General features: G+C 37.5%; 2 non-coding genes across 2 annotated transcripts; both read left to right on the top strand.

The window, feature by feature from the left end:
• Nucleotides 1-37315: 37315 nt before the first annotated feature.
• LOC134327182 (U1 spliceosomal RNA) lies at nt 37316-37479 on the top strand. Its single transcript, XR_010014691.1, has one exon. It is a non-coding gene; the product is annotated as a U1 spliceosomal RNA (small nuclear RNA).
• Nucleotides 37480-37485: 6 nt separating this feature from the next.
• LOC134327183 (U1 spliceosomal RNA) lies at nt 37486-37641 on the top strand. The gene has a single exon (XR_010014692.1). It is a non-coding gene; the product is annotated as a U1 spliceosomal RNA (small nuclear RNA).
• The last annotated feature ends 34448 nt before the right edge of the window (nt 37642-72089 follow it).

Here is a 72089-nt window from a genome sequence, read left to right as displayed (position 1 = left end):
GCATTTCCACACGCACAATGTGAAGGGAACTCAAGGGATTGGGACTAAACAGCTGTGTAGCCTTAAGAAAACCACTTGTCAGTGAGGCTAACCGGCAAAAATGGCTTCAATTTGCTAGGGAGCATAAAGATTGGACTCTGGAGCAATGGAAGACGGTCATGTGGTCTGATGAGTCCAGACTTACCCTGTTCCAGAGTGATGGGAGCATCAGGGTAAGAAGAGAGGTGGTGAGGTGATGCACCCATCATGCCTAGTGCCTACCGTACAAGCCTGTGGGGGCAGTGCTATGATCTGGAGTTGCTGCAGTTGGTCAGGTCTAGGTTCAGCAACGTTATGTGCCCAAAGAATGAGGTCAGCTGACTACCTGAATATACAGAACCACCAGGTTATTCCATCAATGGATTTTTTCTTCCCTGATGGCACGGGCATATTCCAAGATGACAATGCCAGGATTCATCGAGCTCAAATTGTGAAAGAGTGGTTCAGGGAGCATGAGACATCATTTTCACACATGGATTGGCCACCACAGAGTCCAGACCTGAACCCCATTGAGAATCTTTGGGATGTGCTGGAGAAGACTTTGCGCAGTGGTCCAATTCTCATCAATACAAGATCTTGGGGAAAAATTAATGCAACTCTGGACAGAAATAAATGTTGTGACATTGCAGAAGCTTGCATCGAATGCGTGCCGTAATCAAAGCTAAAGGCGGTTCAACGAAATATTAGAGTGTGTGACCTTTTTTTTGGCCAGGCAGTGTATTTCATAACACTAATGAATTAATCATTGAGGATGTGAGAGATCTCCAAGCCGGGACAAGATATGTACATTTGTTTATTTTTTTTATTATTTAATTGTTTCATTTTTATTGTTTATAAATAATATTTTATATATTATTTAGTTTATAATTGTTTCGCTGCCTCTTCAATATGTAGACTTAAGAGTTGACAGATCTAGTATTTTATATTGAAATTATAATTTATTTGTTAAATACAGATAAAGTTGCACTTTAAATTTGATTTTAAAATGTTTGTACGGTGCTGTTAAACAGCCAAAAATGCTGCTAAATGTTCTGTGTGTAAAAGTGAAAATAAAATAAAAGTGAAAATAAGTGTGATGTTGTAGGTTCTGTATTTATTCCATAAAAAAGTGGTATCGATCCAGCCCTATTTATAACCATGTGCAGTAGAAAACATATGTTGATTGAAAAGTAGGTTGAAAAATAATAATTATAATGTTATAATTATAACTGTTATAATTTCTCACTTTTCTGACCTGCTGTGTACTGCAGTACCACCCCGGTATGTATTATTTTTTGTTGTTTAGTCACATGTTTACTTGTTTGGAGCAAAATAATTGTGGGTTTCGATGTAATGGCGATTACAGCCATGGCAGCATGGTGTAAATGCTAGATGTGAATCACTGAAGGAAGTTCGTTCTTGTTTTTGCCCTTTTGCATCACATCATCCACTTGTTTTATTGATTCTATAGCTGGTGAATTGTTCCTCTATGAGGCTTCTGTAAATCCCTGCTCTCGAGTCATAACATTTGAGTGTGGTGAAATATTTCTCTGTTTTTACCATGGCAAATGAAAGCATGAGTCATGCTTTTAAGGCCCCTGCAGTGTTTACAGCCTGGTGTTTACTTAAAGTGCTCCAGTTTTCAGAGGGTACTAAAAAATTAGAAATACCTGGCATCATGTAACTTTTACTTTCTTTTTACACTTTCATTGACTTTTACTGCATACCGCAGATATTTTCGATTAATTTAATTTGATACATTAACAACTCAACCACTTTTTGTTTTTTAGTCTTTTAAGTTTTTGTATTATATAATTTAACTCAAATGCATATCTCACTTCAGATACACATTTTTTTCTTGAATCTATACTAACTGCATTCACATGGCACAAGGGAGAAATATGTCTCACTAAAATAATAATAATAATGAAATAAATTTTTTTTTTAATGTAATTTCCTCTAGCATTTACTGTTTTTTTTTTTGTTTTTTTTAGTGCGTCCAATTTTTACCCAATTGCGTTATGCTTCCTCTATACTGGTGCAGACTTCCACTCCGATTGTGAAGAGCAAACTGACACACGCCCCTCCGACACGTGAGCAGTAGCCGACTGCATCTTTTCACCTGCACGAGGCGAGTTCTTATACCAATCAGCACTTGTGCACAGAGAACCACACCCTGATCAGCATTATTCCTCTACTCTGTGCAGACACCATTAATCAGCCAGCAGAGGTCGTAATTGCATCAGTTATGAGGTCCCTTTCCAGCTTCCTCCCTGGATGAACAACAGCCAAACATTGTTCATATAGCCACCCAGCCCAGCTGGATGGCAGAGCTGAGATTCAATAGGTTGTATTCGAAATCTCAGCTCTGGTGTGCTAGCATATTTTACCGCTGCACCACCTGAGCAGCCTAGCACTTACTGTTTTACCAGATTTTTACCAAATAGGTAATGATTCTTTAATAACAATTAGGAAGATTTATCGAACTTTCTGTTTATAGAGATCATATGCTTGTACCCAACTTTTTAAAAGTAGGCCTATTTAGAGGTGAGTTGTGTTTTTTTCGATATACAGTTCGAGATACAAAACAAAGAGTATTTGACATGTCACACTGTATTTTAATCTGTAGTGCTACTCACACTCAAACATTTAGAAATAAAATAATTATAGCTTGTACAACCCCAAATCAGAAAAAGTTGGGACAGTATTGAAAAAGCAAATAACAAAAAAACTCAGAGTTTCTTACATTTACTTTGACTTTTATTTGATTGCAGACAGGATGAACCTGAGATATTTCAGGTTTTATCTGCTCAACTTCATTTCATGTATTAATAAACATCCATTCCTGCATTTCAGGCCTGCAACACATTCCAAAAAACAGTTAGAACAGTAAAGCATTTACCACTTTGTAATGTTGCCATTTCTTTTCACCACACTTAAAAGACGTTTTGGCACCGAGGAGACTAAGTGATTTAGTGTTTCAGCTTTTATTTTGTCCCATTCTTCCTGCAAACACGTCTTAAGATGTACAACAGTACGGGGTCGTCGTTGTCACATTTTTTGTTGAAAAATTCTCCACACATTCTCTATTGGGGACAGGTCAGGACTGCAGACAGGCCAGTCCAGTACCCCCGTACCCTCTTCTTCTGCAGCCTTGCCTTTGTAATGTGAGCAGCATGTGGTTTTGCATTGTCTTGTTGAAAAATGAAGGATGTCCTTGGAAAAGATGTCGCCCTGATGGCAGCATATGTTGCTCTAAAATATCAATCATCTTTTCTTTTTTGCATTAATGCTGCCATCTCAGAAGTGTAAACTACCTTTAAGGGCACTGACACGACCCCATACCATGACAGACCCTGGCTTTTGGACTTGCTGATAACCGTATGTATACTTCATGTCATCTTTGGTCCAGATCACATGGCTCATTTGTCTGACCACAATACATGTTTCCACTGTGTGATGGACCATAGCAGATGCCTCAGAGCCCAAGAACTTGACGCCACTTTGGGGCATGGTTAACATGCATGCCTGAAATGCAGGAATAAATGTATATTATCTTGGGTTCATAATGTTTGCAATGAAATAAGTCAATGTAAGAAACACTGCTTTTTATTTGCCTTTAAAGCTATAAAATTATTAGTAGCACAAACCGTAGTGATTTATTTTCGGAAACATCATTAATTTGTTCTGAATGCTTTGCGTAGTGCCGCAATCATTTAAACAAGCTACAAAATATTCTTTCATTGCACGCTATTTCTTGGAAATGGTCTAAATCCATTCAAACTGCACACTAAGCATCATTACTGCAGACTGTGTTCTCATTTCAGTTGCCCCCACTAGAGTGTGTGAAATTGAGGTTATGAGAAAGAGACAAGGAAATTGCAGAGGAAATAGCATGACTAGGAAAAAAAAAGACCTGTTTTGCAAAATTATCCTCAAGAGGCCACACTTCTCATTTTTCCCCCTTAATTTTGTTCCATATATACTTACTGGTCACTTTATTAGGAACACAATACTAACATCAAGTACGATTAAAGCCACCTACTCTATTGCAGGATGAACAGCCTTAATTTGTGTGGCATGGATCCTACAAAAAAAATCCCCTAACCCTCTGGTTTTGGCTAGCCTCTACCAGCATTAGATAGGTTCTAGATATAGTAATTTGCTCTATCATTTTAAAGTTATCAGTATTATTATTATTATTATTATTATTTGTTGATAATATACAGATGTGGCACTAATACGAAACAGGCCAGGTTTTTTTTTTCTATCTTGCATTTAATTCTCAGGAAAACACAGTCAGATTGCATACTTATATTTAACTTAACTGTTTCTGACTTATTGTACAACACATTTTAAATTGCTGAAATATTTAAACTGAATCATTCTTTGTGTATTGTGTGAAAAAGCTTATAAATTATTTTGATCAATGTTGAACTGATTGCAGCAAAATAACTACAGATAAGTCAGCTGCACATTCATGCTGCAAATCTTCTCTTTCCCACCTCTTTTAGCTGCTATATTGAAATCAGAAATTGCAGCTGGGGTGCCGTTAAAGTAAACTGAGTTGAATGTTATGTGATTTAGCCAGTTGGAGATGACTTGTGCTTTTTGACATTTTAATGCTAAAAGTATTCAATGTAAAATGGTAACTTGGGGCTATAAAAGCATTCACATGGTCAGCAACAATACCCAGATGAGCTGTTGCATATTAGCCTTGCTTAACAGCCATTAGAAAGCTTAATATGTGCCATAAAAATATTTCCAATGCCATTATAACACCAACAACAACATAAAAAGACAATGCAGTTTGGGTCTAGAATTTATGCTGTTTATGCCAAATTCATTAGAGCAGGTGACACTCACTGTTCATTTTATCAGCTCCACTTACCATATAGAAGCACTTTGTAGTTCTACAATTACTGACTGTAGTCCATCAGTTTCTCTACATACAGTGTATCACAAAAGTAAGTACACCCCTCACATTTCTGCAAATATTTTATTATATCTTTTCATGGGACAACACTATAGAAATAAAACTTGGATATAACTTAGAGTAGTCAGTGTACAGCTTGTATAGCAGTGTAGATTTACTGTCTTCTGAAAATAACTCAACACACAGGGGGGGACCTAGTGTTCATTCATTTATTTATAGCTTATGAGTTCAAGATTATTAGAGTAGAACTGATCATCCCTGAGACTTTGCAGGATAATGTTGCAAATGGAATCTGCTGTAGGCTTCACATATCACCCTTGTAGCATTCCACTTTCTTGTCAGTAGATGAGGGACTAAAGCTAAGTTTATAAGGACATTACTGGCAACTACCAGGAAACGTATTGCTATGTGTTTCTGGTTAACTGTGTGCTTGCTTAACAGCAAAAATTATTTTCATCAAATCATTTCATGTTACTGAAAATGCTATTTTGTTCTTAAAATAAAACTATTATGAACATTTGACATTTTGGCTTAAACGAAACCCTTATTGATCTGGTTATAATTGCAAATTGTATTCTTTTTTTTTTCTCTTTTTTCTCTTTTTCCCCTAATCTAGTCGTATCCAATTACCCTGATTTTGTTACGCTTCATCTCTACCGATACAAGCCTCCACTGCTGACTGAGGAGCTTTGCAACTGACACACACACCCTCCGACACATGCACAGTACCGACTGCCTCTTTTCACCTGCACGAGGCGAGTTCATATGCGGATCAGCTTTGTGTACGGACAGCCACACCCTGATCAGCATTATTACCCAACTCTGCGCAGGCACCATCAATCAGCCAGCAGAGGTCATAATTGCACCAGTTATGAGGAATCCTGGTCTGGCTTATCCCACCCTGAACAACAGCCAATTGTTGTTCATGTGGCCGCCCAGCCCAGCTAGATGGCAGAGCTGAGATTAGATACGATGTATTCGGAATTTCGGCTCTGGTGTGTTAGCGTACTTTTACCCCACAAATTGTGTTATTTTTAATTGCAGAATCTATATTTACAATTCACTTAAACTTGTAATTAACAAGACAAAAATATTATATGCACACAGTCATGTAAGAAGTAATTTCACTACTTTTGATTGACTGATATTGCAAATGTGATAGATTTTAATGCTTTTAAATTATTTAACAAAGCATGATATTAATACACAACATAAGCCTGAGTGAACTAAGAAACAAAGTAAAAATATATCAGCTTTAGAACTCTAGGACCAAAACACAGTGAGATTTATGAGTAGCAAAATGAGGAATCTACCCTGAATTGGCCAGTGTGCTGAAATTTCACCCAGAACGTCACAAATGATTCCAGACAAGCATCCAAAAAACACATGTATGACTTGTATAGTATAAAAGAGACTAATGAAACTAGCTAAGAATATGTACAAACGAATCACTTTGATCTTTCTGGACAACAAGGGTCTTACAGTGTGCATATCAAACATTTTTTTTAATTAATAAAGAGTTTTATTACATTTACAGTTATGTATGTTTGGCTTTTTTAATATTAGAAAAGGCTTTCAAATGCCAAACCTTTCACATCAGTATGTCAAGCCAGGTAAGACCTGAACTGTTTTCCCTAGTCTGCTTTTCCTGTGCAGAGATGCACTGTCCAGCAAACTGTGGTTATATTCTTTGGAGACTTGTTCTTCTTCTTGGATCAATAGGAATACATCATGGACATGTGGAAGGTTGTAGTGCTTTTTGCTTGATTTGTTATTGAGCCAGGTGGCGGGTCCATAAACTATTTAGCTCTGAGTTGTCATCAGGAAATTGCCAAACGGAAAATATACTGCTTTTCAAAAACCTCTGTGGCATCACAAGTTTAAATCCTAGCATAGCAGATCCTGTATAATGAATAACCAAGTCTGTATGGAAATCACTTTTTGCACAGGGACATAGTCATGCTAGAATGCTAAAAGTTTTGCAAGTTTGTATTTTGCAAACTGTTGACACAAAGCTATACGCATACAATTTCTTGCATAATTGATTTTATACACCTGTTAGTAATGGAACAATTAGGAAAGTTGCCCAAATACTTTTATCCATATAGAGTCTTTATACATGTCATTGTCTCCAATTGCACTTACTTACTTACTAACTTAGTCACTGTACTGCCCAAAACTATTCTGGTACAGTTAAATATTGGTCAAAAAGCTATGAACTGCACTGCAAAATGTATCTGCCAAAAAACAGCATTAACATGGGTGTCTAAAGTTCACACACAAGCATTTAGACAAGTCAGAATGGTCATTTCAAACAAAAATAAGACACTTTTCTAGCTTGTTGTGTTCGGACAAAGAAGCGGAGTGTGTTTGATTCCGAGAACACTTTACCCACATGAAGTATGCGGGCAGGTGCATTAGATGTGAGGCTGATAAATGGTACTGGGGCATTGCAAATCATCAAAGAAAACAAAAAGCAAAGTATGGGAGCATTGTAATGTCTGGGGAAAAAGATGCCTAGTTGGGAACTTGTATTCCTAAAAATTTTAATAGCACATGAATGCAGCATCATTTCGCAGGTTAAGACAAAGCACAAATCTCCAATACATGACACTTTCTAATCTATTAGCCTAGTCGATTTTAAATAGCAAAATACTTTTTTTTCTTTTCGACTGCCCTTAAATCACAGAATAAGTCAAGCACCAGAAACTGCCACCTGGAATGTTTAATAAAAAGCCTTAAAAACTGCAGAGGAAACATGATTTTTTTTTTTTATACATTCCAAAACATGTTGTCATTCTGCAGACTGGCTGTTAGCATGGTTTAAAGTAAAGTGTGTATTGCTAAGGTTGTGACGAAATGTTGAAAAATGGGTAGCAGATGCATTTTAGTTTCCTAGAATAGAGAAAATGTAAAAATCCAGCAGAAGTGATGGTGAAAAAAAGCAGAGAAAACAAACTGGCTAGTTCCACACGCAGCTAGCAGATGGAGCAAATTACCTGCATTCAGATTTCCACTTCAAAGTTGGAGCATAAACCCTGGTTTGAACCCCCAATGCGGCTTTTGCTTTTAAGGAATATAGGAGATATAAAAATTTGGTCAACAGATGTTTGTGAAAATAGTTACTGGTATTTGGTCTTGTGCAACCTCATGCTTACTGCACTAATGCCAGGTTTTTCTTAAAGCTTTGTTTCATCATTATTGTATGTACAGTGTATCACAAAAGTGAGTACACCCCTCACATTTCTGCAAATATTTTATTATATCTTTTCATGGGACAACACTATAGAAATAAAACTTGGATATAACTTGGAGTAGTCAGTGTACAACTTGTATAGCAGTGTAGATTTACTGTCTTCTAAAAATAACTCAACACACAGCCATTAATGTCTAAATGGCTGGCAACATAAGTGAGTACACCTCACAGTGAACATGTCCAAATTGTGCCCAAAGTGTCAATATTTTGTGTGACCACCATTATTATCCAGCACTGCCTTAACCCTCCTGGGCATGGAATTCACCAGAGCTGCACAGGTTGCTACTGGAATCCTCTTCCACTCCTCCATGATGACATCACGGAGCTGGTGGATGTTAGACACCTTGAACTCCTCCACCTTCCACTTGAGGATGCGCCACAGGTGCTCAATTGGGTTTAGTCCATCACCTTTACCTTCAGCTTCCTCAGCAAGGCAGTTGTCATCTTGGAGGTTGTGTTTGGGGTCGTTATCCTGTTGGAAAACTGCCGTGAGGCCCAGTTTTCGAAGGGAGGGGATCATGCTCTGTTTCAGAATGTCACAGTGCATGTTGGAATTCATGTTTCCCTCAATGAACTGCAGCTCCCCAGTGCCAGCAACACTCATGCAGCCCAAGACCATGATGCTACCACCACCATGCTTGACTGTAGGCAAGATACAGTTGTCTTGGTACTTCTCACCAGGGCGCCGCCACACATGCTGGACACCATATCAGCCAAACCAGTTTGTCTTGGTCTCGTCAGACCACAGGGCATTCCAGTAATCCATGTTCTTGGACTGCTTGTCTTCAGCAAACTGTTTGCGGGCTTTCTTGTGCGTCAGCTTCCTTCTGGGATGACGACCATGCAGACCGAGTTGATGCAGTGTGCGGCGTATGGTCTGAGCACTGACAGGCTGACCTCCCTGGGACCTTGACACATGACACCAGGGAGGGACAACGACACATTTGGGCACAATTTGGACATGTTCACTGTGGGGTGTACTCACTTATGTTGCCAGCTATTTAGACATTAATGGCTGTGTGTTGAGTTTTTTTCAGAAGACAGTAAATCTACACTGCTATACAAGCTGTACACTGACTACTCTAAGTTATATCCAAGTTTCATGTTTATAGTGTTTTCCCATGAAAAGATATAATGAAATATTTGCAGAAATGTGAGGGGTGTACTCACTTTTGTGATACACTGTATGTGTATATATATATATATAATCAGCCATAACATTAAAACCACCTCCTTGTTTCTACACTCACTGTCCATTTTATTACATTGTAGTTCTACAATTACTGTCTGTAGTCCATCTGTTTCTCTACATACTTTTTTTTAGCTTGCTTTCAACCTGTTCTTCAATGGTCAGGACCCTTGTGGGCAGCACGGTGGGTAAGTGGGTAGTACTGTTGCCTCACAGCAAGAAGGTCCTGGGTTTGATCCCCAGGTGGGGCGGTCCAGGTCCTTTCTGTGTTGAGTTTGCATGTTCTCCCCATGTCTGCGTGGGTTTACTCCGGATGCGTGGGCTTCTTCCCACAGTCCAAAGACATGCAAGTGAGGTGAATTAAAGATACAAATTGTCCAAGACTGTGTTTGATATAACCTTGTAAACTGATGAATCTTTTGTAATAAGTGACTCGTTCCTGTCATGAATGTAACCAAAGTGTAAAACATGATGTTAAAATCCTAATAAACAAACAAACAAACATTTCTCTCGTGCGGTTTTGCATAAAGGGGTGAGCCACGACCCATCATTGCTTGTAAGGAAGAGGTTTTGTTGAATATTTTTCAAGTTTGCCACTTTTATTATTTTTTCTTATTATTAGTGTGTTGCAGGCATTAAATTTTAAAACAAAAAAAGTAATTTTTTGTACTTTTGTAAGTCAAATAAAGATTCAAAAGTATGAACAAATCACATACTTTTATTGTAATCTGCACTTTTACTAATCTGCTCTTCCTGAGCAAATGTTCAGCTCTCTCAAGTTTAAAGAGTGCCATCTTCTGACTGCAATTTTCAGCTCTTCCCACAAATGTTGAACAGGATTTAAGTTAGGACTCTGATATCTCTGATATCTGGCTACTTCAAAGTGATCCAGAGTTTTCTTCTCATCTATTCTTAGGGGCTTTTTGATGTTTAAGATCATTATCCTGTTGGACGACCCATGACCTGTGACTGAGGCACAGCTTTCTGACACTGGGTGTATGTTTTGCTCCAGAATGACTTTATTGTACCTTTCTGACATTATCGTACCCTTCACAGGCTCAAGGCACTGTTTGTAAAGCAGCAAAGAAACTCTAAAGCAGCACTGAACCTTTTCCATGTTTCACAGTAGTAGTATAAGATTTTTTTCCCAGTAATCTCTGGGATGCTTTGACTTACCAATTATATTTTGTTTAATCTTACCAAGTAAGTACATTGTCTTAGAAAGACTGTGGTTTGTCAACATTTGTCAACATCATTTGTCAATGTCTTGCTTGTTAAAGAGGATTCCTTGTCAGTATTGCGACAGAACATCTGGAAATGTCACAACATGCAAATCATCAGTTAGCTAGCAAACTTAGTCAAGCAATTTGTCTGACAAAACAGAACATTTTGTTCATGAATTATTTTAACTTGGTACATAAATAAAATTACAATGTAATACTGCATGTTCACTGTAAAAGCAACATCATACGAACATAAATGTAATACATAGTGCTAGTATATTGCCTATTTAAAAGCCAAACGTGTCTTGATTCAATTCTGAAGCAGAAAGATTCAGAACTGAGCAATGAACTGTAGTTACATCAAGATTGGCTAAGCCATCCATAAATAATAAACCAATTAAATTCAGTGGAGAAAGATTTGTGCCCTGCCTACCAGCATACATGTATCAGAATTGTGGTTTATATATCTACACTCACTGTCCATTTTATCAGCTCAACTTACCATATAGAAGCACTTTGTAGTTCTACAATTACTGATGCTTTTTTAACCTCCTTTCACCCTGTTTTTCAATGGTCAGGACCCCCACAGGACCACGACAGAGCAGGTATTATTTAGATGGTGAATCATTTTCAGCAATGCAGTGAGACTGACATGGTGGTGGTGGTGTGTTAGTGTGTGTTGTGCTGGTATGAGTGGATCAGACACAGCAGTGCTGCTGGAGTTTTTAAATACCGTGTTCACTCACTGTCCACTCTATTAGACACTCATACCTAGTTGGTCCAGCTTGTAGATGTAAAGTCAGAGACAATCACTCATCTATTGCTACTGTTTGAGTTGGTCATCTTCTAGACCTTCATCAGTGGTCATAGGATGCTGCCCACGGGGCGCTGTTGGCTGGATATTTTTGCTTGGTTGACTGTATATACTGTATATAAATATATGTATGTACAGTATGTACTGTATGTGGTTGTGCACATGTATGTGTGTAGGTATTATTTGGGTGGTGGACAGACACATATGCACATCTTAGCAAATCCTTTTGCACATTTATCTTTGCATTGTAGACCACTTTATAATTTATAGTTTACAATTTATACCAAATTGCATCTCTATATGTACCCACAGGCCCTTTTGTAGTGTGGTGTTGTTATTATGCAGGTACTGTGAATCTGTATAGTGTGTACTAGTACTTTCAAAGTATGTAACTGTCTGTCTGTCTGTCTGTCTGTCTGTCTATTTATCTATCTATCTATACATACATACATACATTTAATGTCTGAAACACACCTAAATAAAGTTGGGACATTGGCAAAATGAGAATGAGATGTTTATGAAGTATTCAAGCTGCACTGTTTTAAAACGTGTAAAAGGTGAGGGTATCATTAATATTTTTTTACCATTAATATTTTGAGTTGGTAGGGTAATTTTTCTCCAAATGTCTCACACTGTTTTTGTAATAAAATGAACTCAGCAGGATTTCTTTGTGATCTCTGAACAATGCAGATTAACTGACGTCATGGGTGATCTGGCTGAAACCACATCTTACCTTTAAGGCAATCTTCATTAGGGCTTGTGTACCCTGAGCAATAAGACCTTCCCAATCTTCGGATGAGCCAATCAATTGATCTGGCATGATTTCCAAACAAGTCATTTAGTCTGACTCTACAACCCCAAATCAGAAAAAGTTGGGATGGCATGGAAAAAGCAAATAATAAAAAAACACAGAGTTTCTTACATTTACTTTGACTTTTATTTGATTGCAGACAGGATGAACCTGAGATATTTCATGTTTTATCTGCTCAACTTCATTTCATTTATTAATAAACCTTCATTCCTGCATTTCAGGTCTGCAACACATTCCAAAGAAAGTTGGGACAGTAAAGCATTTAACATTTTGTAATGTTGCTATTCCTTTTCATCACACTTAAAAGACATTTTGGCACCGAGGAGACCAAGTGATTTAGTGTTTCAGCTTTTACATTGTCTTGTTGAAAAATGCATGGACGTCCCTGGAAAACATAACGTCTTGAAGGCAGCACATGTTGCTCTAAGATCTCAATGTACTTTTCTGCATTAATGTTGCCATCACAGAAGTGTAAATGACCTTTGCCAAGGGCACTGACACAGCCCCATACCATGACAGACCCTGGCTTTTGGACTTGTTGTTGATAACAGTCTGGATGGTCTTTTCCGTCTTTGGTCCAGAGCACACGGCGTCCATTTTTTCCAAAAAAGACCTGGAATGCTGAATCATCTGACCACAATACATGCTTCCACTGTGTGATGGTCCATCCTAGATGCCTCGGAGCCCAGAGAAGTCGACGCTGCTTCTGGACATGGTTAACATAAGGCTTCTTTTTTTGCACAGTAAAGTTTTAAGTGGCATTTGTGCATGTAACTCTGTATTGTAGTGCTTGACAAAGGTTTACCAAAGTAATCCCTCACCCATGTGGTTATATCAGCTATTGTTGAGTGGCGGTTCTTGATGCAGTGATCGAAGTTCACCAGCGTTCAGCTTCAGCTTGCGCCCCTGGCCTTTACGCACTGAATTCCTCTTGATTCCTTGAATTGTTTAATGATATTATGCACTGTAGAGGGAGAAATGTGCAAATCCTTTCCAATCTTTCTTTGAGGTTCATTGTTTTTAAACATTTCAATCATTTTCTTACGCATTTGTTGACAAACTGGAGATCCTCTGGTCGTCTTTGCTCATTAAGACTCAGCCTTTCCTAGTTGCTGCTTTTGTACCAAACCATGACTACAATCACCTGTTGACATCAGCTGTTTAAAATCGCATCATTATTTATATCTCATTACTAGCTCTAAATTCCCCCATCCCAACTTTTTTTGGAATGTGTTGCAGGCCTGAAAGGCAGGAATATATGTTTATCAATAAATGAAATGAAGTTAAGCAGATAAAACATGAAATATCTCAGGTTCAGCTGCAATCAAATAAAAGCCAAAGTAAATGTAAGAAACTCATTTTTATTTTATTAGCATTTTCCATACTGTCCCAACTTTTTCTGATTTGTGGTTGTACATTAAAGGCTTTTATTTTCTAGCTTTCCTAGGAAACACATTTGGATGTTTCTTTAGTCTTGCTCTTAATTGTAGTATTGAGTGTTTCAGTTTTTGACAGCATCATAATTGCAGGAATACTCACCTCTGTTTGTCTACATAATATGTAATCAACAATGTATGTTGATTTGTAATTACCACATTGTGTAAGTCAACTAAACACACATTTAAAGCAGCTATTTTAAATCAAATATAAAAATAATTTTAAATAAATATGAAAAATTAAATTCTGATATGAGACCGTATTTTAAGAATTGTGTTATCAAGAAAAATGCCATAACATCTTAATACAAAAACATTAAAATGAGAGACAAAAATGTTTAAAATGTTTCAAGTATTTAATAACAAATAATAACATCCACTATTAAAATAAAAACAATTTTATAAACAAAAACGTTCTAATAAAGTCATAATACAAAATAAAAATAAAAGAACAATAAAAGACAGTGCTTCAAGGCCACTGTAACAAAATATAAAGTTAAAAGTTTACAAAAAGTATTAAAGTATTAAAAAGTAGTGAATATAAGTTTCATAAGTTTTCACACTTTTATATTTTGGTTGGAAACGGTGAGGGTGGGAGGAGTAGTAATTGGTCGTGTCTGAGAGAGAGCTTATAGTCCGGATTCAGCGCCATCTGATTTAAACTTTTTTGGAAAAATCAAAGAAGCTTTAAGGGGAAGAAGATTTTCATGTGATAGTAATGTAAAAGCAGCGGTGCATCAGTGGCAACACGCAGAACCAAAAACATTTTTTACTGATGGCATTAAAAAGTTGGTACGACGCTGAGAAAAAATGCATCAGAAGGTGATTATGTACAAAAGTAATGACATTTGTTTTTGAAATTCTTAATAAATACAGTTTAAAAAGTGTGGAAACGTTTTGAAGAACCCTTGTACGAGAATAAGGTAATTACATTTGTTGAAGGGAAGTTGTGATGGCATGATTTTCTCTTGGAACTGCTTTACTCAAATGTCCAGAGTGAAGTATATTATTAGTATAGTGCTGACTTATTCTGTCAGGTATGTCCCAGTTATATTTGAATTCTCTGGCTATATAAACACGGCAGTATGTTGTTTTCTTTCTATTCTTTCTGACTCTTAATTAATACTATTATGAGATGTTTTTTTTAACTCTGTCCCACCAAAAGCATAAGCTTCCTTATGTACAGTAACCATGAAAACTGCCCATCCTCCCCAGAGAGAGACTTGTGGCATCTTGGCTAGAAGCCTCTCAGAGCTAGACCTAAGACTCTGTACAAATAGTAATCATTCTATTGACTTTTTCCCGTTCTCTTTTAAGTGGAGTGAAAAGAATGAGGATTATCATTTCTATAACAAATGTCTGGCAGCTCTGGACCAGCTTTATGACATGATCAGGGACGTGAAGCATTGCTCTGTTAGGTTAATCTGTTAGTCATGGCAGACATGGTGTTGATTTGTGACAGAGCAGCCAGATTAGTAAAGGTTGCCAGGTCAAGGCCAAGCTGCACACCTGCCTCAAACAACACCAATTATAAGTGCTTTATCCAGGTCAGGGTTGCACTGGGTCTGAAGCTTAACCTAGAAACATCATGTCTGTGAATAGTATGTACCTTTCTAATTGCTAAGCCTAGGTATTTCAGCCACACCTATTGTAAACAGGTGTAATAGAATGCTTCTAACTTTATGAAAACATGTTTAAGCCTGCTTGAATATGTCCCATGTCTAAAGCAAACTTCATAAGGACGTAGTTGGATTACATTAGCATTAGATCTTCTTCTGGCCATAGTCAATCACGTCCTTGTAGGAGCCAAGCCAATTAAATTCTCAGCACGGATGGACTAGTGTGTTTTCATCCATGTGTTTTAGACAGGAATAAACCCTAAACAATCAATTACAAAAATGTCAAACTTTTAATCAGAGAGGTGCTTTAACCTGGTTTGCTCTAGCTGTGCAGCACCAACACTACCTGCTGTGCTACCATGCCATTAAGCTTGAAGCAATACAATTTATTGATTTAATTAGGAAAGTATGATGGCATAGCTGGTAAATTAAAGACTAAAGGGAAACATGGTTCCTGGAGACCTGGGTTCAAACAACTCTTGTAGTTAGTGTCTGCGAAGAGTGTGAGGGTGAGTTGCCGAGTCAGGCTGAATATATGGCTCACTCAATGATGCCCCACTATGGATTGGTCCAAGGTGTATTTTTTGCCCTGCGCTGACATATACACCGATCAGCCATAACATTAAAACCACCTCCTTGTTTCTACACTCACTGTTCATGTTATCAGCTCCACTTACCATATAGAAGCACTTTGTAGTTCTACAATTACTGACTGTACTTCATCTGTTTCTCTGCATGCTTTGTTACCCCCCTTTCATGCTGTTCTTCAATGGTCAGGACCCCCAAAAAACAACTACAGAGTAGGTATTATTTGGGTGGTGGATCATTCTGCAGTGACACTGACATGGTGGTGGTGTGTTAGTGTGTGTTGTGCTGGTATGAGTGGATCAGACACAGCAGCGCTGCCGGAGTTTTTAAACACCTCACTGTCACTCCTGGACTGAGAATAGTCCACCAACCAAAAATATCCAGCCAACAGATCCTGCTTCCCGTAGGCAGTATCTTGTGATCACTGATGAAGGTTTAGAAGATGACCATCTCAAACAGCAGCAATAGATGAGCAAGTAGGAGTGTCTAATAGAGTGGACAGTGAGTGGACACAGTCTTTAAAAACTCCAGCAGCGCTGCTGTGTCTGATCCACTCATACCAGCACAACACACACTAATGTCAGTGTGACAGCAGTGCTGAGAATGATCCACCACCAAAATAATACCTACTCTGTGGGGGTCCTGACCATTGAAGAACAGGGTGAAAGCAGGCTAAAACAGTATGTAGAGAAACAGATGGACTACAGTCAGTAATTGTAGAACTACAAAGTGCTCCAAGTGCAAAAATTTTTTGTGTTTCAGTGTAGATAGAGTATGACCATCCCGTATTTTCATCAATTTCCTCTGAGTACTTCAATATCCTCTTACTTCTTAAGCTTGCAGCAGTTTTATAAATTGCCACAAGGTGTAAGCGACTGAGTACATGCAGTTGATGCTCTGCTATGGATTTGATTCTCTGTATTCAAAAAGCTATTTTTATGTAGCAATAGTGTTTAAATATTTTACTTTTGCAATATTATCAAAAGTTTGTGGACAACTGACCGTAAGCTTGCTGGACATCCAATTCCAAAAGCATTTGTGTTTATTTGGAGTTGCACTTTGCTGCTTAAACAGCCTGTTCTTTTATGGAATTTGTTCTCCACAAGATTTTGGAGCTTGTCAGTAGTAATTTGTGCCAATTTAATCAAAAGAGCATTTGTAAGATCTTGTGTTCAGTGTGGTCATGGTCAAGGTGACTCAGTGAAGTTACTTCATACACACACATACACATATATATATTTATACTGATCAGCCAAAAAATTAAAACCACCTCCTTGTTTCTACACTCACTGTCCATTTTATCAGCTCCACGTACCATAGAAGCACTTTGTAGTTCTACAATTACTGACTGTAGTCCATCTATTTCTCTACATACCTTTATAGCCTTCTTTCACCCTGTTCTTCAATGGTAATGACCCCCACAGGACCACCACAGAGCAGGTATTATTTAGATGGTGGATCATTCTCAGCACTGCAGTGACAATGACATGGTGGTGGTGTGTTAGTGTGTGTTGTGCTGGTATGAGTGGATCAGACACAGCACCGCTGCTGGAGTTTTTAAATACCGTGTCCACCCACTGTCCACTCTATTAGACACTCCTACCTTGTAGATGTAAAGTCAGAGATGATCGCTCATCTATTGCTGCTGTTTGAGATTTTTTGGTTGGTGGATAATTCTCAGTCCAGCAGTGACAGTGAGGTGTTTAAAAACTCCACCAGCACTGCTGTGTCTTATCCACTCATACCAGCACAACACACACTAACACACCACCACCACCACCATGTCAGTGTCACTGCAGTGCTGAGAATGATTCACCACCCAAATAATACGTACTCTGTAGTGGTCCTGTGGTGGTCCTGACCATTGAAGAACTGCACTCTGTGCAGGTGCCTTCAACCAGCCAGCAGATGATGAATTTCTTTGGTCCACCCACCCTCAGACACAGCCAGTCATGTCTGTGTAAATGAACAGCTGGCTGATGGAAGAGATGAGATTCAAGCTTGAGATCTGCTGTGGTATTTTACTGCTGCGCCATCCAAGTGCCAAAAGGTACATTTATTTAACAACACATTTACTTAATGTGATTCCTTGACTGATGGTAAAGTTTAATGGGTGAGATTCATATAGTAAAGTGCTGCTGTATTCCGTGAGCTAAATCAGCTTTTTTTTAAACAATGACCTTTGGGATTAATTATAACAATAAAAAAAAAAAATCCACAAACTAAGTGTATTAAACTAGTAAAAACTTTGTAATTAGCATACTAACTATCTACTATTATTAAAGTACAGAACAAAATGTTCTATAATAGAATTTCATGCATATTAAATTGTGCTCATCCTGTGATGAAATGAATTATGTGAAGCCCATTTTTTCCTGACTGGTTTATATAATTTCAGAAACCTTCATACCAATAAATATATGCATTATTTTTTCTTTGAATTCCCTGGCACCTGTAGTACCCACACTTATTTGCATAATTAAAGTGCAAGCAGTAACTGAGGCCTATTAAATATTTAAAAATCCATCCAGAATTTTCTAACTACTGACTTTAAATTGCTTTGGAATTTATTCACCACCACTTTGTTAGCAGAAGAAATGGCAAAACTTGAAATTTTATTAAACTCATTTAATTTACATTGCATTAAATTTGTCACTACATTTGCCTGACCGAGCCAGGACGGAAAATGCAGGTTCTATCAATCAAACATTTAAAAGCAAACCTACTGGTGTGTTTTATATAGAGAGCGCAGTTAGATATGTTTCTAGAGGGACCAGTACACAGTATATGCAGGGCTCTTTAAAGCAAAAGGTCAGATATTTAACTGAATAATTTAACACTTACAGCAACCAAGACTTCAGAAACTAAGTATTAACAAGGACACACAGGGCTAAAAGTTTGTCTGTGCAATTCAATTGAATTGCAAAATACTCTTATGTATAAAAGTGCAGTTAAATTCATACTGTGCAAATGACAAAATGCTAATTGTGCCTCTCTTTGTCCTACATATGTATGCAAATGAGGAAGGATTGTGCAAAAAGCAGGGAGTCTGCACAAAACGCATAATCATATTAGAAGGGTGACTTCTTATATATTCTGTTTTATTAACTGAGGATTGTTCAATTAAAAAGTTATTTTTATTTTACACAGCTTAGTTTGTGTTTCTATCAGGGTGAAAGCATTTTGATAGATAGACAGACAGAGGAAAGGAATCTGAACTTTACACATATTAAATAACTTTAGCAATATTTACCCTAATTCAGCTGCTTTATAACTGTGTGTAATAAGTAGGTGGTACCAGGTGCAAACTGCATCATGAGCTATGGCATTAGTAAAGTGAATGTGTATGTCAGATACATTGTAGCTGCAGATTGTGTGGGTTTGCCTTGTGCCTCACTATCTAGTCAAAAAGCCTAAATGTAGTCCAAACTGTTATTGGTGCTAAGCCCCAGGTCCATGTAATGCTCAAGTAGACAATAAGTTGGACCTCTTTTTTTTTTAGTAGGGGTCAAGAAATTTTTAGTATAGTGCGCTTTGCTGTAGACATTGTCTCAACTCAAGCCAAGGGCTACAGTGGCATGGAAGAACTTCCCAAATATTATAAACGAGAAAGCTATAGAGGAATTAGACTGGACAGGGACCTTAGTCCTCCTTGGGTGGCCTACAGGATAATTTGGAAGAATTTAAGTTAGATTAAATAAACTAGATATGTAAAAATAAAATGAATTCTATGAAATTGGTACTAAAAATTATAGTTTATTTTCCTTCAGTGAAGTCACAGTCACTGCAGGTTCCCATCCCGTTCAGCAGAAATGGCATTGTTGGCCTGGCAGCCTCAAATCTACAGGCTACAACCTCAGGTGGGTAAAAAAAAGTTTATATCAGAACCACCTCTCAACAGAAAACATAAAATATAGTTCAAATATGATCACTAACAATAACATTTAAATGTGCAGAGTATACTGTAGAATAAGACTTTGGCGCCCCTAAATATTTCAGCACTAACTGAAAGGGAGAACTAGGAGGTACCACATCCATGAGGGCTCCCCCACTGTCAACAAACCTGAGTGATTACACTAGAATGGCAGAACAGCAGCAACCCAACATCCCTGATCACCACAAATCTGACCATGAACCTGCAAACTCTGCATCTTTATCCAAAGCTGGGGTGGGCAGTTGAGCTCAGCCCAGTCGGATGACTTAATGTATATTAAAAAAAATATATATTACCAGACTGCCTAGACCCTGGTCCCCAGAACTGGAGCCATACATCACTGATTTATAAAGACTAATCAAAAGCCGATATGTGTTGTTAAATCCACACTGTGTTTTTTTGCACAATGACCTTCGATATAAAGGCTTTTGAATAAAATCTTGCCCTAAGTTCCAGCTTTGTGAAGCTGATGGTACACAGTCATTACAGCTCAGAGAGGTTTTCATTAATTTATGAGGGTATTTTTGTGGCTGGACATTTACGAATTGCATTGTGTAAACAACACATTTGCATACAGTTTCAGAGCTATCAGTATAATTGAAAATATACAATGTTTTTCCTGGCATGCTGCACTGAATTTCCCGTCACCTGCATTAGCTTAATGTACAGTATTTACATATTGAATACAGGAAGCTCCAAAGCTTAGTAAATTGTAAGAACCCATTCACAGTTTTGGAGTACAGCCTTTGCTTTAATCCTTAATTGCTTTAGTATATAGTTAGAAAACCTGGAATCTATTTACACAATCAACCAATTAGCACTGAATTTGCTCTGAATTAGTCTCGTGATCCTCTGACAAACATTTGCTTTGCTTAAAAGAGTCTGTTTGCAGATAAGATGTTATCACTCTGTGGCAAAGCAATTCTTACTTTAGAAATTATAGAGTTGAAAGTAAAAGATTTGAAACCCTTTACAATTACCTAAACTTCAGCAGGATTTGTTCCCAGTAATCACATTGAAGGAACGGGTTCTACTTGTGCCTTGTCCAAATAAAAGTCACAAATAAGTCAGTTCCTTTCAAGACAAATCTATTCGTGAAAACCATTCCTAAATTTTAAAGGAAGCTGGGAAGATGAATTGTACAGGATTTGGATGTTATCGCTGCCAAAGGTTTAAAAGAGCTTGACATTAAACAGTGGGTGTTCCTTATTCCACAGTCGTGTTTTATACACTAAAATTACCTGGAATCAAAAAAACAACTATTGACCCAAAGTTTTAAGTGAGGAAAAGAATTGTTCAGTTTTGGCTCTTCTGATAGAGGCTTGAATGAGACCTTAAAATGATGCAGCTTCATAAGAACAAGGTCAGGCAGCAGACCCTGGAGAAACAAAGCTAGACACTGGCAGAGGGCAAAAATGACTGTCCACTCACAACTTATTTGAATGTCACTTAACAACCAAAGGATGACATGAAGTGCACTACAAAATGAATGAAATGGCATCTGGGATAAATGCCATGTCAAGGATGATTTGAAACATGCTCCAGGGGGCAATCTACAATTGCTTTTTTATTAATAAAGCAGTTTTGCACAAAGAAAAGGCAGGCTGAGATTTACAGAGACTTTGAGTATTGGACTGTAAAGGACTGGAGTAAAGTCATCATATGTGCAAATCTAATTTTCAACTCAAATTTCAACTTTCAATCAAAAACAGATTTCCTATTTACAAAAGTATTCAAACCTTTTACTTTGTTTAAGCCCCTTTAGCAGCAATTACAGCTGAAAATCTCCTTAAATTGGTTTCTACAAATTGGTTTCTTGGATTTGGGCATGTTATCCCATTCTTTATGACTGATCCTCTCAAGCTTCGTCAGATGTGAACTGGGATTTTCAGCTGTTCACAAATGTTGAATAGTGTTAAAGTCTTAATAGTGTTAAAGTCTATTACAGTGTTGTTTTGACTGTATGCTTGAGGGCATTAACACATTGAAATGGTAATTGTTGCCTTAGTTTAAAATTGCATGCACTATGTTTAGCTCAAATTACCTGGAGTCAAAAAACAACTATTTTAAAGTGAGGAAAAGGAGAGTTCAATTTTGGCTTTACTGCCAAATGATGCAGATATGTAAGAACAATGTCAGGCCACTGACTTTGATGATCACTTTATTATTGCATTCAAACTTGTTTGAATGTCTGAAAATCTTTTTGGATGTGTTTTTACAAGACTTGGATTTGTGCAAATGATCTAATTCTTGGTCCTCTTAAGTTTCATGAGATTGTGAACTGTCATTTTCAGCTGTCCACAAATGTTGCATAGTGTTAAAGTCTCAAGTTTAGCTGGGCCACTCAAGGACATTTAAAGACCTGTAACCAAGCTATTACAGTGTTGTTTTGACTGTATGCTTGAGGGCATTGTCACATTAAAATGGTAATTGTTGCCTTAGTTTAAAATTGTGTGCATTATATTTAGCTGCATTTAATTCCTTGATTTTTACCAGTCTTCATATCCCTGTCACTGAGAAGCACAACCATAGCATGACGCTGCCACCACCATGTTTCACCAGAGTAATGGTATTAACCAGGTGATGAGCTGTGCTTTTTTGCCAGGCATAATGCTTGTAGTTCTGCCAAAAGAGTTTCATTTACATGATGTTTATCAAACCTGTATTTGTGAGCTATATTAGGCGTTTTACTGGCTTCCAATTTGCGACTCTATTGGAGGCCCAGTTTATGGAGTGCTGCAGATTATTTAGTTTCTGGTTATTTAATTTCTGCAAGTGACTTTTGGAGCTCTCTTAGATTGACAGTTAAGTTTTTTCTTACCCTCCCTGCCAGGATGCCTAATTTGTTGGATATGCCTAATATATGGATAACATATTGACACTCCTTTACAGTCAGCGGTGTAAGAAATCAATTATAAAATCAATGGCATGCTTTCAGATTTAGTATTAACTGAATAAACTAAATTGGAACATTGACTGAGTGCCTGAAAAGGGGGGAGTCTATCTAAATGGTCATGGTCAAGTGTCCACATCATATCTATGTGCAGCCCATTGTTGCACCAACAGTGTTTTTGGCAAGGTGATACATTTTGTAGAACAGGAGCTTTGCAGAAGCATTGGTCCTAAAGACCTGGGTTCAATCCTCACATCTGGTCACTGTGTTTGGATGTTCTCTCTTCATCTACATAGGTTTTCATTGGGTACTCTGGTCTCCCAATGGAAACACATGCAGGAGGTTGATTAACTATTCAAAGTTCCCCATTGGTATAAATGGGTGAGTGTGTAATGCCCTATGATGGACTGGTGTCCTGCTCAGAGTGTACATAGTATTTGCAGGTGGCACGCCGGAGACACTGTAACCCCAACAGTTACAAATGTATGAGGAGTAGGAAGAGTTTCAACAGCATTTTAACAAATTTCCCTGCAAATTCATGCTTAATCAGAAACTATTCATAGTTCAACTCAGCTAGAGTGCATGCAAGTAAAATACTGGCAACAAGAACACTGAAATAGAACCAGACCTGAATACACATAGAGATTTTGATGGAAAGACGACAAAAACACAAAGGTAAACAGCAGTCAGTCACGTCACATTAAAATAGATGTGTGTACTCTGTGTTCTAATCCATGATAAATATGGCACTGCAGACAAAGTACAGCATTTTTAAGCCTTATGGCTGAACATCAATCACTAGTGATGGAGGTGCAGATACTGGAAAATCAATGGATATTTTGGCGCAAGAGTGGGGAAAGGGGGGTATACTTGGTTTACAGATGGTCTTCTCTGAAAGTACATTTGGTCTTGGTTAAAAAACTTTTTGAAGAATTAAAAAACAACATTTAGAACAATGTAATCCATGTGCTTGTGATATACTGTACGTACATGCTGTAGGAATTACTTTTATTATTGAGTTTCTGAGACAAAATTAGATCAGTTTGGAATTATGATGCTTAAACTGCAGTTGGGGTGGAAAAAGTCTGTTTATCTGTTTATCCTGGTCAGGGTCACGGCAGGTCTGGTCCTACCAGGAAACAATGGGCACAAGTAAGGAATTCTTTAGACAGAGCATCAATCTATTACACGGCTCCCACCATTTCCCTATTAGACATAGTCATAGACATAGGTGTCTGTGTAGACACCTGGACAGTAAATAGCATAGACTATTATGACACCCAAGCGTCTTAAACAATTATTTTTATAATAACACATTTTTAAAAATATATTTTCTCCCCAGTTACCTCCTGATTTAGTGCACTCAATTTTCTGTCTTCCGCTGCTAAGAGATACTAGATTGCATCCAAGGAGAGCAAGTCGCTGCACACGCCTCTTCCGACACGTGTACAGCCCTCCTCTTCTTGCCCCTGCTTTCTGCACAGGCGTCTTCTCCGCCAATCAGGGTCCACCCACACATGGTCCGGCCCCCACCCTGCAGATACGATGGCCAATTAGTATCTGCTGCAGGCACTGCCAATTATGCCCGCCAGATGGCGCCCAGCCGACCGGTGGCAACACCGTGTTTTGAACCGAGGATTTCAGAAACTCTGTGCTGGTGTGCTAGCGAATTATTTTTATAGTAAATCAGACATATTCTAAATAAAGTGAGCTCAGCAAACCAACAACTAGAAGTATTTATTCTTTGTGTTTAGTATTTGGCTAAGTCATGTTTAGTATTTGTTATAGCCTGTGGACTTTTGAATGTTTTAGTTAAATTTGTACAGCTGGATAGATAAATGATGGCCTGTCCCTCTGCAAAGTTCTTCTGGGTTGGTCAGTTTAGTTGATAACCATAAGTGTTCAGCAATTATGAGTTTTATTGTGTGCAAAAAGTATGAAAAACCGACCAAAATTTTGAGTTCAGGAATTTCATAAATTGTTCCAGCTAGAGCTTTTAGTCTTTGTTCTCAAAGCAAGATCTATGAAAACATAGTTTAATGAGTTTGGTATAACATATTGTATGTTCCCTTTTTAACTGGTCTGTTGTTACTTTGTTGTTAATTTGTTGTCTGTCCTTTTTTTTTGGGGGGGGGGGGGGGGGGGGGGTCATAATTTTCAGTTACTGGGTCACAATTTTCAGGTTACATTTCTCAATGCAGTTGTGTGTTACTGTTTCCTCTATGATCGTACACATGATGCTCTCTTTACCACGCTGTGCATTTAAGGTGAGATTTGGATGTTGGTGTTCCATGTCTCTTTTTCAAACAAAGTGAGAAGCATTCTAAGTTTAACTTTGGCCTGCACAGAGCCCTGAGTTCCAACTTCAAAATCTCTTTTGACTGAAAGGGCACAGATTCAGAAACACTCCTAAATCCTGCAGAAAGTCTTCCCAGACAATTGGAAGTTGTTACATCCATGAAAGGAGAGGACAACTTTAAAATAATGCTGTTGGTTTTGGAATGGGATGTTTATTGAGATTATTTCAGGCGTCTAGGCGTCCACATAAGTAAGTTCAGGATTTAGGATGGGCTGCTCAGTAACATCATGTTCACTTCAAACTATTCCAGTGCATCTTTGGTCAGTGTGTGATAAAACCTCTAACTTAATTTAAGCTATAATATTCATTTTCCAATCAATCCTGATCAGACAGCAGCTCCTTGGTGCATAAAAGGATCCCCATCCTATGATACCTTTAACACATTTTACAGTAGGGAAGGGGGCTTGTGAGCTTCACAGCACATATAGCACTGCCCAAAGTGTTTTACATAGTATCTGGAGACTACATACTTGTCTGCAACTTTCTTCAGAATGCATTTTAGTAAATCTTTGTAAAACAGACAATGACTAAATAAATGAAAATAACCTTCAGGCTGTAAGATGTAGTATGCTGGTGCTGCAAACCAACTCACAATGACATTTTTATTTTAAATTCCTAGTGACAAACAAAAAAGTGTTTAAGGAAACTCCCTTGACTGTTTTCTTGGAAATGTTTCTAAATTGGCACCAGTACTGAAGAGAAATTGGCGCCAATGCAGAAAAATCTATTATATGGATTGCATCCTGTCTAAGCTAATTTTATTCTGGTAGAAGTGTCTGCCAAATAAATAAAACTCAAGTTTAATGTAATCACTGAGTCCATTCACTTTTATAGACTGTGACAACTAAAGTGGTAAAGGGATGGCAGGACGTTTTGCAGATGGAATTGTATGATAGTAGTAGTAGTAGTAGTAGTAGTATTTTTATTTTTATTTTTATTATAATTATAAAAGTAATAATAATAACAACAATTGCTGGTAATTTAATTCAGAGTCCTGGTAACTATATGGGTAGTGTTTCTCCAGAATTGTGTTCTATTCGAATGTTCAGAATTCCGTGCATAAGTGTCTTTTCTAATGAATCGGGCCTTTTTAGAATGTGTCAAAAATAAGAAAGCTTCAGTTTGGTTACCTCTGCCCAAATCAAACTTACCATGCTTTTGAACTTACCATTCAAAGCAAAGCAAATGTACTCTAAAGTTCAAAGTCAGTCTTTCTGTCCTGCTTTTTTATTGTCCAGCTTATATATCCATGCAGATCATAGTCTGAACAATTCTGATCTATGTTTGGAATTCTTTACAACTAAGGATGTTATCCGATCCTTTTATTCTTGTTCTGCTTGTCAGTTTGTGTCTTATTTTCTGATTACTGGATCCTGCTGTTTATAAATGATCCAGGTAAGCCTAAGCTGTCCATCACTTTGACATCATCTCTATCAATGATGACGTTTTAATCTTTCCTGTTGTCATAATTTTTGTCTTGTACATATTAAGCTAAAATATGTATACTCTGGTCTTTAACTTTCCTTATAAGGGCATTCAGGTCTTCCACATATCAAAAGGTATTTGTTTTTTTCCACCAATCCTGAAACCTTCATCATCTTCCTCCAGTCCTGCTTCTCTCATTATTTTCAGCATGCAGGTTAAACAGAAAAAATGATGGAATGCAGCCTTGTCGGCTTCCTTTGCCAATATGGAACCAATCATCGTTTGTTCATTTTTGTCCATATCATGGCAGATGTTGGCTTTTTCTCTTTTCACTGGGAACAGCCTGGATGGTTGTTTGGCTTGTTAAACTTGACGTCTGGTTTTCCCACAGAAACAGCTGAAACGTGAACTGATCTGAACATAGCACACGTTTTCACTGTCTTTTATTCTGTCTTCTGATTTCAGGCCCAGAGAACATAATGAGCCTGAAATTATCTGCATAGAATTCATGTATGGCTTTGTCAATGAAGATTCAGGTTGCATTTCTCAGTGACAACAGATTTCTGAAGTACTTCCAAGCACATGCGACAATTTGATCACAAAATATGAAATTTTAGGCCGGAAGGTTTCTGGCCTTTCCCTACACAGACTGGGATTTAATTGGATTCCCTGAATCTTTTCACAGTGTTAGGTATGGTAGATATTTAGGGATAAGGTGAAATGTATTACAGTATTAGGTGACAGACTACATTAATAGTCTTGTGTTAAAAACGAATAAAAGTGTTCTTTTTGAACTGGTGAGCCACGACCCATTGTTGCTCACAAAGACTGGATTCTCCTTTATAGTCACCTTTGTAAAACGTTTCAAAACTGTAAGTTTAATATTCTATACACTTCTCACCCTTATTTACAACCCCAAATCAGAAAACACTGGGACAGTATGGACAATGCAAATAATAAAAAAACAGAGTTTGACTTTTATTTGATTGCAGACAGGATGAACCTGAGATATTTCATGTTTTATCTGGTCAACCTAATTTTATTTAATAATAAACATCCATTCCTGCATTTCAGACCTGCAACACATTCCAAAAAAAAGTTGGGACAGTAAAGCATTTACCACTTTGTAATGTTGCCATTCCTTTTCACCACACTTAAAAGACGTTTTGTCACCGAGGAGACCAAGTGATTTAATGTTTCAGCTTTTATTTTGTCCCATTCTTCCTGCAAACGCGTCTTTAGATGTGCAACAGTACGGGGTCGTCGTTGTCGCATTTTTCCTTTCAAAATTCTCCACACATTCTCTATTGGGGACAGGTCAGGACTGCAGGCAGGCCAGTCCAGTACCTGTACCCTCTTCTTCTGCAGCCATGTCTTTGTAATGTGTGCAATACTAAATTGCTGTATGTGTGTGTGTGTGTGTGCCCTGTGATGAACTGGCGACAGTCATAACATTAAAACCATCTCCTTGTTTCTACACTCACTGTCCATTTTATCAGCTCCCCTTACCATATAGAAGCACTTTGTAGTTTTACAGTTACTGACTGTAGTCCATCTGTTTCTCTACATACCTTTTTAGCCTGCTTTCACCCTGTTCTTCAATGGTCAGGACCCCCACAGGACCACCACAGAGCAGGTATTATTTGGGTGGTGGATCATTCTCAGCACTGCAGTGACACTGACATGGTGGTGGTGTGTTAGTGTGTGTTGTGCTGGTATGAGTGGATCAGACACAGCAGCGCAGATGTAGTTTTTAAACATCTCACTGTCACTGCTGGACTGAGAATAGTCCACCAACCAAAAATATATCCAGCCAACAGCGCCCCGTGAGCCACTAATGAAGGTCTAGAAGATGACCAACTCAAACAGCAGCAAGAGATGAGCAATCGTCTCTGACTTTACATCTACAAGGTGGACCAACTAGGTAGGAGTGTCTAATAGAGTGGACAGTGAGTGGACACGGTATTTAAAAACTCCATCAGTGCTGCTGTGTCTGATCCACTCATACCAGCACAACACACACTAACACACCACCACCATGTCAGTGTCACTGCAGTGCTGAGAATGATCCACCACCTAATTAATGCCTGCTCTGTGGGGTCCTGACGATTGAAGAACAGGGTGAAAGCAGGCTAAAAAGGTATGTAGAGAAACAGATGGACTACAGTCAGTAATTGTAGAACTTGAAGTGCTTCTATATGGTAAGTGGAGCTGATAAAATAGACAGTGAGAGCAGAAACAAGGAGGTGGTTTTGATGTTATGGCTGATCGGTGTAAATAGTTGATTTCCTAGTCCATGTTATTGAACAAAGCCTGGATTTCACTAACACCCCACAAAGTTTCTTATTTCCTAATCTACCAACCAAACAACACTTGCACAAAAATAATAAGTGCCGGAGATACAGATTTGGTCATTCTTCAGCCAATCTGATTCAGTTTGTGTTTATGGGTAGATGCATAATCAGCGGAAATATAAAAAGTTTAAGCAAATTGCTGTATTTTATATTCACCACACAACACGTAATAAGCTTTTATTAGAAATACATCTTTCAAAACATGATCTAACGGACCAGATATGTTCTGTGCAACCTGTTCCTGCATTACACAAAACAGAGGATGTGATTACTGATTACCAAGTCTGGTTCAACAGAGCCCAAAGAGAGCAAAAAAAAGGATAAACTCACTTTATTACATTACATACTTACATTAACTCAAGGTAAAACATTAATAAATGGTATTACTAAAATAATTACATATTTACATTAGATTTGATTAATATTGCATGGGTAGATGGAGTAATGTAATAATGTCTATTATTATTATTATTGCTGCTAATACTACTACTACTAATAATAATAATAATAATAAGCCGCTCAGGTGGCGCAGCGGTAAAGTACGCTGGCTCACCAGAGTTGTGGTTTTGAATACATTGCATCGAATCTCAGCTCTGCCTCTCCGACTGGGCTGGGCGGCTGCATGAACAACGATCGGCTGTTGTTCAGGGTTAGAGGGTAAGAAAGTCGGATCATAGGTCCTCATAACTGGTGCGACTGTGGCCCCTGCTGGCTGACTGATGACGCCTGCACAGGGCTGAGGAATAATGCTGATGGGGGTGTGACCCTCCGTACACAGTGCCTGTCAAGTGTATGAACTCGACTTGTGCAGGTGAAAAATGCAGTCTGTACTGACTGTACGTGCCGGAGGGGGCGCATGTCAGTTGAGAGGCGTCCTCAGTCAGCGGTGAAGGGTCGAATCAGTGTAGAGGACGCATTCAGGGTAATTGGACACGACTAGACTGGGGGATAAAAATTGGGGAAAAAAGAGGGAAAATAAAATAATAATAATAATAATTATTATTATTATTATTACTCTCATTCTTATTCTTATTATTTATTGTGTATTAACAAGTGTGCATTCACTCACTTTCTTAACCGCTTATCCAATTAGGGTCGTGGAGGGGTGCTGGAGCCTATCCCCTGCCTGGGAATCGAACCCAAAACCTTCTTGCTGTGAGGCAACAGTGCTACCCACTGAGCCACCGTGTATTTAAATTGTTGCAGTCACTAAATTATTTTAGATCTTTTTTTTACTTATTTATTTATTTCATTTGTAATTTTGAATAAAAATTTTGATGATAAATTTAAGAGCCCAGAGAAAACATGCAAATTTGTGTCCTTGGTAATATCACATACCCTACAACAAAAAGGACATGAATGAAGTTGCGATTCTTTTCATCTAGTCATGATGATTGCATATATGACACGTGTTTTGTTAAGCAAACCTGCTTAAAAATCATACTGCTATCTGTAACAAGGAGGCAGAAGTGAAATTTGAGTTGGTAGGGCAATTTAGTTTCCCCAGTGAGATGCTTGTGTTTTGAAAAGCTTTTCACTGTTAGCCTGTGTAATGGCTGGCATGCAAATGCCTTTTGTTCTCGATGCTATAAAATTACAGTGCAAATTGATTCACGTACTACACCGTTGACTGGATAACAGGTTTAATGCAGACCAGTCATACCCACACTGACATGCTGGAACAAAAGCTGCAAATATTTTAATTTAGGAGCTTGTGTACATAAAAATGATGTACAGTTTCACTGGTAAAAATGCTATTCTTGTATTTTTGTAAGTATTACAAATAATGTGGAACTATCCAGAATACACAATGTAAGAAAAAGAACTTGATTAAAGCAAGTGTATAAATAAACTGGGAATTGGCATTTGGAAGCACAGTGCCTGTTTGACTGGCTTGTTTACAGTCCTCATGCTAGTCATGTTATAGACTCCCTGAGTCATGTTATAATTCCCTGAAAGACTTCACTTCACCATGATCCACATGATTAAACATACAAACTTTCTGACTTAGTGGCAAGCATCCTTTGTTTTTATAGTAATAGGGCAAGAGACACACACACAGGGTCTGTCTCAAAACCTAGTGAGCTGACTTGCTGCCTACTGTCTACATAGGCAGCTGCCTAAGTAGAGATGATTCTAACTGACATCAAACTTTAGAAGGCAGACTCTTTAACTAGACAACGTTTACAAAAACCACTGCCGCAGTTTTAGCGGCCTTAACTAAAAAGTTCAAACCAGTGGGCTGAGGCGACACAACCCACTAACATTCCAGCTGACATCTCCCACCATGTTACCCAATGCATTAGGCTTCCTCTCTACTGATGCTGATCTCCGCCTCTGATTGAGGAGACCGAGACTGACACGTGTGCAGTAGCCGACTGCATCTTTTCACCTGCACCAGGTGAGTTCATATGTGGATCAGCTTTGTGTACAGAGAGCCACACCCTGATCAATGCATTATTCCTCGACTCTGTGCAAGCACCATCAATCACCCTGTATGAACAACAACAATCAGTGTTCATGCAGCCGTCCAGCCCAGCCGGATGGCAGAACTGAGTTTCGAACCGATGAGTTCGAAATGTCAGCTCTGGTGGGCTAGTGTGTTTTATTGCTGCGCCACCTGAGCGACCTAGAACTACTTATTTTCTTTTTTTTAAATGTGCTCACTCTGTTTCTGTCTGCCATATTAGAAATTTATTGTGAGAAAGGTTGTGCCGCACTGAATACTGGGATTGCCTTTGCGATTGCAGAAGCACTTGATGCTCCCTCGTTATTCAGTCAGAATATTGCTCAGAATAAGGCATTTCAGTAGGCAGCATTTTAAGGCATCTAAAAAATGAAACAGCCTTCTTTTCAAGAGCGTGGGTAGTATGACGTGAAACGCTGTCTATGTAGAGAGCTCACTTGGTTTTAACACAGACCCACAGTCTGCTGCTGTAGTTCTTTGTATAACCACCGAGCTAAAAGACTACTAGTCTGCTCATTGCTAACCTTTAATCTTTCAACTTTCATCATTCAAAATTTAAGTATCTTTAATCTTTTTCCTATGATAGACCCACAGTCTACTGCTGTAGTTCCTTGTGTAACCACCATAGCTAGAAGACTACCATATGCACCTTTAAACACAGCATATTGCTAACTGCATACTTTTAAAAGAAAGTTTTATATCAGTCTGCTTATTGCTTACCTTTAATCTTACATCTTCTGCAGTTTCCTCCACTATCTAAATTATGTTAACGAATTGAGTCATTCCATTCAGACTGTCCATGGGTGAAAATAATCAGCTAGTGATTTACTAAAATGAGTCTTGATTCATTTGAGTGTGGCTGCATTTGTTAAAGTATTTATCATTAATTGAGGGAGGAAGTGCAAAGGGAGATGATGCAAAGCTCTGAGGCTGAAGAAAGTAGGTCAGAAAGATTTTGTTTTTGATTTGACATAGATACAAAATATGACAAATTGTAACAAAATATGTGACATGGTGGCACAATTAAAGGTGTGGGTGCTGGATATTGGTCTGGACATGACAGGGTCTGGTGGTACTCTATCCACACCTTAACTGATCTGGCTGTGCGGCATGGAACATTTATCCAGCCTTGATAAAGCACCTGCAGATCAATAATCAATAATGTGACATACACTGGCATTTTAGGCCTTTCCAGGTCACCATCTAACCATTAGGTGACCAAAATTGGACTTATCTGAGAGGATGGCTTTTTCTAGTTGTCTACAGTCCAATCTTTGTGATCTTTTGCAATTCTTAAGGTGGCTCTTTTTTACTTTTCATTACTGCTGGGCACGAGCCTTTTTCAAACCATCCTTAGCATGCACTGTGTACCCCAGTTACAATTTGTAGGTCACTTGATGTCATTGTACAGTTTTTGAGTGACATTTGAATGTGTTGGTGATCATCCCGTTCAGTAAAGGGTTGTTTTCTTCCACTTCTGGTCTGTAGCTCTGTTGTCTTCAGCATCTGCCAGTTGACTTTTGACATTTATTATGAAATTTTGAAGATGGAAGCAACCTGACAGTCACTGTCTTTCTCTATCAGTAAAGCCAAAAATGAACCATATTTTCCTCACTTTTTTGGCATGATCAGTGGTCAATTTATTGTTGAGGTACTGCTAGCACTGTTTTGCCACCCAGCTGATCAGATTGAGGATATTAATGATATTAATGATTTGGTTCAGGTGATTATTTAACCATTACCTCATTAGGTACAATAAGGGGGGTCTGTGTTAGAACTCAAAAACATTCAATGTTTATTCACACACAACTCCAATTCTTAACTGCAGTTGTGTTCCAAAAGACATGGTTGTTTGAGTGTATTAGAGAGCAACTCCAGTAGCATGAAATGATGTCTATTTTGTATTTTTTTTTATGTTAATGTATAAAGAAAATATGTTCATTCCTTTTATTAAAAAAAAGGTTTGCTAAGGTTATGTTTATTTTTTCTCTTTAAAAAAAATCTTTAAAAATATTACATTCGGTCAATGATGCCTAAGCTTTTGCGCCAACTGTACTCTGCCTCTACTTGGTCATTTATTCAAATTTTGCTGGCTTCTAAAATGCAAATTAATAAACCAGTATGAATTTAAAAGGTCAATATCAGGTCCCACATGTATACAAATTTTAGAAATGTGTTGGGGTTTTTTACATTACTTGGCAATCATTTTCAATATTTTATCAACAGTTGTTTTTGAATGTTAATTATTACAATCCCATTAAAATTAATGTAATTTTGTATACAGAAATTTGGAGAATGTATATATACTACTATAACTCCTGTTATTATTTTGCTTTGTCCTGGTTGAGCCAAAAATAAACTTTTCCTACAAATATAATTTAAGGGCAAAGAAATATTTGGTGTCCAAAGATTTTGAAAAAGATACACAATTTTTGATGACCTCTGTCGGTGGTCAGCACTCAAGCTGGCTTGCACATCTGTACACCAGCCAGCGGCAAATGTTTGCAGGAAATCTCAGCATGTACTATGGACAGCAGGTTTAACTCATATTTTTTCTGTAGCTCATGTCAGCACCTCACCCAGGCACTTAGATTTACTGTGGCAGTGGCACAGTTATACCCTCCGGCCTTCTGTTTCTCATACATGGCCAATTGTGTCTGTCAGACTGACCAATGCCTAGCATATAAGACTGCTGCACCACCTGAGTGCCCTTTAAAATTTGCTTCTATTTGCTGCTAGTTTTATACAGGAAGTTCAGGCTAATAAAATTACATTTTCAAGAAAACTCTGCAAATGTGAAACTTGGTTAGGCAATCCCATTATTTATTCATTAATTATTTTTTTAGTTTATCTCTTTATTTTTGAGCCAAGAACACTTGGCTTTAATTACTGGTATGAAGGCACTAGTTATGACTGGAAGGGCTTATTCATTGGTAAATGTTTCTCATTTTGCAGTTTTTGATATGAGACCATGTTGGATGGGAACCAAGATACACCGACCAAGATTCGTTCTATGATTAAGCTCAGATCCATTAACTATTGCAGCCCAGCAGAGCCTGACGTAACTAATGGGAATGATTGCTCTCCATTTGCGATAAATGGCTGTATTTTTCAGTCAGAAATTACCGTACCTGCTCACGCACCACTTCTGATGTTCTGTGATGTTTCAAATGAAATACTTCATAAAAACATTTTATGGCACAAAATGAGTGGATACACCATGTCAGAATACATGGTGACATAACATTAGTTGGGATTTTTCAGTTGGGTGTAACAGCTAGTATGACTTTATATACAATATATGGCTAAAAATGCTGTATGTGGACAGTCCATTACTAACAAAATTAAATGTATAATATAATTTACTGGCAATTTAACTTTGTGGCAATATTATGCGTCTATGCACAAAAGAGATCTTTAATAACATAGTTTGAGGAGTTTGAACAATGACTATGAGCAAGGGCTTCTTCTCCAACATCTTGCAACTTTAAGCTCAGGTGGCCACATGCTTTGACCATATATATCATTGCAGGCTTGAGGATTTTTGGTTTATGTTCTTCTAAGGCATTTAAAAGTAAAATCTATAACGTTGCAATGTCCTAACTCCTTGTTAGTGATTTATTATAAGCTAGAACTGGTGACTTTTTTGTGTTTATTTAATTAGCACTAGTTTTACTGAACCATTACACCAAGCCTAGCTTTACAGTTTAAGTTGTTAAGGTCAGCTGAAAGGAACTCCCATCAGAGACATCAGAAAATCCCTTTCTTTATGTTGCCAGAGTTCTTTACGTAACCTTTTACTTAACAAAATCTGCCATAAAGACCTGATTTATGTAGTGCTACTGAGTTGTCTGTCCACTAAGAGATTTCAAGTTTTGCTTTTTACTTTGATTTTCTTTACACTGCCTCAATATGGGCGACTAAGTGTAGATTTATGGGTAAAAATCATTCTGAATTCTTTATTAGTCCACTGTATGTAGTACAGTAGGAACTCAACCCTAGACAAAAATCCTGGATTTTAAGGGCCCTAAATTCAACATTGCAAAATTCTTACAGCATCTTGATTTTGTAAGACATGCAAGTAAGGTGAATTGGAGATACTAAATTGTCCAAGACTGTGTTCGATATAACCTTGTAAGCTGATGAACCTTGTGTGTAATGAGTAACTACCGTTCCTGTCATAAATGAAACCAAAGTGTAAAACATGACGTTAAAATCCTAATAAACAAACAAACATGTGATGAGAATAAGAGGACACAAAACAGCTTTCTTCTTTATTACACTTTATTGTGTTGTGGCATTTTTAACAATTGAGCTACACTTAATCATCCATAATGATGAAGTAAAAGTCTTGCCACTATTGCCAGTCTCTGCCCTTGAGCCTGAGAAGCACTTTCATAGCATGATGCTTCCACCCCCATGTTTAACCACAATAACATTACTAACCAGGTAATGAGCATCGCCTGTTTTTCATCAGACATAGTGCTTGCCGTTCTATCCAAAGATTTTAATTTTCATTCCATCAGACAAGAGAGCCCTTTACATTTTGTTTAACAAACTCTAAGTGGGCTGTCAGACACCTTTTACATATCTGTGACTGTTGTTGTGCCACTCTGCTGTAAAAGCCTGATGTATGAAGTGCTGTAGATAAATTCCTCATATCTGTACAGCACTCTCTAAAGATTTTTATTTATTTATTTATTTATTTTTTTACATAAGTGTTAGGTTTGTTCTTACCTCCCTGACCTAGATATCTAATGTGTCCAGATGACTCACTCTAGGAACGTCCAACCTGGCACAATACCAAGCTTCTTCCATTAATATATATTTAAGGCAACTGTGGTTTTAGGAAAACTCAAAGCTAAAAATGATTTTAACATTAATGTTTTTTAATGTTTGCCACGCCACAGAGATCCACAGACAGTTCCTTGGAATTTAAGGCTTAATTTTTGTCTTGACTCTCCCATGTAAATTCTGGGCCCTTATAGAACCAGAAGTGTGCCTTTCCAAACCACACCCAATCAATCCAAAGTGCAACAAGTAGAATCTAGGTGAGTTAACAGCACATAACTGACTATGATTGCTATGTGCCACAGCAAAGGGTCTAAAAATGCTTTCACTTTACCATTGATTAATTGTAGGCTGATTTGGACATTGATTTGGATTTGGAGGTTGATTGTGCCAAGGGACAGGGGGTTTGAATACTTTCTAAATTCACTGTATATTAATACTCAATGTTTACATCGTTCATGATTTAAATAAAGTAAAAAACAGCATAAAAATGTTTTACTGTCTTGGTTAGAACTGCAGCGCTCCTGTGAAGCATTTGTAAACAGAACTTGTGCATGTGCACTATAAGGGTAGATTTATACATTTATAACCATCAGCATTAATCAAACAGTGGCTTATTTGTTGCTTAGTAATTAATCAATAACATCGAGGCATCTGCACAAGAGATGATAAAATCCCAGATGTCATTGTGTGACTGTGTACGTGATGCTGCTTTCTGTGAGACTCTCTGGCAGGTGAAAAGAAGCATTCAGTGATGCCAACGTGTTAGAGGGTGCGCGTGATATTTTGCAGCTGTCCTCAGTCTGAGGGGGGGGTGGGGGGGGGGGTTGTTGGGGAGGGGATGTTGTATCAGCTGAGGAAGTTACTATTGTGAAATTGGATACAACTACATTGTACAATTCTAGTTTAGGATTGAAAAACATATTTTATTTAAATGAATGTAATTTTGTATAACAAATTTGACTTACAATAACCTAATGTGACTGGGAACAACATTTAGTATTATAACATTTTACATGCAGGTCCTCAAAATTAAATATTAAAATGGACAATGTGTCAAATTAAAAGCTAAATGGATATTTGTACACAAAAATACAGCAGCTTAAAGTAAATATGCTGGTAAATGCAGCAATTATACACAATTTATTTCTATTTATGTATTTCTTCTCAATTTTCCTTTCCAATCTAGCTAGGAGTCTAGCTTACTTACCTGGCAGGGGCGAGACCATGATCAAGAAGGTGGTTCACCCAGGGCGAGGCTCAGCCATTGCACTCCGGTTGTGCTGACTCCTGCAAATTCCCCAAATGTGTGAATCTCAACTGCATAATCTCTGATAGTGGAGGACTGCGTTTGCGCTCTCCCCTGATTTTTATACTTACCTGGCAGGGACGAGACCATGATCGAGAAGGTGGGCGAGGCTCAGCCATTGCACTCCGGTTGTGCTGACTCCTGCGAATTCCCCAAATGTTGGAATCTCGGCTGCATAATTTCTGATGGGACAGTGGTAGCCTAGTGGGTAGGGCTTTGGGCTATCAACTGAAAGGTTGAGAGTTCGAATCCCAGTTCTGCCATGCAGCCACTGTTGGGCCCTTGAGCAAGGCCTTTAACCCTCTCAGCTCCAGCTTCCAAACAAGCTGGGATATGCAAAGAAAGAATTTCATTGTACTGTACATCTGTATATGTATAAATGACAAATAAAGGCATTATTCTTCCTCTATACCCAATTATTTGATTTGTATTTGCCTTTCTACTGCTGCATACTTTCACTTCTGACCTAGAAGAGCCCCCACTGCTGCAAGCCCACTCTAACACGTGTGTAGTACTGACCGCTTCTTTTCACCGGCATGAGGCAGGTTCATATGGGTATCCCTATTTCGCACAGAGAATCACGCACTGATCCCCATTATCCCTCGTTATTCCCATTAGCCTTACTGTGCAGGCCTCAACAATCAGCCAGTAGCAGTGATTGCAGATTGCAGACGAGCCAGTTATTGTCGGCAGAGCTGAAATTTGAAATTGCGAGCTTGAGATGTTAGTACTGCTGGGTAAGCATGCTTTACCCCATGAGCACCCATTTATAACCAGTTTTGTTGATGTCGCAAAAGGCTTAACAACTTTTTGATTACAAATATAAAGAATATGACAATTTTATTGAAAAACTCACAATAATGTTTTATAAAATTATATTAACATATTTATATACTTATTAATGTAGCTATGATTTTCTTCAGAGATTTCTCTAATTTTAGGTCACTTTTTGGTTCAGTCATACTGTATCATGGTGCTGTGTTTCAAAATTTCTCACTAAGCCACCCTGCAAATATACTGAAATTGCCATTTATTTTTTTTCTTGCAGATCTGACACTTTTGTGCTTCATTAAACATTTTTATGCTTTGAGAAGCAAAGTCAGAGACAGCTGTCATTTTATTTTATTTTATTTTGGAAGGCTGCTGGTGTTTTGCTTATGGATAGTAATAGCTGTTTGGGTTTTTCATTGATAGAAAATAATCTGTTTGAATGTTGTTAATCGTTCACCACTAGCCTCAGTTCAAATAATGGCACAGCATACCCACTGGGACAGCTGAACCTATTTTGCCTTAACAAAAAAAGAGATTCATTATAAGCATAAATGTTAAACCATTATGCATTTATAATGTAACAGCTTGCAGACGACCTCGGGTTTGTTGGTAAATCTGTTATATAAATTAACACCGTTGTAAAAAGCACGACGACTTGGCTGTTGGCTTTGTTAATTGGAAGCAGCTGTGTTAGCGGTTAACGGTTATGACTACTACCATTATGTTATGAGGTGCATTAACACAGTGCTGGCCCTCAATCACAGTTCATTTGTCATTATTTAATTTTTTACTACTGCTGGGAAATTTCAATTCATAAACCAGACTTTCTGACATTGGTAATCTTTTTTGAACTTTCCGACTCAGATTACTCATGCCGACACTATTCCATGTGAGTTGCTGAAATTCTTTTTAATAGTGCTTTAATAGCAGCAGTGGTTAGCTGAAAAAAAAACCAAGTGGTAGCCTGGTGGGTAGGTATTAGGTCAGTGGTAGCTTAGTGAGTAGAGCTTTGAGCTATTAATCGGAAGATGGTTCAAATATATGCTATGCAGCCACTGTTATGCTGCCTGCTCCAGGGGTGACCCTGTGCTCTGACCCCAGTTTCCAAACATGCTGGACTATGTGAAAAAAAAATTGTTTTACTGTACGCCTGTATATGTAAATATGACAAATAAGGATATTATAGCTCATTCATTCAGAATGTAAACTCGCTGCTTTATAATTGCTGTTTTTTTTATCCTCTACAGCTGAAGATGTTTAAAAACACTTGTAAGGAACATGTATAACAGTCTTGGGATTTTAATAAATGATTGGCATGAGTACTTCTCTGTCCAAAAAAATTATCTTTTGCCATATTCTTGTTGGCTTTTTGAAAATCTGCTTGCTCACAAATGTACGAGGGATCTTTAAAAAGTTCAGAACTTTTGTATTTTGGTTGGAAATGGTGAGGGTGGGAGGAGTGGTAATTGATTGTGTCTGAGAGACTGAGAAACTCTTATATTCCGGATTAAGCGTCGTCTGATTTCCACCTTTTTGGACGCTCAAAGAAGCTTTGAGGGAAAGTAGATTTTCATGTGATGATGATGTGAAAGCGCCCAACCAAGAACATTTTTTGCTGATGACATTGAAAAAGTAGGTACGAAGCTGGGAAAAATGCATCGGCAGGTGACTTCATTTTGATGTAATTTGTTTTTGAAATTCTTAATAAATAGAGTTAAAAATGTAGGGAAACTTTTTAAAGAACCCTTGTATATTTTGCTTTTACTTTGATTTTTTATTTGATGGTGTAGAGGCTACTATAATGCCATTTCACATTGAGACATTTACATTTTTTACATTTTTGGCATTTAGCAGATGCTCTTATCCAGAGCGACTTACAGAAGTGCTTCCATAGTAAACATTACCCTACTCTAGTTTAAGTAGACAACAGTCCAAGAATATAAATCTGCCAAACCAAAGTTTGTTAGAACCAAAGTTTTTTGTTTTTTTTGTTGTTTTTTTTGCAAGAAAAGAATAAGAGCATTAGCAAGTAAGTAAGTACAAGTCAGCTTAAGTGTTTAGTAAAAAGGTGGGTTTTTAATCGTTTTTTAAAGACAGCAAGAGACTCAGATGTTCGGACAGACAGGGGAAGCTTGTTCCACCACTTGAGTGCTAGTACAGAGAAGAGCCTTGATGCAGACACAGCCTTCTAATTTTTGTTTGTTGGGACAATTAGTAAATGCCATAAAAACAATGTATATATTGTGCTAATTCTCTTTAAATATGTACTTTGTTTATAAAACCTTAAGGTGTTGCATACATAAGCAACTACCTGCCATGTTCTGTAGCATGTGTAGGGGAGCATGGATAGAACAGGCCTAGTTTACCTTAATTTTGGATCCACTCATCAAAAATGCATAAATGAATAAAAGTGTTTTCAAATAGGATTTATAATGGGAAACTGGAGGCAGCCTTAGTCACATACTGTATATAGCATAATTGGCCTAATGGATTTTTGTTGCTGTTTTCATGGCATGCCTGGTACAAAGACAGAATGGTACAGGCCTAAATGCTTGACCCCTGCAGTCGTTTGGTCCAGTAGCTCTATTATGCTGTGAAAGGGCAATATGCGGTCATAGATTGGGTCCACTTGTTCTTTTAGAGGAAAGGACCACTGCAAATCAATACAAAGTTCTTCTCACTGATTACTGCAGTGTTTTTTTTTAGATGATTGGTGGTTTGATGGGTAAAACAGTGATAGAATTTACATGATTTTTTACAGTCACTAGGTCTCAACCAATTCCGAAAAATTTTGACTGGTATTTTTGATAGCATTCTGCTAAAATCAGGGAACATCTTTTGGGAAAAAATACTGTGTTATGTAGAAACTTCCAGAATAAATGCAAAAGTGCTTCTGGCAGCTTATTCCCAGCACTTTACTAAGACATGACAAATGAGTTGAATGGGACAGTTTAATCAATCCAATTTGATGTGGAAGTTTATTAAAACTATTGTCATTAATATAAGATCATAGCAGTACTCAGCCGGCTGACGTAACACTCTTAACAATCTAAGCTTTTTCATTCATTCCAAGCTGTAGAGGTTCTCTTCAGATGTATTCATGAGTGGGAGGACAGTGTAGGAAATGATGATTGCTTATTCCTGGTCATGAAACCGGACTCCATTAGCAGTAATTATATCAGACCTGTCATAAAAAAGACAGGCACTTTTATCAGGTAATTGATTTACTGAGTGCAAAGCAGCACCTTGTTATTGTCAGATCTGTCAAGTAGTATTCATCAGACGTGTCCATGACTGAATCAGTCAATAGGTTAGTTAAAGCTAGAGTCAGTGGATAATCTGGTGTTAATTACCTGCATTTTACTTCAATTTCCACTGAATAATACTCTGAATCATTCCTACAATGACTTAAACTCTCCTAGCAAAAAAAGTCATTTTCTCCCAATTCTCAAGCCCCGGTTATGCAAAAAGCTAGCTGTGTGGTCAGGCCATTGTGATTTAGTTAGCAATGTAGCCATGGTTTTGCTGGCCTTATAAAAGCAATTTAATAACACAAAATTAAATTGGGAGTCAAATCAGATCTGTTATGTTCACAAAGTTTTAGACATTGGTAGTTTGTTGGCCTGACTCGCCCGTTTAAGATACTATTGGCATGCTAAGCTAACTCGAACACCTTAGGAATACATCCACACATTGTTATCTAAACTAATTCAGACTCCTGGCTGACTGAAAGCCATGTTGATATTTTTATTATATAATTTTATTTTTAATTGTAGGGTTGGGTAATATTGTATTAAATCTCAGCAAGGACACTCAAACATTTAGCACTTTTTCTAAACACAAAAGAACTGTTCCTTTGACTGTCGCCACATTAGAACAGTTGTGTTATTGGTACTAAATTTGATTTATTTGACCATTTTTTTGCACTAAAAGTTGGTTGCAAAAAGATTTAATCAAAAAGGTTTACATACATAAACCCAATTAATACTAGCACATCATTTTCTCCCAGTACTTTGCTGTCTTCCCATGACTGGTAAAGTTAGTATTTAGGCTTATTCTTTAGTTAGTACATGGTTTGGAATGGTGTTTGAATGTTTTTCATCCTGAAATAGCTGGCAGTAAAGGTGGTGAAACATGATGTGAACTCACTCACTTTCTTAACCGCTTATCCAATTAGGGTCGCGGGGGCTGCTGGAACCTATCCCAGCTTTTCAATGGGCACAAGGCACACAGTAACACCAGCGCCAGTCCATCGTGGGGCAGACACACACACATACACACCCATTCACCTATAGGGCAATTCAGTGTCTCCATTTAACACGACTGCATGTTTTTGTACTGTGGGAGGAAACCAGAGCTTCAGGAGGAAACCTACGCAGACACGGGGAGAGCATGCAAACTCCACACAGAAAGGACCCGGACCCCCCTGGGGATCCCCCCTGGGGATCAAACCCAGGACCTTCCTGTTGTGAGATGACCGTGTCCATGATGAAAACTGATGGACTCAATAACATTGGCAAACATTTTGTAGCGGTTCATTGGTGAAAAATATTTTTTTTTGTTTATTTAAGAATTGGTATTTGAAAAAATATCAATTTAGATATCACACCGGATAAAAAAGTCTTAATTTTAATCCATCTTTGTTCACTTAAATTTTGAACATATGGAGATTAGTGTTAGGTTTATTGGTACCAATACTCGAATGGACTGCCGAGTCTTCACAATTTAGATAAGGTACAAAGTGCAGGCGTTCTCAGACAGCTTGGGCATTAATCATTAATTGGTTGAACGGTCCAAAAATCCTTTAGACCTTTTAAACTGTCCTTCAGGCCGCTCAGGTGGCACAGCTGTAAAAAACACTATCACACCAGAGCTGGGATTTTGAATACATCAAATTGAATCTCATCTCTGCCATCCAGCTGGGCTAAGTGGCTGCATGAACAATGATTGGCTGTTGTTCATAAGGTAGGACAAGCCGGATAGGGATTCATCATAACTTAGCGACATACAACCTCTGCTGGCTGGTTGATGGTGTCTGCACAGAGTTGAGGAATAATGTTGATAAGGGTGTGGCTCTCTGTGCACAAGGATGATCCGCATATGAACTCGGCTCATGCAGGTGAAAAGATACACTTAGCTACTGTGCACGTGTCAGAGGGGGCGTGTGTCAGTCTTGCTCTCCTCAGTCAGGGGTCAGCACCAGTGGAGAGGAAGCACAACGCAATTGGGACGCACTAAAATGGGGAGAAAATGCATATTGGATATTGAAGTTATGGATAAAAAAAACAGTATTTTATCATGTAAAACAGGGTAAAAGTGTCAGTTAAGGAGTTGTAGTGTGTAATGTGGGTTACACTTGAAAAAATACAGCTTGTTTTGGAGCAATTGGATGCATATTTTAGGTTATTGAAGTTATTGATATGCTGAATACTTCTACTTCAGTCATTAACATGCTGAATACTTTAAATGCTATTGAAGTTATGAATAGAAATCTGTTTTTTTATCATGTAATACAGTGTAAAAGTGTCAGTTTAGGAGTTGTAGTGTTTAATGTGGGTTACACTTGATAAAATACAGCTTGTTTTGGAGCAATTGGATGCATATTTTAAAAGTTATTGAAGTCATTAATATGCTGAAAATTTTAAATGCTATTGAAATGCTGAATACTTTAAATGCTCTTGAAGATATGAATAGAAATGTGAATATAAATCTGTTTTTTATCATGTAATAGTGTAAAAGTGTCAGTTTAGGAGTTGTAGTGTGTAATGTGGGTTACACTTGATACAATACAGCATGTTTTGGAGCAATTGGATGCATATTTTAAAATTAATTGAAGTCATTAACATGCTGAATACTTTAAATGCTATTGAAGTTATGAATAGAAATCTGTTTTTTATCATGTAATACAGTGTAAAAGTGTCAGTTTAGGAGTTGTAGTGTTTAATGTGGGTTACACTTGATAAAATACAGTTGTTTTGGAGCAATTGGATGCATATTTTAAAAGTTATTGAAGTCATTAATATGCTGAAAATTTTAAATGCTATTGAAATGCTGAATACTTTAAATGCTCTTGAAGATATGAATAGAAATGTGAATATAAATCTGTTTTTTATCATGTAATAGTGTAAAAGTGTCAGTTTAGGAGTTGTAGTGTGTAATGTGGGTTACACTTGATACAATACAGCAGGTTTTGGAGCAATTGGATGCATATTTTAAAATTCGTTGAAGTCATTAACATGCTGAATACTTTAAATGCTATTGAAGCTATGAATAGAAATCTGTTTTTTTATCATGTAATACAGTGTAAAAGTGTCAGTTTAGGAGTTGTAGTGTTTAATGTGGGTTACACTTGATAAAATACAGCTTGTTTTGGAGCAATTGGATGCATATTTTAAAAGTTATTGAAGTCATTAATATGCTGAAAATTTTAAATGCTATTGAAATGCTGAATACTTTAAATGCTCTTGAAGATATGAATAGAAATGTGAATATAAATCTGTTTTTTATCATGTAATAGTGTAAAAGTGTCAGTTTAGGAGTTGTAGTGTTTAATGTGGGTTACACTTGATAAAATACAGCTTGTTTTGGAGCAATTGGATGCATATTTTAAAATTCATTGAAGTCATTAACATGCTGAATACTTTAAATGCTATTGAAGTTATGAATAGAAATCTGTTTTTTTATCATGTAATACAGTGTAAGCTTGTTTTGGAGCAATTGGATGCATATTTTAAAATTCATTGAAGTCATTAATATGCTGAATACTTTGAATGCTATTGAAGTTATGAATAGAAATCTGTTTTTTTATCATGTAATACAGTGTAAGCTTGTTTTGGAGCAATTGGATGCATATTTTAAAATTCATTGAAGTCATTAATATGCTGAATACTTTGAATGCTATTGAAGTTATGAATAGAAATCTGTTTTTTTATCATGTTATACAGTGTAATAGTGTCAGTTTAGGAGTTGTAGTGTTTAATGTGGTTACACTTGATAAAATACAGCTTGTTTTGGAGCAATTGGAAGCATATTTTATAAGTTATTAAAATTTTTGTTATGCTTAATATTTTAAATGCTATTGAAATGCTGAATACTTTAAATGCTATTGAAGATATGAATATAAATCTGTTTTTTATCATGTAATATTGTAAAGGTGTCAGTTTAGGAGTTGTAGTGTGTAATGTGGGTTACACTTGATACAATACAGCATGTTTTGGAGCAATTGGATGCATATTTTAAAATTCATTGAAGTCATTAACATGCTGAATACTTTAAATGCTATTGAAGTTATGAATAGAAATCTGTTTTTTTATCATGTAATACAGTGTAAAAGTGTCAGTTTAGGAGTTGTAGTGTTTAATGTGGGTTACACTTGATAAAATACAGCTTGTTTTGGAGCAATTGGATGCATATTTTAAAAGTTATTGAAGTCATTAATATGCTGAAAATTTTAAATGCTATTGAAATGCTGAATACTTTAAATGCTCTTGAAGATATGAATAGAAATGTGAATATAAATCTGTTTTTTATCATGTAATAGTTAAACAGCATATTTAAAAATTCATTGAAGTCATTAACATGCTGAATACTTTGAATGCTATTGAAGTTATGAATAGAAATCTGTTTTTTTATCATGTAATACAGTGTAAGCTTGTTTTGGAGCAATTGGATGCATATTTTAAAAGTTATACAAATTTTTGTTATGCTAAAAATTTTAAATGCTATTATTAAAATGTTTGTTATGCTAAAATTTTTTAATGCTATTGGTATGCTGAATACTTTAAATGCTATTGAAGATATGAATAGAAATCTGTTTTTTTATCATGTAATACAGTGTAAAAGTGTCAGTTTAGGAGTTGTAGTGTGTAATGTGGGTTTCACTTGGTAAAATACAGCTTGTTTTGGAGCAATTGGATGCATATTTTATAAGTTATACAAATTTTTGTTATGCTAAAAATTTTAAATGCTATTATTAAAATGTTTGTTATGCTAAAAATTTTTAATGCTATTGGTATGCTGAATACTTTAAATGCTATTGAAGATATGAATAGAAATCTGTTTTTTTATCATGTAATACAGTGTAAAAGTGTCAGTTTAGGAGTTGTAGTGTGTAATGTGGGTTTCACTTGGTAAAATACAGCTTGTTTTGGAGCAATTGGATGCATATTTTAAAAGTTATTGAAGTTATTGATATGCTGAATACTTTAAATGCTATTGAAGTTATAGATATAAAAAAATATGTTTTATCATGTAAAACAGGGTAAAAGTGTCAGTTTAGGAGTTGTAGTGTGTAATTTGGGTTACACTTAATAAAATACAGCTTGTTTTGGAGCAATTGGATGCACATTTAAAAGCTATTGAAGTTATTGATATGCTGAATTTTTTAAATGCTATTGAAGTTTTAGATAAAAAATGGCTCTGGTCCATTTTTGTCTTAAGCTTGCCAAATATATATTGGAAGTAGCTAATGTTTTATGTTAAACAGTTTGTGGAATCAAAAAATTTGGCTCAGTAAAGGTTTCATAATAGAAAAAAAAAACATGCCAGCAGTATGACTGTCTTCCAGGAATTACCGCACTTACTGTATCTCTGATCAGTAATAAGCAGAAAATTGTTGGCACCCCAGTTTGTGAGAGACAGATGGGATGTGTTGGTATAAATCATTGTGAATTGTTCATATACACCTGATTAAAACTGTCAGCTAGCCTATTTCTTACCTTCAGGGATTCTACCCTGTCACACTACTAATGTAGCACTGATTAATCAGTCTGCATATGTAGTGCATGTATAAAATAATCAGGTGGAATAGGAAAACACAATTAGCACCCCATAAACACTTTGGGAACTGGTCAAAATCTGACAGCTGAGGATTGAAAAAGTGTTTTCTGGTGAAATCCAGATGGGTTGTCAGAATTTGGCATAAATGGCATTGTTGTTGCCAGGGGAATGGACTCTGATGTGGTAGCCTGCTGCTGTACTTCAGTCGCCTCAGGGTTTGACGTGTTTTGCTTTTTGAGATTTTATGCTAACTACGGTTAGGTTTTTAAGACAGCGTTTCTCATAACCTGTCACGCTATTCTCCTTTAACCTGTATTTTTGTCCTCAGTTCATGAAAAATGTCCAAGATACAGCCTGTCCAGTGCCACTTCTCCACATCTGTGCTTTTCTATGATGAATTGTTTTGACTTGTTTTACATAGTTTTTGAATTTACATTTTGATTTGTTGTCTAGACGCTCTCTACTTCAGTAGTCTGATTTTAAAAATACATATCAAGTAGAGTAATGCAAAGCAGTCTTTGTGTGTGTGTGTGTGTGTGTGTGTGTGTGTGTGTGTGTGTGTGTGTGTGTTATAACTACTTCAATGTCATTTTTGTGAGCTCACAAAATTCAGTACAAAATATTCATACATTTTGACTGTGTATGTGTGTTAGAATTTATTCTGATTTGAATTGAGCGGTGGTTATCCTGGCTAGCATCGTTTTAAGCTTTTCTCATCACAGTTGTTTTATTAAACACTGTGCCAGTTCCTTGCAAGACACACACACACACACACACACACACACACAGATTTTATTACTTACACTTAGGTGCAATGTAGAGCAGTCAGTCCAACTTTTAAATATATTTGATATTTAGGAGAATACCAAAGTGTTTTAAAGAAAACTTATGTGGAAACAGACAATGACCGAAGACAAGGATAAAACCCAGGTCGTTAGAACTCATTATCAGTTGCATTGATGTCACTCCTCCACATAGTTTTTATTAAAACTAGTAGAATAAAATTTCATTTACTAATAAACATCCATTCCTGCATTTCAGACCTGCAACACGTTTCAAAAAAAGTCAGGACAGTAAAGCATTTACCACTTTGTAATGTTGCCATTTCTTCTCATAACACCTAAAATACATTTTGGCACCGATGATACCAAGCGATTAAGTGTTTCAGGTGTAATTTTGTCCCGTTCTTCCTGCAAACACGTCTTAAGACATTCAACAGGATAGGGTATTTGCTGTTGCATTTTTTGTTTCAAAATTCTCCACATATTGGGATCAGGTCAGAACTGCAGCCAGGCCAGTCCAGTAATCGTACCCTCTTTTTTCACAGCTGTGCCTTTGTAATGTATGCAGCATGAACAATGCATGGACGTTGTTCAATACACTTATCTCCACTGTGTGATGGTCCATCCCAGATGCCCAGAGAACTCGATGCCACTAATGGAAATGGTTAACATTGGGCTTCGTTTTTGTACAGTAAAATTTTAAGTGGCATTTGTTAATGTAACAAAGATTTGCCAAAGTAATCCATTTACATTTACATTTTATTAACATAATCCCATCCCAGAAATCACAGGTGTTCAGCTTAGGTTTGTGCCCTTGCCCTTTTACACACTGAAATTCCTTCAGTTTTATTGAATCGTTTAATGATATTATGCACTGTAGAGGAGAAAATATGCAAATTCCTTTCCTGTCTTTCTTTGAAAAACATTGACATCACATTAAAATTAAACAATTATTTTATGTTTTAACCTTAATACCAGCTCTTTATTGCCATGTCACCATTTTTATTTATTAATTTAATGTAAATATAAAAAACAAGGTATTTTTAATTTGCTTGCGTCATACTGTTCCAACTTTTTTCTGATTTGGGGTTGTAGCTAAGGGGGCAATTGCTTTTTCACTCAGGGCCAGGTAGGACTGGACAGCTTTTTTTTTTTTTCTTTTAGTAAAAATTTGTGGTTTCACAATCTTTTCACTCTTGGATTGTAAGACTAATTGTACTGACAGGAACGATTAAGAGGTTTGTTCTGGCTTTGTAGCAAATATGTTGTCCTTAAGAACTTTAGAAAGGTTCTTCCTAAAGTCATGCTTGCTACATATTGTGTGAAATTTTACTAATCAATGTCAACAAGTTCTAGAATAAAACCAGGTGCAAATTTGTATGAGAACAGTTTTTTTGGAAGCATTATCTACAAATTGATTTTTTTATATAACATTTACACAAGTAAATTTTTCATGAAGTGTCTGTATTTTAATTTCTTTTTTAAAATATATATTTGTTCATGCTCAAGTAAACACATGTTTTTTTTTATTTTTGAGTCAAAAATCAAGGCGTGTTTATACTTTAAGAAGATTGAATTAAAATTTCATTGAATAACAAAAACAACATTTGTTACTTCCTTGTTTTCCTTTCCTGTCCATAACAAATCTGACAATGCTGTGCCTTTTAATTAACCTCTCTAACTTGCATCTGGTTTAATTTAAGCTCTGTATAAATCAGACTTCCTTGTTTCTCTTGTATTGAAAGTGTATAAATCATTCCTGGACGTTTAATTGGAAATAAAACATAATTGGAAATGTTTTATAACTGCTTACACTGTAGCTTTAATAATATATCTATACTGTGGTATAATAGTTTAGCCAAACTGGGAAAGTTCACAGTTTGGTAAAGGCCATTTACTGTTTCAGCATGACCGTTCCCCTTGCACAAATCAAGCCTCGTAGAGAATAGGTTTGACTAGTTGTAGACAAACTTCAGTAACCTGCACAGTGCCCTGACTTCAACTCTGTTTCTATAACTTTGGGATAAATTGGAATGCCGGGGCATTTGGATGGGCCAGCAGTTTAATGTTTGCTTGCCCATCATCGTGGATATGAGGGGAGCTTTAACAGTCTCAACTGGCTATGACTAAATGGGAGATGGTCTGTTTATTCCCACTATCTGGTTTAAGTGCTGGTATGGGCGGTGGAGGAATACGAATAGCATAACATCTTGTTCTGATTTTGTTAGGAGTCCAATGCTGACCAGTCAGTAAATGAGTCTGGTGGCGTCTCACAATGTCAGAGAAGATGAAAATTTAAATTGAAAATGTAAGGATTATTGCAGGCACATTTTTCTTAATATTAATATTTGCTCTTTGGTGCAGTAATAGTAGCCAGACCTGGATAGTAAGATTGTTTAAAAAAAAAAAACTTTTCAGGAAAAAAAAAACTTTTTCCCCTGACAGTAACGGTGCAAACAAACCACAGATGGCACAATTTAGATACAATTCAACACAGAAATAAAAGTATATCTTTATCAGGTCGTCAGTCCATCGGTTTCATGTGTAAAATGGACTTATGTGTACAAATATAAATCATGTTTACAACCATGCAATTGAATAACTTCAATAAACTGTATAGATTAAACATTACGCATTTCTCAAACAGTACCGGAGGGGAAGGAAGAGAAGATATGCGGTTTTGATGGACAGCCTATGGAGATACTCGTTAAAGAGATTTTTCATCTTTTCATTGGTCCTTTTGATATTCGCTGCTATGGACAGACAGAGATTTATACCCACAATCAACACGTAAAAAAGTGAAAACCGCTAAAAGTGGAGATACGTGTTTTTCATCGGACAGTGACGTTATGTTGAAATTTAAACCAATACTACACTTAAGTTAACTAAACCAATTATCAGTTATTTAATGTGTCCAAAGTTCAATTGAAGTTCAAGTTCTATTTCTTTATTAGCTAGATGGTCCAATCCTACACTAATTTTGGAGAAGCAACCAATTTACTTCTTGATTGGTTTGTGTAGTGTAGTGTTCACCTTCAACAGTCCGGTTTCATCTGTCTTTGACTAATCAGCGCTTTTCAAAGACTAATTCTGATTTGACGATTAGAAACAGACAAATAGTGCAGGAAACCAACTTTAAAAATATTTACTTTGAGAAAGTTAAGAAGCAGATTAACTTTGTTTTCTTGTTTATGGCTGAGTAATAGATTCAGTCTTTAAATATCAAAGTAGGGGGTCGATTTGCTTTCTTTACTTGTGTGGTTAGAGTGTTTGTGTGACTATCATTTCAAGAATTTAAGCAGGGGGTACTGAGGTGAAGATTTTGTAGTTGTTTGCATGGTAGTATTTTGTTCTGGTGTTCATCTTTTGACAAGAATAGAAGATGGGCCTGATCTCCTTTTAGCAGGTAGGATTGGGTGAGTTTGGTGTGTCCTATGCGGCATCTTGTGTAGATAATTTGTTTCCATTGTTTTTTGGGGTATTGAGCTTTATCCTATTTACGGTAAGATGGATCTTTTACAGTTTGTTGGTGAGTTTGTTGATTTCCCATTCTTTTTGCCAAGCTGCTGTGGTGTATGCTTTTATAATTGGTGTGAGATTGGTTGGTGGGTAAGGGCATTGTTGAATCAAGGATGTTACGGGTTGCTTTGCTGCCAAGGCCACAGTGTCCTGGGAACTTTGTCATGGCTACAGCTTTTTAGTTGCTTTAGTTGTTGAATGATGATTGTCTTTATTGGGTGTTTGGAAATATGAGATGCTAAATCTTGAAGACAGGCTTTTTAATCTGCAGATTAGAGAGTTGAGCTGTTGGTTATCTTGAATGTGGTCTAATGCTATCTGTATGGCTCGAGTCTCTGCCGTAAAGATGGAGCAGTGGTTTGGAATTTTGATTCCTAGGCTAAACAAGGAAGTTTTATGATTTTGTATTTTACAGAGACAACTTGTGAGAGCTATAGGGCAGTAGGGCATGTAATGTAAATGTAGTTGTTGGGGTAAGCAGAATAAGTGTAGTTTTTCTAGCATGAATCATTTTTTTCTAATGTTTAGTAAATAAAACGTGATTTGACACACAGTCCCCCAGTGTGCCACCTGAGCAGCGTTTGCATCTTGTACAGTCAGATTTATTACAGGCAAGCTTCAGCATAGCTGGTGTTTGCTTTTTTCTGCTCTTGAAAAATGGTATCGTTTGTGACCCCTCATTAATGACTGCTGTGATAATGTGCACACCCTCTGATCCCAAAATCCCAAAAAGAGTTTAGTGTTGTGTGCACTATGTAAGGCTTCAGTCAGGTGGGGGGAAAAAACATAGTTATGATTTGTCAGATTAGAGGAAAAACACAACAGGAGCTTGATGGTGCATTTCTACAAGCTTTGTGAAACTCAAAGATTAAAAATTTTAGCTTTGTCTGTAGCACTCTGATGTGGAAAGTATTAAGCACTAATGGTTCTCAGCGGACTTGTACTGGTGTTCATGCTGGCTCTGTAGTATGTGCTGCTGTCACTCTGGATTGTTCATATTCACACTGCACTTCCAACAGTCTGGCTGCCGCAAAGCCCCTGGGAGCAATGGACTGATGGGTTATGTCAAAGATTGTGGGAACTATGCTAAACAAAGCATTTCCTTCCCACTTCACGTATACTGAACACATTGTTTCCTATACATGCATGCAAACCGTTTGACTGGCCATACTAATTAAAACATGCTATTTACTTTTTATGTGCATGAACAGCACTTTACCCAGGCAAAAATCTTGAAACTTTTAGATATATAAACCAATAAGCTAAGACATTAGGTCCACCTACCATACATGTGCATGGCACTGGCTGTTTGGTAACAACTGTGCATGTTACAAACAGGGATCTATTAAGCGTTGGATTAATGGTACTCATAGTATAAAATGTTGAATGCAGCAGATATGGGAAGCATAAAGATCTGATTTTGAAAGGGGCCAGAATAACTATGGCCAGGCAACTTTGTAGTGTCTCAATTAGCAAGGGGTGCTATAAAGCAGCTGAGGTTAGTACCCACAGACAGTGGTCTAAGTAGGGACAAGTTACAAGATACTGAATAGGTAGATGGATGGATGGATGGATGAACAGACAGACAGACAGACAGACAGACAGACAGACAGACAGACAGACAGACAGACAGACAGACAGACAGACAGATAATAACTTGAATATTGGTGATAAGTAAAACGTGTTCCAACACATGGTGCATTAAACCCCTCCACTTTGTCGTGTTTCAACAACTGTTTCTCATCTTTTTTATAGTTTTTTTAAGATTGTGGCATAGTGTTCCTATAAAAACTTTAAGGTTTCTGTTCAAATATTACAAATAAAAGTATAAAGCAATACTGAATAATTAACTTAATGTCAGAAATAATTAAAGTGGTCAGAAATGTACATAATCAGAGGTCTGTTTTTGGTTCTGTTCCTGCTTTTATCTGAGATAGAATGTAATTCAAACAGATGGTACACGCTCGATTTGAGACACCTGTGTGGGCTGAAACAACAGAACAAATCAGGAACCGGGCCAATGTTCTTGTCTAAACATGTACTCATTATAATTCTAATAACTATCAGTTTTTCTAAAAAAAAAAAAATGAATTAAATACTCCAAAAGTATGTGGACACCCCTTCTTCTCACAATAAAAAGCTATATAATTAAATACATAAAATGAATCAACTGCTTTGCGGCTACAGTTTAGGGAAGGCTCCTTGCTGTTTCAACATGACCATGACAATCCAACATGCATAAAAACATGCTTACTAATTTGGTATGAGGGTATTTTAGCGGCCTGCACACTGCTTTGACCTCAAGCTTTTTAAACACCTTTGGGGTAAATCAGAATGGTGCAATCTTGACCTTTTTATTAAAATTCAATTTATTAAAACTGACACACATTCCTACGGACACATTTGCTTCCACATCTTCCCAGAAATTCTGTCACACCCTGTAACTGTTCTGTAGCTTATTGAAAACACACATACACTCATTTATTTATTTTCTTGTTCACCTGGCTACATGGGGGTGTGGTTGAATAGGTTCTTTGGTAATCAGCATAACGATTAAGGCACTGTTTGTATTACAGTGTCTGTACACACATGCATTACAGTGTAGAAACAGCCTGTTTGTAAAGCTGCAAATGTGGTTCATTTGGTCAGCACAACTGTACTTAATAAAATTAAGCTGCTTGTTCTTTTACTGAACACAATTCTTGTCCACATTTAAGTGAGTTTTACACAGCCAAGCTGACATGCAGAAAACAAGCAGCAATGAATTAAAGTCAAGTTTAAAGGAGATGATTTTGGAGCAGGGGTGCAGACACCGTCATCTGTGTTCCACCAGCTTGTTATTCTGTGTGTGTTGGTTCTGGGATTATATCTGACCGTCTAGACTAATCTTCTCAGCATGAAGTGAGTGTTTAAGTAATAAAAACAAATGTTGTTACATATTTCTTTTCCATACTCTTGACATTTAGGCTGTTTTTTATGTATTCTGTTTAGACATTTCCCCCCAGTTTTTCCTCTAATCTAGTCATATCCAATTATCCAGTTTGTATTTGGTCTCTTAGGAGAGCCACAACCATGGCACACCCCCTTCGAGACGTGAGCAGAGCCAGGTGCGTTGTTTTACCTACTCAAGGTGGGTTCATATGGGCATCTGTATTGCGTACGGAGAGTCACGCATTTATCCCCATTATCCCCAATTTTATTGTTCAGGTGCCATCAATCAGCCAGCAGAAGTCATAATTGCAGCAGATATGAGGAATCCCCCAAGGCAATTCCACCCTCACGGATGAGCCGGTTTTCGTCCATATAGGCGCCTGGCCTGCCAGGAGCAGAGCTGAGATTCAAACCTACAGCTTTGAAATGTCAGCTGTTTTGTGTTAGCATGTTTAACTGCTCACATTTTAGCTGTTTTAAAGCATTTACATTTTCTTTGTCTATTTTATCATGTTATAGAGAACTAGTGACTGATTAAAGAAAGCTTCTTAGGCCAACTAGTAGATACATGATACAAAATTATTATTTATCATTAAAATTATTCCCATGGGAAAAGGGCAGGCTGAATATTCAAAGCACTGCAGTATGGTGTATGGTATGAGCATTTCAAAAATAGCAATTTTATGAGCTATCAGTTTGATTAGATAGGCTGGATTTACGGGATGCTTCTATCACAGATGGTGCTGCCTCAAGTGCACAGCAGTAATAATCATAATTACAGCCATATGCTTGAGTTCCGACCTTAATTAAATTGCACATAGTGGGAGGTATTTAGTTGTGTTTTATAAAAAGAAAAAAAAACGTATTTAGCTTAATTTTAGAGGACGTCTCAATATATTTTGTGTATTCAGTGTATTTTGTATATATATACACCGATCAGCCATAACATTAAAGCCACCTCCTGGTTTCTACACTCACTGTCCATTTTATCATCTCCACTTACCATATGGAAGCACTTTGTAGTTCTACAATTACTGACTGTGTTGTGCTGGTATGAGTGAATCAGACACAGCAGCGCTGCTGGAGTAAATACTGTGTGAACTCAGATGTAGATGTAAAGTCAGAGACGATCGCTCATCTATTGCTGCTGTTTGAGTTGGTCATCTTCTATATCTTCATCAGTGGTCACAGGACGCTGCCCATGGGGCGCTGTTGGCTGGATATTTTTGGTTGGTGGACTATTCTCAGTCCAACAGTGACAGTGAGGTGTTTAAAAACTCCATCAGCATTGCTGTGTCTGATCCACTCATACCAGCACAACACACACTAACACACCAGCACCATGTCCGTGTCACTGCAGCGCTGAGAATGATCCACCACCCAAATAATACCTACTCTGTGGTGGTTCACAAGGTGAAAGCAGGCTAAAAAGATATGTAGAGAAACAGATGGACTACAGTCAGTAATTGTAGTGCTACAAAGTGCTCCTATATGGTAAGTAAAGCAGATAAAATGGACAGTGAGTGTAGAAACAAGGAGGTGGTCATAATGTTATGCCTCATCAGTGTATATACAGTATATATTATATACAGTATATTGAAAATATATATTTGGAAAGAATGGAATAGAATGCATTTATTTATATTTATAATGTTCTATTAATTATAAAATTACTACTACTACTCGTGGTGATAATAATAATGAATATTCACTTATTCATTGTCTGTTTTACCACTGCTTTATCCTATTTAGTGTCACGGTGGGTCTGATTTACTAGGTGAAGGGTAGAAAACACCCAATACAGGTTGCCAGTCCATCACACACACTCACACACTCACTTCCACCCCTATACCTAGGGGGGATTTTAGTATCTCCAATTAACCTGACTGCATGTCTTTGAACTGTGGGAGGACTCCACACAGAAAGGATCCAGACCGCTCCATGTGGAAATCAAACCCTAGACCTTCTTGCTATGAGACGACTGTGCCATCCACCAAGCCAACGTGCCACACTTAAAATGAACACTATTTATGTTTCATTGAATAATGTGACGCTCCAGTCAAGTGAGCTTTGTGCAAGCAAAAACCCCCTGCTCCTACTTATATTTCTTCCTATGATAAGCAACAAACTTGTTGAACCATGAGCGTGCCAGCCTATAAGCCTAAGATAAAGTGAAGCTTATTTGACTGTGGACAATGACACTTTTACATTTATGGTATTTAGCAGATTCCTTTATTCAAAGCAATTGAGGGTTAAGTGCCTTGATTAAGGGCCCAACAGTGGCAACATGGTGGATGTGGGGCTTGGACCAGCGACTTTCCAATTGCACTGGTACCTTGTAACTCAACGTCCCCTAAACTCGAAATCTTTGAAACTCAACGCCTTTCGTCAAGAAATTTGTACCCTTAAACTCAACAATTCCCTTAAACTCAACGTGTTCAGTTTTTTTTTTTTTTTATGTATTAATTTAATTTTAAATTAACAACAAACAGCCACTTTGTCCAGTGCTTGGCTTGAGCGATGCGGTAAAACATCATCAAAGTGTGCATATGAGACGAATCTGCATTTGTGTGGAATAACCATCAGATTCACTCTGAAAGCTCCACATGTATCTGTGTTTTGTTGTATTTTTCTTTTCACTTTTAAACTTGTGTTATAAGTGTCAAAGGCAACCTCATTATTTTACAAAAGCCTAAAATATATGCAGTTCCACGGGACCATGGAATGCATTAACAGGTTTTCCATTCATCCTTATGGGAAAAAATACCTTGAAACTCAATGCCTTTTAAACTCAACGACACTCCCAGAACCAACTGACATTGAGTGTCAAGGTAACACTGTATTTGTCTAGATTATTAACCACTAAACTATTTAAAAATGGTTATGTTAGATAGGGTCTTTGTAGTCTGTAGTCCAGATTTCATTCTATAATTTGCGATCATCAAATGTCCTTATTACTTTGAGTGGTATCAAAAACCTTTGGGACAATAACTCTCTTTTATGTTCTGTAGTTCTTAATATATTATTATTACCCGTGTGGCGAGCACGTAACATTTTTATTATAATTTATATATTGTATTAGGTTAATCAATGATGCTTAGAGTGTTCATTGGTGCAATGATGGTGATTCTGAGAACAATGAACCAGATTTTATCTGAAATCGATACCCATTTGTGATAAATAGAGCTATGCAGGCTGTAAGAGCCAGTAGCTCATGGATCATTAAAATGCACCAAGTGGGTGTTAAAAAGCTTATTCAGGCTCAGCTCACTTTTCATTTTAGATGAATTTCTGGATCAAGTTGACTTATTGGGCCCTGAAGAACTTTTGGCAAACTTTTAATGGTTTTCCAAATGATAAGTCTGATTAGACAGTTGTTAAATGAGTTCAGTTGGGTTGGTTGAGTGGTACGTAAAATTGATATACAGAAATTATTTAACAGAATAAAGTTGTAATACAGTAAATACATTGTAACAAGATGTTCTGTCAAGCTGTAAATATGCAATTATATGCAATTAGGTGTTTGTTTCCATCTTCGATATTAGGCAATAAATGAAAGGAATTTCAGAAAATAGGGAATGTGAACAATACAAGTGTATTGTTTGGCAGATTTGGACTGTTTGACACTGCTCAATTTTTAAACTCTCATACTAAGAAGAAGAAGAAGATTTACTTTATTTGTCATATATACATATACAGTTGTACAGTGCAATGAAATTCTTTCTTCGCATATCCCAGCTTGCTTGAAAGCTGGGGTCAGAGCGCAGGGTCAGCCATCGTACGGCGCCCCTGGAGCAGACAGGGTTAAGGGCCTTGATCAAGGACCCAACAGTGGCTGCATAGCAGAGCCTGGATTTGAACCGCCAATCTTCCGGTTGATAGCCCAAAGCTCTACCAACTAGACTACCACTGTCCCCTAAACTATTTGTTTACATTTTCCCTGCTTTATGTAAAGAAACCATGATTACACTTAATTTCAGAAATCAGGGCAACATAGTTACCCAGCAGGTAGTAGTTGTAGAATTGCAGTCACATCTGCAGGGGTTTGATTCTATGTTCAGTAACTGTCAGTGTAGAGTCCGGTGTGTTTGGCAGATTCACTACATGTCCTCACAACATCCCAGTGGTAGGTAAAATATGTATTATTTATGCTTACTTGTTCAGTTATTCAGTTAAGAAAAGAATGTAATGACATGCAATGATTTTAGGTCCTTAATATATTTTATATTATATACCTAGTGTGGCCAGTGACCAAAGGATATAATCCTTAACATGAACATGCAAAAGGAAGCACCTGCCTGAACCCCTTCCCCCTTCATCATGTCCACAAGTCCTCATGTTTTGTAGATTTTGTATATTTCTATAAAATAAATAATGACTATAAATAATATAGTAGGAAAAGAAAAATATAGTAATTAATGGGAAGGGGTACACAGTGGTATAGCTGGAAGTGCACTGCAATAATGTTGTGAGTTTGATCCTTGCTTTCACATGTTTTCCCTGTCTCTGCAAAGGTTGTGCTTACCAGAATAAAGTGGTTAGTGGGGATAAATTAATAATTGTGATAGGTCCAGAAAAGAGTCTAAAAAAAACAGAGCTTCAGTTTGGATATCTGGGCTGCCAATCAGGTTTGATTTGGTTGAGGATCCATTTGTCTTTTTTGTCATCCAAGCTACTCTCAAAAGTCTTCGCCAGCACCAAAGTTCAAAGCCATTAATACTCAACTCTGATTGTTGATTTACTAGCATGCCACCTAACATATTCCTCTGTGTATTGAAAATTGGTAAACTGTCACTGACAAGCCCAAATCTGTACATAAATTACACTTATACATATTTTAAAAAAATAAAAATAAAAATTTGTCCACAATATTTGTCATTTTTTGTGAGAAAAGTTGTGCCACACCGAATGCCTTCACCACCAAGGAAGCATCAGATGCTTTATTGCTTAGAATTCTGGCACCTCAGTAGGCAGCATCTTAGGGTATCTTATAATTCGGACAGCCTTCTTCTTGGGAGGATGATGTAAAATGCATCTCTGTAGAGAGCTCACCAGGTTTTTAGACCCTAGTCTAGACCCTGAATAACGAGAGAGCATTTAATGCTTCCTCAGCCCTGTGGTTTAAATAGCCTAAGACTAATTCTCTTAGCTGTGATGTAATCACCGATGTAATCATCTAAGAATTTAGACAGGCTTCTTCTCAGGAGCGTGTAGGATGGCATAAAATGCGTCTGTGTAGAGAGATCACTAGGTTTTCAGACAGACTCTCTTAAAAACATGCTGGTACTTAAATTACCTTTTCTGACTGAGCTCTAACAGGGGCCACCCTTTGTAATGAGGAATCTTAAGTACTCGCTCTAGAGGGGAATGCCAATATTTGAAATAAACTCTTAATGTCAGTTTCAGATCTGAAAAGTCTAAGTAGTTTGATATATCTTGTTTAATGGTGAACTGGTTGCTGCATCCATTGCAAAAAATCTTGGGAGTGTAAAGCCCCAAGTGTTTGGACTACATGGTATACACCCTGTACGTGGTAGAAATACATTGCAAGTCATTTTGGATTTAGCACACCTGCAACAGTTTAGTACTAAAACACGTACATGGGAAGAATAGGTAAAACACCTCACAGACACTGAGCAGAAGCAAGAATCAAACTCTACGAGGTGTGTAACTGTGCCACCCTCTAAATTCCATATTACCCACTTTAGAATATCTTTAGAATCCCACTGTAATTTAACTCATGCATTCAAACTGTATTGACATTTCTACAAAAGGAGTGTGTTTTTTTTTTTTGGTAACCCACATGTTTAGGTCACTCGCTTATATAATCATATTTTATGGACAACGTATGCTTCCTGTAGCTGTTTTTATAATCATCCCATTAATCAGTCTGCATAACTGCACTTTCTAATCAACAGGGTTTATTTGACCTGTTGTTGGTTTTTCAAATAAAAAGAGGATGTAGATCATTTAAATTGAAAAAAAAAAATGAATATGCAAGCTTATGCAGTACACTATGTCAAGTAACAGTTGTAAAAATACACTTGTGTCAAAAAATATGTGGACACCATTTCAGTTTTTGTATTTCAGCAATCATATGATATGCTGTCATATGATATGCTTTAAACTTTACAGCAGCATTTATTTATGTATTCATTGTCTGTTTTACCACCACTTTATCGAGTTCAGAGACACGGTGGGTACAATTTACTGGGCAAAGGGTGGGAAAACACCCTGGACAGGTTGCCAGTTCATAATTGGGCAAACACACACATGCACATCTCTCTCTCTCTCTCTCTCTCTCTCTCTCTCTCTCACTCTCACTCTCTCTCTCTCTCTCTCTCTCTCTCTCTCTCTCACTCACTCACTCACTCACTCACTCACTCACTCACTCACTCACTCACTCACTCACTCACTCACTCACTCACTCTCACTCTCTCAGCCCTAAGGGGCTTAGTATCTCTAATTAACCAGACTGAATGTCTTTGGACTGTGGATTAAACCGGAGCACCCAGAGGAAACCCACGTAGACACAGGGAGAACATGCAAATTCCACATAGACCCAGACCTGGGAATCAAACCCAGGACCCTCTTGATGTGAGCGAACAGTGCTACCCACCGAGCCATTGTGCCACCTCTTATGGCACCAACCTTTTTTGTTCCAGCATTCTGCTTGTGTGCATCAATTAAGGTCTATAAAGATATAGTTTAATACGTTTGGGGTTGTCTGACCCCAATCCCATTAACCAGGCATCTCATGATTTAATTGAATCTATTGAACTTTTCAACAAGAGTTTGTTATAGTGATAAAGATGGCAATATTAATGCCGTTATATTAATGCAGATGGTTTTGGAATGTCCAACAGCTTCATGCTAAATTGTTCACCGATTGTTTATCATACTATACAAAAAATGCAGAGAGAGAAAAAAAGTGAGAAAATACTGGCATTGTAATCTGGATCATTAAATATCCTGTCCAGAGAAGTTTTCTTTGCGCCTCATTGATTTCAGGGAAACCAAACCCACCGCAACCCTAACCTGGTGAGACATTCATTGTCTTTCAATCATTGTCTGTTTTACCACTGCTTTGTCCTGGTCAGGATCTCGGTGGGTCTGATTGACTGGGCGAAAGGCAGGAGACACCCCAGGCAGGTGTCCAGTTCATCACAGGGCAAACACACACACATTTTTATACACATGCAATTTTATAATCTCCAATTTTCATGACTTTTGCATATATTTTGACTTGTGGGAGGAAACCAAAGCACCATGATGAAATTCAGACACAGAGAGAACATGCAAACTCTACACAGAAAGGGATGCCCAGCTGGGAAATCAAACCCAGGCACTTCCTGCAGTGAGATGTCAGTGATACCCACTGAGTCACCATACCGCTTTAAGTGAAAATGAAATTAAATTAAATAACACTGGAACGTCTGTTAAAAAAGCTGAAAACCCCCTGAAGTCCCCTTAATATATTAGTCATATTTGAAGGGGGGTAAAGATAGTATTTGATTAGCTGGTAATTAAACTCTAACATAAAGATTAGTTATGTGTGGTTGGTTTAAGCAGTGTAGGTGTCAGCAGCATTACATTGTGATGAATTTCCTTTTATGTCGTGCAGGTTTTCCTTTGATGCTGCCACTTTAAATTAAAGCATTAAAGAAAACAGAGTATACGCCTCATTAACCTCACTCTTTAATTCAATTATGATGCAAATTCTCTTCCTTCAACAACGAACCTCCCACAGCTCGCCTTCCAGACTGCCAAGTTCGCTGAGTCATTTAGCAAATGTTTAAAAAGCGATGCCAGGTTCATTAGACCATCATAAGAATGAGTCTGCTTCTGTTCGGGAAGTAACAAATGTCAGGCCGTGAACGGCAAACCCCGACCACCTGTGTGCCTCCAGCCTTTCCATTAGTTTCAATTAGCATGTTAGTGTCGAACGCAAAATCAATAATCGACTGACACCAAGGCTCGGCGGCTCTGCTCTATCCCCCTCCCATTTTTCTCCCGGTGAGATACGTTAATTAAAGTTTACTGTAGAAACAGTTTGTATTTGATAATGGATCACAGGCCTTGAAATGATTTATGTCACAAAAACACATCACTTTTCATCCTAGCATTTTTGGATCCTGAACATACTGTTCCGTTCCCGACCAGCTCTTGTTTTAAAAGTTTTACATCCGCATAAGCACAGTTTAGGCTTTTCTTATCCTGTTTACATTGACATGGTTGGAGATGGAGCTGACCCATTATTCCTAATGTCCACTGTAAGAATAAGGATATGTTACATAGACAATCTTGTCATTTTACAAGAAAGCATTGATATGCATTGAAGGGGAAAGTTTCTGATACAAACCAGGTACAGCGTCATAATTGCAAATCTTTATTTCTGAAAAGATGGGACATTCAGTTATGTGAGGTAATCTAACAATTCTTGGATTCAAAAGGAGCTTTCAAAAAAGCATGGGTTGAGGATTTTATATATATTTCTAACTTTTTGTTCCTCTTCAGCTTTGTTGTTAATTTTCCCTGTTAAGGCTTAGGCTAAAATACTTGTACTGTTCTCACCACTTCAGCTGAGGGTTTTATATTTTGCTACATGTCCTTGGTTATGTAAAATGTACAACATACTGTAGCGTCACCGCTAGGGGGCCGCCACGGGCTTTACCCAGAAAGCCTTGCGGCAGTGGTGTCTAAGCTCACCGTAGCCGTGTATCCCGTTGTTGGGAGTGGGGTGGCTGCGGTGAGGGTTGGGTAAGTAGCTTATATGTTTGTCTGTTGTATGATTGTATGTGTGTATGAACGGGTGTCTGTCCCTAAACCACTGAATGAACTGCCAAAGGCAGCTCACTTGCGGCCCTGAGGCTATCCTTCCTACTCGCCGGCGCCACATTGGTGTCAGAAGTGGGATTGTGGCATTTGGGTGGCTCTGGTGGTACAGTGGGCCAATATGTCCGGTCTGTCTGAGTGCGCTAGCCCAGGTGGCTGTAGGGGCAGGGTGCCCGGTCCAGCAGTGGGTGGAAGAGCGGCTCGGCAGTGTAATGAGGTGCGGTCTGGCCGAGGAGCCACCCAGTGAACGCTGGCGAGTTGGTCACCGGGTCAGTTGACCATTAGGGAGGGGGCAATGTAGCATCACCGCTAGGGGGCCGCCACGGGCTTTACCCAGAAAGCCTTGCGGCAGTGGTGTCTAAGCTCACCGTAGCCGTGTATCCCGTTGTTGGGAGTGGGGTGGCTGCGGTGAGGGTTGGGTAAGTAGCTTATATGTTTGTCTGTTGTATGATTGTATGAATGGGTGTCTGTCCCTAAACCACTGAATGAACTTCCAAAGGCAGCTCACTTGCGGCCCTGAGGCTATCCTTCCTACTCGCTGGCGCCACAATACATTAAACTGATTATTGTTTTATTTTTAATCTTAAGAACTGGAAGCTGTTGTTGATTGCTGTAATATAAAAAAATATACCATAATATACTGAAAAATTTCAAATTGATGATGTGTACTGGGGTGGCACAGTGTCCTGGGTTTGATTTTCCAGCCAGGCAGCCAGGATTATTTCTGTGTGGAGTTGACAGGTTTTTTTTTCTGTCGAATAAATCAGACCCACTGCGGCCATTAATAGGATAAAGCATTGGTAAAACAAAAAAATGAATGAATAAATAAATCAGTGAATTAATGATGTGTACCAAATTAATGCATGTTTAGGGACAGATTTAGCAGTTTTTTATATAATCACATTAGCTTATTTTGCTCTGATCCTTTATTTCTGTAAATTATTATTATTATCTGTAAATTTGATTGGCTGATGCATGATTACATTAAGGTATGCTGAGAAGAAAAATGCTAACTATTTTTAAGCAATGAAAGGTAAGAACAGCTGTTCTAAATAGCTTCTAGGTTTAAGTGAACCTGGGTAAATGATCTGAGTAAGAAGTGTTCTTTTCAGACATGTTTTGTTAATATTCTTTTGTTAGAGATGGGCTCTAGTAGCTCCGGGGCTACCTTACTTAATCCTGTTCACTGACATGTAATATAATAAGATTTGGGATTTAAGAGATGGAATTAAATTAAAAAGCAAGGAGGAAATTCATTCTTGATTTGTGTTCTCACACTCTTGGGGAACTGTGTCCCACTGTTGATTATGGCAATAATTCCCAAATATTTATAAGATGTTTCAAGATCTGGCACAGCTTGGTTTTAACAATTTTCACTCCTCTCTATGGTGTTTATTAAATTACATGTCTCGTCCTCCTCTATGTTTTATCAAATACCACAGTGCATGGCTTTGACTTTGCCAGTTTTCATTTGTGCATTGTTACAGGCTCGTCTCCAATCCGGTGATAGATTGGCTGGAAGATGGATGGCTGTTCTGTGTTAGCGAGCCGTTTATGATAAGCTCACGCTGGGAAACATTCTTTACCTGAGGCCTGATGTTCAGTCACGAACAGTGTGTTGATTTTGGAACGGTTCAAAGAATTATCTCAAGAAACCTCTTCAATCACAGAACTAATGGACAAACTCAGGTATGCACTTGAATCGCACTAGATACTAAAAAATACTAAAATTATTATGGTAAAACAGAACAGTTCATTGTTCATTAAGAGGTCATTGTTTGTCTGAAATAGCATAAACACGTAACTAAACATGTTAAAAACCCAGACCTCTCATATATTTTATTTTTGGCCATAGGCTAGAACCAATAAATGATTTGCATTAAAGTACAGTGATAGGAAGGGCCTGTTTTTTGTGATCAGAGCACAAACATTTTCATTCATTTATGCATTTTGCAGACAACTGTATCAACTTTCATCCTTGATGTAAGGTTTACATTAACACTTATTAGGCAAATGACAATTGAAGTGTTGATAATATTATGTGCAGCAACTTTGATCTGCCAGCAATACTCTAATAAGAAAAAGCAGCTTGATGCTTTATGGCAGGAAGCAATGTGCAAAGAGAGTCCTAGCAAGGAAGGCCTTAAGAATGTTCTATTTGAGAGCGTTTAACCCAAAATTATATTGCATAAACAAGCTCAATAATTACAACTGCACCAGGCAAATGTGGAAATTTGTTCTAGAACCACATTGTCTAGTTCCTCTCAAGGTCCTTATTGTAACTTTAAGGGAGTTTTTTCTTGCCATTGTCGCCCTCGGCTAGCTCAACAAGGGTTTTTGGTCTGTCTGTCTTGAATTCCGTAAAGTTGCTTTGAGACGATGTCTATTGTAAAAAGTGCTATACAAATACATTTGACTTGAATAGACACATCGATTAGTTATTAGCTAATAGTATTAGTCCTGGGTACCTTTACTCAAATAAATTGGTAATTTCAAATGAAGACAATGGAGTAAAACAAAGGTTAATAAAACAATCTAAACCATTGAGAAAAAATAAAAACAAGGTGCTCATGCATCTTGGGAAAAAGAAATCCCAAGAAAAAGAACCTTCTGTTATGGTGAATAGCAAATGCATCTCACTTCCCCACTACCTTCATAGAAACAAACTGCTATGAACTGCAGTCACAAAATTCCCTTCATAAATTAAAACTAATAATATAAATGCTAGAATAATTTCTGAACTAACAAAAACAACTGAGAGGTGTTACGTGGAGGAGGACTCAAGTGCAGATTTAAAAAAAAATAATAATTATATTTTTTAAATGCAAATTAAAGAATAAAAGAGAATTAAATGAAACAAAAGCCACAGAACCCCGACGAATGCCGCTGGACGTTGCAGGCAACGAAAACTGAAAAGAAAAGAAATGAGGAGGAAGGACGCGAACCCCGGTCGTTTTGGTGCGAGCCGGGTGCATAACCACCACGCTATTAGAGCGCGGGTGAAAGAGAGAATTACATTTACATTTTCAGCATTTAGCAGACGCTTTTATCCAAAGCGACTTACACAATGAGCAATTGAGGGTTAAGGGCCTTGCTCAAGGACCCAACAGTGGCAACTTGGTGGTGGCGGGGCTTGAACCGGCAACCTTCTGTTTACTAGTCCAGTACCTTAACCACTGAGCTATCACTGGCCCTAATTAGCGCTAGTAAGCACTACAGTGAACTAGTGCGGGAGGAAGAAGACCTTCCGCTGAAAACTAGCCCCAGCAAAGCGGTTGACTAGAACGGGGATGCGATCGGCGAACACTTTGCTGAGAGTCGCAGCCGGAGAAGCGCGCCGATCTGAAAAAGACAAAAGTCAAAGTTTAGTTAGACAATGTCATAGAGGTGGATTCGACCCGAGGACGCTGGCGTACCAACCGAATGCTTAATGGCAATAATAGTTATAAGCACTGTTAGAGGAGCTCGCAACAAGCGCAATTAGCTTGTTGCTAACGAAGCCGCTAGTGCTAATGCTAAGCGCTGAAAAACAACTGCAGCTCGAGGGCTGCGCGGCGTCGCACCACACTAATCCTAACAGAGATAACGCAAAAGGCTAATTACCTCGGCCTTACAGCCTACACACCCGAATGACCTTGTGCCACCTGGGGTAACCGTCTGACCCTACTAAAAGGAGTGTGGTCGAGCTGCCACCATAGAGCAAGAGAACAAAAGGTGCAAAGCCCACTGCTGTGCAGAGCTGGCTTAAATAAGCCAGCCCACAGCTGCGGGCGATCAGCCCTAATTGGAAGGCCTGTTATTTAAGGCCTTCGTTTGCTGAGCTCTGTAATGCCTGCTTCGCCTGGAATCCGGGGTAAGTTTACCAGCTACCGCAGGCACCCTAATAAGAGGCTAAGCTAAAGCAAACCAACATACAGTTGGCATGGGTTCTGTTGGACTGTTTATTCTATTTATGGTTGGGGTGGGTCTAATTTACTGGGTAAAAAGTAGGAAACACCCTAGAGTTCCCACATCCACACAGAGTTCTTACTATGGATTGTTTGGCTTCAACAGGATTGTTTATGTTCAAGTCCCATCCTTATGAATTAAACCAATCATTATGCCAGAGACAAATTATTATGTAACATATACCAATACTTGAAGTTCATGATTTACATGTCCTATGATTCAACATCTCTAACATCTTTTTTTTCTCCTTTAAATAAAATTTTTTAATTGCACCACATCCAGAGTGCCCAGGGAGGGCTGCAGGCAAAAACATACCCACTACCGCACCTTTGACTTTTCATAAGTGCTAAATCTAAAGGGTTAAAAGTCTGAAATGCCATGTTTGCTTACACTGTTATTAATACTTGTCCAACTGTTCTAAATCAATGTCAGTGCCGCCTAACAAGAGCACCCAGTTTATTAAAGGGCATTTATTTTAACTCTGAACAAACATTTTTTACAAAGCTAATTAAGTTATGTAAGCAGTCGTTAGCATGGGAAAGGCACTATATAAACAAAAGTGGTGATGTTGATGATTATGATGGAGATATTACACATTACCTGAATTACAACAGGCTCAGGATGCAGAAAGACCCACCTTTTCTGGGTTATATGACCAGCCGCCTTGGGGGGAAAAAATACAAGAAAAGTTTTGGTAAAAATATTGTATTTTTACCACCTTCTTTCAGTGTAACAGCTGGTGGGTCGATGCCTAGAGGAAAGACCCCCTGATGCCATCATTTCTGGAGCTGACTGTAACTCTGAACAAAGCTGTTCTTTTTTTAAAGGCACATCATTTTCACCTCAGAAAACCTGTGACATGGACTTACGTGGATCAGGTCCCAGTGTGATTACATGTTGAATCTGCTCCAAGGTACACATTCTGTGAAGGGCTTATAAGGATTGAAATGCATGCTTCGTGTTTGTAGTAGCGGTTGACTGGAAGCCAGTGAACTTTTTTTATATAAAAAACAGCCATAAATGGGACCCCCTATTAACCCCAGATTTTGTTTGAGCTGGAATATGGATGATAGCTTTCAACCTGGCTATATTTGGGTTTACATCAGGACCAAAAAAGTAGATATGCATGAAAAACACACTTTGATCGATTCAAGGTGCAAACGAGCTAGATGCCAAATATGGGAAGATCGAGAATTGAAGATTGAATTCAGTTTAATCAAAGCAGACAAACTAAACTTAGACCAGATATTCTGCCAAAAAGTTACAATGACAGTGAATTATTAATGGCTGTCTAGATATTTTACCTTGTTCTCATTTTCATTTTCATCACTGGACACAGAGCAGGAATACCCTTGACAGTGCACAAATCCACTGCAGGGTTTTGACCACCATTTTTTATAATAAGCCAGAGAGTTTAAAACAATCCCACTATTTTGTCATTACTGTGTCTGTAACTTAATTTCCTAGACTGCCTTTTCACTGTTGAATTATGGACCTTCTAGTTCTATGCTATTACATTAATTCTTGAGAGTTCTTACTCGGTTCTCTGGCTTTTTCTTTAATAGTTTTTTTAAGCTCTTATACTTCTTATATTTGCTTTCTAACATTACAAATTAACAAATAGGCCCTTTCTCCTATTAGTTTATTCTTTAATATGACTCATCATCACCTTTTTCTACCTACCTACCTACCTACCTACCTACCTACCTACCTACCTACCTATCGTCATCTATCGTCTGTGCACTCCGGTGACCTCAACACCCTTGCTGGCCGAGAAGAGCCGTAGTCTACCACATGCCTCCTCTGATGTTAAGCTTTTGGTTGCACCTTTAGACCAGCCACTGGTATATAAAGGTGCAAAGAGAATCAAATAATATCATTGTGTGGTCAAAACTAGAGGATAGGTAGGACAATGTTTGCCTAAGAAATATGTATTATGGTCTCCAGTGCCACCTTTCCTCTAGACAGTGGAATATGGCATGGAACAGTTAGTAAGGCATAACAGTGTAAATAAATTGATTAATTGATCAGTGAATTAATCATTGCTTAAAAAACAAGCAACAGTGTCACTGATTTATTAACAGTCATTACACTGTACAGTAATCAATCAGATTTACTGTTGCATATATAATTGCTCATAATAAATAATTTTTTGTGGTAATAAGTAAGGATTTATGGCTTTGCAGTGTGTGGCAATCTACCTACAAATTATCAACAAAGTAATTATATTACTTCATATCAACACACATAGGTTAGCCTGACCCTTTTTGTAATGACACCGCAGCTAGCACAGATGCTAATAGATGAGAAATCCTTCATATCCTGTGTTCCAAAAAGAACAGTTCAGATTGTCCAGATTGTTCTCTGTTAGCCAGTCTTATTTGTTAGCCAGTTTCATTTAGGAAAACAATTGCCATAATTGAGCTGATTCTGTTATTGATGACGTGTATTTGCAGAATCATATTGTATAATTTTCAACCTAAATACATATCACATAGTGCATCATATAAAATATGAGATTATATTGAGATTATGCACAATGTAAACCTGGCTTTAATAAGAGACAAAGTGAGTTATTATAATTACTTTAATCACCAGTACAAAGTGTGTAGAGAGTTTAATCATAGTAAAAATAAAGACAATTCAATTGGACAGGATGGAGTGGCTATGGGTCAAATATTTCAGTTTGTAAATAAAAATTCTGTTTCTAAAACCAAGACTTATCAAGTGATTTTGGCAAGAAGAAATAAAATCCAAAAGTGGAACACTCATTTTAATCCTTAGGGTGACTTCACAATTTTAGGTCCAGCATCTGAAATCAAAACCACTATTGTAAAATAAAGAGACTTTGGTAGTTAGTCAGCCTGTAAGCTACAAAAAAGCACTGTAATGAATAGTAGATGTTTCTTTAAATTTTTTAGGTAAAATATACCAAAATACACCAATGTAAACCAAGCTCTTGCTCTTGCCTTTTTTTCAGACAGAAAAATGCCATTTTTAAGGCAAGCTGTTGCTTAGTGTCAGATAAAAATGCTTTTATTTCGTTACCCTTTCAGGGTTAAAAATGCTAAAGCTGACATTCCTTCATCTTAGGATGACATGCTATTACTTGATTAATGCTCTTCCCATTCCCATTACCCATCAAAAAATTGCCACGGTCAGAAAGCAAAGCTCAAATTCATGTCATGACTTTAAAGGCATGAGTGGGAGTCAGTGTGCACTGGAAGATTAATTATTATATTAATCATACATTTGGGTTTGAGTTGAAGATAAATTTTTGAGGATAGTAGAAAAATTCATTAAATTAGGACTAAATGACACAGCTTAATATCATGGTGAGATAAGAGAGCCTGTGGTGGTGTGATCGGTTGTTTTTAGAATGAGTTCTTTGTCAACAGTGGTATTTTAATAAGGATGTATGGAAGATGATGTGCACTGTTAAATCATTAAGCAAAAGTTCTTCCATTTTCTCTTTCAAGGAATCGTTTAAACTGCTAATCTCGTCCTATCTTGTTTTTTTTTCTCTTTGGCTGACCAAAACTTGACCTGTGTAAGCTGACCTGACCTGACATTAGCTGGAATTAAGTTAACAATGCTTAACAATGCTTATACGACTCAGTCTGAAATCAGAATGGAACATTACAAAGGTAAAACTTTGGACTTTTTCAAATTAACAATGAATAGTCGCTTTGTTCAGTGCTCGGCTTGAGCGGTGAGGTAAAACGTCATCAAAGTGTGAATATGAGACGAATCTGCATTTGTGTGGAATAACCATCAGATTCATTCTGAAAGCTCCACATGTATCTGTGTTCAGCTGGCTTTTCCTCCTGTTTCACTTTTAAACATTATACCAGAACATTTTGTGAAGAAGAAGAAGAAGCCATTTTTCCACCAGAAACATTTAAAAAGAATACCTGCTTTACAAGCTGTCAAAGGTGACTCAGAAATAACTGTTGTTTTTAGGATATGAATCCTAGGTTGTGAACATATGTGAGAGTGGGGTTGGTTGATACATAACATTAATATAATGGGGGTGTCCAAAAATATGAGCCCCCAACTAATTATTGAGTTCAGGTGCTTTAGCCATACCACTTGTTAACAAGTGTAATTAGATTTAATAAATTGGGAAGGGTCATTTGATGTTCCAGAATGGCTGTACCCTGACCTCAACCTCAATAAACATATTGGGACCATCATTTTATAATAAGTTGTTCAACAAGCTACATAAATTGTACTTTTTCAAGCCACTGTATACTAGGGTTTTTTTTTTCTTAGTATTCTGGCCCTTAGACCAGGTTGTAACAAAGCTATCATAAGCAGTTTCTAGTTGGATATACACAATCATTTTTATCTTCATCTAAATGGTCTGCTGGGTACAATAAAATGCCATGCATTCACAAAATACCCCCACAAGTGTGGCATGAACTGCTATAGAGATACATTCCTACCTAGGATAAACTGGTCTTTTCAAGTGACTGCACTTCTTACCATTTACGCTCCAGAGGCTCAATTTATTCTTTATAGATTTACAGACAAAATAATCACATAGCCAGACATCAGTCTTCACAAAAAAGGTAGAAAGTAATTTGATTTCAATGACAGTAAGTAAGTAAGTAAGTAAGTAAATTTTATTTATAAAGCACTCTTAAAACAACTTACGTTGACCAAAGTGCTGTACATCGAATAAGCATACATAACACAACATTATATTAAAAAAGTAAGAACCAAATAAAAAATACAGAGTAAGAGACAAAATAAAACAAATACAAATAGACCAAACAATTAAAATTAACACAGCTCCTCACTGTTCAAATGCCAGCTTATAAAGGTATGTTTTTAGGAGTGATTTAAAAACAGCGGCCGAAGGTGCTTGTCGAATATTAGGAGGTAGAGTGTTCCATAGCCTCGGAGCATAAACTGCAAATGCACGATCACCTTTTAGCTTCAAACGAGCCCTAGGAACAGTCAACAAATTCTGAGTGGCTGATCTTAAAGATCGCTGTGCGGTTGCGGGAGAAAGCATACCACTGAGATAAGCCGGGGCTTGACCATTAAGCGCTTTAAAAACAAATAAAAGCACTTTAAAATGAATCCTGTGCTGAA

Source organism: Trichomycterus rosablanca, chromosome 14 (genome assembly GCF_030014385.1).
Source record: "Trichomycterus rosablanca isolate fTriRos1 chromosome 14, fTriRos1.hap1, whole genome shotgun sequence".
NCBI lineage: Eukaryota > Metazoa > Chordata > Actinopteri > Siluriformes > Trichomycteridae > Trichomycterus > Trichomycterus rosablanca.
The sequence above is the reverse complement of the archived record's forward strand: the minus strand, read 5'-3'. Positions and strand labels throughout refer to the sequence as shown.